Source organism: Opisthocomus hoazin, chromosome 7 (assembly GCF_030867145.1).
Source record: "Opisthocomus hoazin isolate bOpiHoa1 chromosome 7, bOpiHoa1.hap1, whole genome shotgun sequence".
Classification (NCBI taxonomy): Eukaryota; Metazoa; Chordata; class Aves; order Opisthocomiformes; family Opisthocomidae; genus Opisthocomus; species Opisthocomus hoazin.
Window position 1 is genome coordinate 51332691 of NC_134420.1, and position 72089 is coordinate 51404779.

At 42.6% G+C, this 72089-nt stretch overlaps 1 protein-coding gene across 2 annotated transcripts; it reads right to left on the reverse strand.

Annotated features, from left to right (window-relative positions):
• Positions 1-345: 345 nt before the first annotated feature.
• SEL1L (SEL1L adaptor subunit of SYVN1 ubiquitin ligase) lies at positions 346-44383 on the reverse strand. Of its 2 annotated transcripts, none has more exons than XM_075425869.1 (21): positions 44259-44383; positions 34257-34294; positions 33682-33904; positions 28936-29103; positions 28211-28316; positions 26289-26451; positions 24436-24489; positions 24296-24355; positions 23570-23651; positions 23084-23238; positions 21695-21751; positions 20624-20692; positions 16397-16474; positions 15147-15209; positions 14278-14365; positions 13885-14033; positions 13198-13363; positions 11493-11564; positions 9477-9649; positions 5789-5917; positions 346-4362 (listed from the first exon to the last, which is right to left on the reverse strand). In XM_075425869.1, exons 1-21 carry the CDS (start codon positions 44329-44331, stop codon positions 4159-4161), a joined length of 2370 nt encoding a protein of 789 aa, XP_075281984.1. In that variant the 5' UTR covers positions 44332-44383; the 3' UTR covers positions 346-4158. The 2 variants fall into 2 exon arrangements, with proteins under 2 accessions (XP_075281984.1, XP_075281983.1); XM_075425868.1 differs by having other exon boundaries at positions 11493-11567.
• Positions 44384-72089: the final 27706 nt, after the last annotated feature.

Here is a 72089-nt window from a genome sequence, read left to right on the forward strand (position 1 = left end):
GTATTAGTACTGAAAATGTAATAGTAATCCTAAAGTTACTGGTGACTATTCTCGAGTCACACAGCAGTTCTGTGTCTGCCACACACGGTACAGATGCTGTAGGTACAGAAGAAAGGGTCACACACATACACACACACAGAGGGCAAGTTTCTAGCACAGCTGAAGATGCAACACAATTTTCTATTCCCTTTTCTATGCCCCTCCTAAATTAACAGATTTATTTTCTGAAAAGGAATAAAAGTGAAAGAAGTGTGAGTATCCTTACAGGAAGGGATACATTTAGCAGTGGCACGTCAGGGCATACAACTAATAATTGACATCTTCTGTTATCATAACCACACAGGGTAACCACACAGGTGGTATCTTTATTTCACAAGATTAAAGATACAGTACAAAATGAATCTGTACATCTTTCTATTAACAGAATTTGTTTATACAATTATATTACATTTGACCAGCCTTTATACTGATTTTAAATACAAAATAAATTTACAAAACTCCTACAAGACCCTTTAAAGAACTGCAGCTGATAAAAACAAAGGGTTCCTCCTAATAGTCCCTATTTGCCATATGCATTTGCAGTAGTTCAAATCAAACTAAATCTTTTCAATTTAATATTCTCTGAAACAAAAATAGAATTTCAGTTCATTGTTGCCTATCTAAAAAGGAAGCAACTTGCAAAGGTGAGTGTGATCCCCTTTCATAGGCCAAAACTAGTATATAATAGGTGGGAACCAGATAATGCATAGTCTTAGAAGTCCTTTTATATCCATGTTTTAACGCTCTTCTCCAAAAAGAGTAACATTTGATAGTTTGTTGTTTTGTTGCCTTTTTTTTTTTAACTTTAGTAAGAGCAGATGACTTATGGAAGATGACTAAAAAGTGTGTAAAACTGTCTCATAAGAGTCTCCTTGGGGTGTTCGTATCAAAGGCCTTATCTTCTATTTATATTGTCCATCATGGGACAATGTAAGCAACCAAAATTATTTCAGACAGCTCTGGGACAAGTTTCACTAGAGTGATGAACTAGAATCCTGTTTTCTCAACAGTTCAGCATTTCTTTCAACCAACAAGAACAGCTAGTGTGTTTGATCAATAATTTGAGATGCAGAACAACGTTTTCCCCATATCTTTCCAGTTTTCCTACATATCAAACTCCCACCAACAACAGTTACTGCTCTCCAGTTCCATTCTCCGTCCAGGGAGAGAAAAGCATGTGTCTGGGAAGATCAAATAGGCAGGCTCTGGTCCATATTACTACAGACAAGGAATACAATTTTTCCATTCAAAACATGCTGAACATATCCAGAAAGGGTTCTCCTAAATCAAGTTTCCCTTCTAAAACACGCTTGCATATAAACTTTAAGACAACCTGTGTGCTACCAAAAGGGAATAGTACTTCACTGCAGCAAAATGAGCAACCCAGCTCCTTTAGGAAAATAGCTGCTTGATAAACTGAGTGCAGAACAAGAAACATATTGCTAGTAACAGTTAAATATACTTCCCTCAAAATACAAGTTTGAGAACAGAGTAGCAAGGGATTGTCACAAAAACTTAAGTCATGTTGTAGGCAACTGATTTAGAAAAAACATATTCGTTTCTTTAATCCCTGAGTTAACTCGCCATTACTTGTGGTAAGTACCTTTTTACTACTACCACTTCATTCAAATAAATGTCATCTGAAAAAGTTAGCGGTAGTAATTTGGTGGAAGGGAGAAAAGCAGGAGAAAGACTTCCTTATCACTTCTTCAAAAAGCAGTTCTTTAAAGTGAAATAACTTGCTGATCTTCAATCATTTTCTTCTGCTGATTTCTTGAATGTAAAAATGCATTAGGTTCAGTGAAAGTCAGCTGTAAGACTGTCACATAGCAGCAATGCTGAGAGATTCTCATGCAAATAGGACAGAGCTTTTAGAATTTAGCTCTAGTAGATCAAACAACCAAAACATTTTAATAATGCAGTAACAAAATTGTTAAACATCCTAAGAGACCAATGAACCAATGGTATTTAACTGAAAAACATTTTCCATATAATCTTTAATTTATTCATGCCAAGCTAAAAAGAGCTATTAAGTGACAGAGGCAAAAATACTTCAGAGGGAGTGTTCAGAAGTCACAGATATCTTATAAATGCAGCTGGGGAGTGCTGTACATTTTAGACACTACATTTAAGCTCAATACTGTTCCATCTGCTAGTGATGATTAAGACTGAACAAGATGTTCCTCTTTCACATGCTGCAACCCTCCAAGCTAAAATGAAAGATCTGTCTTCACTTAAACAGCACAAGCATTTTGAAGTACTGAGAAGATCTACCTATATTTTAATACTAGTCATCCATGACATTTCAGTATACAAAACAGTGGATTGCTTCTCTTCTTTCCCAAACTACAGATCTATTGTGCAACGGTCTCCTTACAAATGTACCAAGTCTGAAACCATATCAAAATGTCAATTCTAAATGAAGCGTTTTGATAGGTTGCTGCCAATCCACTGGAAAAATATTTGCATGAAAGGAAGCCCTTAACCCTTCAAACACAACAGCTTTTGTCAGAAAACAGCTAAAGCCTCCTCAGTTGTATTTTGTTCAGCTTTAAGACAGAATATTCAGAGGTTTTAATGCTAGTACAGAAATATTTAACTGCCACTGGTAAATAAGAACAGAAACTTCTGCATTTCTTGCCTCTAAGCTACTCCCCTTCTGCTTCCCACCCCCAACCCCTGAAATTATAGTTCAATGAAAAGTGAAGATTCCTCTTGCAGTCTAAAAACATCAGTCCACAGTTCATATTCTTTACACTTCTTAAAAGGCCTTTGCACAGACCTGGTGGTATCAAGCAGCCATAAACCATTAGTCTTCTTTCTCTCTGGATTTTCTTATTACAAGGCACCCTCAAGATGGCACAGCCAGAGACCTTATTTTGACTCTCCCATGTATGCCAGGTACAAGAGAGGCTGGCGACAGCCAGAGCACTGCTGTAATCTAACATACGATTTTGATCAGTCAGCCAAACTCTGGAGTAGCATCACTGGCATAAGCCCATGCCCTTCTGTAGAGAGTATGCATCTTTGAGGCCCTTTTTCATAGATGCATTAAACAGATGCATGCATGACATATGACATACGTTTCCTTCTTGCAGTGCAGATCACTTACAGGATTGTTGAAAATTAAATACAGAACTTCCAACCTCTAAAAACAACAACAACAAAGTAAGCTAACTCACAGAGATTTCTGGCTCTGTCCTTTCTTCAGTGTCCACAGTAATACTGGTGCCTTCTGCAGTCTAGACTCAGTCTCTTTGTAAGGGCAAGTTTAAGTAGTTTAGGAACACTACTAATTTGTTTTCATATCATGAAGTATTTCAAAGTACGCAGGCTCCAAAAAAGTTTTAGAAGGATGTGAGATCTGGGCACTGTGTGGATAGTTTTCAACTGATGAGCTTTACCGACCCAACCTGTCCCAATCCACCTCCTGGGCTACACAGTGTCTGCCGAGAACTGTCTACTCTAAGGGGAATGGAGGAAAATACTAAAAACAAAAAAGCACAAATAGAGAGTGGCATGTTTGCTAGCTAAGTTTTACAGAGTTTATAAATAATCCATGTTAAATCATCCAAGACAGCATAAAAGACCAAAATGTAAGAAATTACGAAATAAGGATTGTAGAAATACTTGGGATGCAGATCAGAATACAAGTTCATACAGCTCTAGTCTTTGTAGAGTTTGAATATAGTTCAGCTTCTTGGACTTAAATTTGCCATAAATTATTATTGTTACTACTTTTATATAGGGCAACTGCTATCAAGCAGGCAAAAAACCTTCCAATGCTAGCCTTCTGCTCTCTCTAGGAGATGAAAAAGACTCTGAATAAAGAGGAACTACATACAGCAGGCAACATTTTTGTAGTAGCACTCTTCTGTTTCCACGAAAAAAGCCAGTGTTATTCCATTGGCACTGAAATAACATTCAAATCAGTTTCAAAAGAATTTTCTTATCCCTGAAAAAAGGCATCATTCTAAGCAGCCTTCAGACTTCTTTTTTTTTTTTTGAAAAACTTCTTTGCGCCTCTTTTGGGGGAGGGACCGTTGATCCAAAGTCCTAAATCACAATGAAAATTGTTCCTTTTGGAAAAATCCAGTTCTTTGACTGAGGCTCTTGTTGCTATTGTGGTGGTTGATGCTCTGGCGGTGGTTCTTGTTGAGGCACAGCTGGCCGCAGTCCTGCTGGTCTGGGAATTGCTTGATGTTGCCTTTGTCTGTAAGCTATAATTGTTCCCAGAAGCAAGGCGATGATGGTCATAAGGTAAAGGTCCCACTCAGGCCCCAGTAGCTGGTCCATATCAATATGTGAGAATATCTCCCTTATCTAAGAAACGAGAAGTCCACATCATTATGTCAAAGAGCAAGAATAGGAAGTTACTTTGATTTTAAATTTGACTTGTAACATCCTTCACGTACAAGTACTAGTTTTAAAACTTCAGTAGCTCTTTTCCTCTCTGAAAAAATAGTATCACATCAGTGATATTCTTAATTTCCAGGAACTAAATGCCAATAAGACTAAAAGCCATGCTATACAGGATGAGCTATTCTATTTTCTGTTCTAGAGACTAAGGTTCTCAATATGTAGTTTTGTGGCTTTCACATACAGAGCATTACAGCACACAATTTAAATCAGAATGAGGTATGTAACCGTCCTAGATGTCTTAAAGAAAAGAGGAGCAAGTACCACATACACAGAGACCTGAACTGATCAGTTCAGCCAAACTGGAAGCCATCAGCAGACTACCATGAATGACAAAACATTAAGCCCCAGCATACTTAAGTGGTACAACGCTGAGATTCGTGCAGATAAGGTACAGGGAATTCAAGTGACTTACTGTTAGTTTTGACTGAACTGCTTTTTTATCAGACTTCCATTCGCATAAGCATTAGACAACACACTTCATGCTTCACTACTGTATCTGATAGTACTACAGAGTAATTGTCAATTTAAGCCTGCATCAGATGACTTAAAACTTGGAATATCTGTGTTCTGCATACTAGCTGCTGCGAGTGCTACATGGTATTTGCTCAATTGATTTAGAGTATTTTGACTGTACACTCCCAAAAATCCCCAGTCTCAAAACTATTAAATTTTGTCAAACTCAGCTGGATTACCTGAACTTGCATTTGCTCTAAGTGGTAGTAACTTCCATACCATCTGAAATTATTAAGTAATCCAAAACACAGTAAGATGTCAGAATACTGAGAAATATTTCAGACACTATATATTGAAAGAATTCATCTGAATTCCAGGCAAATATTTTTTCAGTGCCATCGCTCAGCAGAAACTCTGCACAATAGTGAAACTATCTAATACAAGTAATATGTTTTTCCCATAGAAGTCAAACACAACTCAAGTAGGATTGTTACAGCTGAACATAAAATAGAATGAGAATCAGGACTACAAAAAAGTATTTCTTTTTTCCTAAACAGCAATTATGTCTTGTAATCACCTGCTTAACTTTGATAGCAGATGGTCATGGATAAGAACAGTCAAACAGGTTAGGGAAATTAGGAACAGCACAGAAGAGCACTGGCTGTGCACATTTCAGTTTCGCACGACTGCACAAGTAAGCAATAGCAATCACATCTTCACTAACTTTTTTAATATGCAACAACACAAACCACATCTATCCTAAGTTTTCAGAAGGCTCAAGTAAGGCTTCTACTTAAGTGAGATTACAACTCAAGCTTCTTTTAAATACAGAAAACACATTTGCTCTTTTTCCTTTTAATGCTGCATTACTTACATTGATTTCTCGTACATACTGCAAGGAATAAATCACTCCAAGCTTGCAAAGTGCTAGGAAGACTGGAACCTGAGCATCTGGGCTTGCTTCAGCTGCCATGTCATAGAATCGTTTTGCAAGATGAATATCCTAAGGTTAAGAAAATACAAATCTCAATTTTGAAGAACTTGAACAATTAACCATAATGTGTAGAGCTTTTTCTATACGCTATTGTATATTGTCATCTGAAGACACGTTTTTTTGTCAAGTTAAATGAAAACCATTCAGTAAAACTTCCCCTTTTTTTCTGAAGGATATTCACCTTTGAACAGCGAAGTAAAAGGAAGCTTCGATCTAAGGATGAAGCTATCGTAACTGATGCTAGAATTGAAGATCACAAAGAGTTTTGTAATATTCAACCTATGCACTGTAAACTAAGGCACATATTTAGGCAACTCTAGTACACTCTAACTAAGAAAATACAAGTCACTGAGGAGTACGCACCAGCAACTCCTCCCAGTTATATTACAGTAAGCCGGCTGCATAGTGCTAGTTCTAACCATTTCTGCACATACTCCCAAATTAGATTCTAGTCCTTACCCAAAACAGAGTTTCATTAGCGAGGGCAGCCTGGCAAAAGCATGAGCACAAACAGCCAGCAACTTTAGGAAGAGCTTAAATGAGTGCTCTCTTCCGTGGCAGTTGGAACAAGCATCAACTATAGCAAGAAGAACAGAGGATATGCGTACCTGAATAGTTTAATTTCCCTTGTTTGCTTATGGGGTTTTTTTGGCTCTGCTTCAGGTACACACTGTGCAACGTTAGGACACCTGCATACAAACTGCCTATGTTCACTCAGTGATGTGAAGGAGAGGTCTGTGTAAGACCTACCTCTGCAAGTACTCCAAGTTGGACACTTAAAATATGAGAAATCTCCAGCACTTCATGCCACATATTAATTTTATAATTTTATCCAGATTGTGAAATACCATAAAGATTTTCTGCTCATTAATACAGCAAAGCTTAGTTCCATAACATATGTAGAAATAACGATATGAAAATCAAGACATTATGTGAATGAGATACACTAGCTCACCTTTAGTACTTCAATTCAATAGAACAACTCTGAATAATCCTTGAGCCTGGCAAGTCTAACTTGTGTAACTATTTAAAAGAGTTTCCTTACCTCCTTTATACTGTGCTAGTGTCAGTGTAGAAGCAGATCCTAATTCATGGCTTATTTTCATTTCTAATTAACAAACACTTCATTCTGTTTATACATTCTTCACTCTCACTTGACAGACAAGTGAGAATTGTAGGAGTCTGAGCTTTAACATACACATAGCACTGAAATACCATGCCAATCTTATGAGAAGACCATGAGAAAATTGGTTTGTGAAAATTAATTCGTTCTTACTTTGAGCAGTATATGGCAATAGTCTTCATTCTGACATGCAGCCTCAGGAATTGGACAACATTAAATCTATGAAAAGCGCGTAACAACGTACACACTGAGATTTCGGAATCTGATTTGGCATTGACCTGGTATGAGTGTGAAAACCATCTATGAACAGTAAGTATAGCATAGAATCCTATGTGTAAGAAAGACTATTTATTCAATACGTAAAGAGAGAATAAGGCAAAAGCTGTTTGGGAAAAACACCCCAGTAAGAAAGACCATATTTATGCAGGATTATCCAGAACGAACAGTGACCTGAAGTTGCGCAGGCCATGCTATTGGATCATTCTCCTTCACTCCGGAGCGCTTGCAATCTTAATGACGCAGACATAGGTAGAGAGAGACTGAGAGTACACATTCCTTTCTTCAACAGACTAAATTGCCAATTCATTAGGTACTATAGTGCTAAAGTCTTCACATGTCCCTTCCACAGGCCTCTAGTGGAAGAGCACATTTCAGTGCTAAATATCATCTGCTACATCAGGAAGCATGATTTTAACTGTCAGTCATTTTCACAGGTGCTCAAAATTCAGTAGTTCCCATTCTGGGAAAGGAAAGACAAATATTCTTTTGCTTCACCCAAAACTCAGTCTTAGCCTTTTTCAGAATATCCAAGCCCAGCGCCATTTTGGTCTTTATCTAGTCAGTCCTAGATCTCCATCCTCTTATCTTACAGTTGTAAAGTTTTAGGACACAGCAAGCAAAGACATTACATATCCAGAATTCCTAAGACTGTTTTTATACATGGCATTTCCTTGCTCAGACATTCTCAGTGCTCCTTTCCCATACTTGTATTAATTACCTCTATTTCCCTTACACTTCAACTCTTCCTTCCGCAATGGATCTGTATGAGAGGAAAGTATCATCCATCTGCATAAAGCAAGGCTGCATACACTCATAGTGAGCCCCTGTATACTCATTTTAGCTATCTATGTGTAGCCATCTCTGCTTCAGGTTGGAGAACTCTGTGCAAATGATAGCACTAGGACTAATTTTTCTCAAATTCTTAGCAGTTATGCTGAACATGATGTAATAACATTTTCAGTTTTTATTACTTGCTCTAAATTGGGTTGTTTTCAAGGCAGAAGCAGAAGAAATAAAAAAGTCCATGTCTGAAAAGATGTGTTGTTTTTTTTTTTTAAAGAAAACCTCCCAACTCTAGCACTGTTGCTTTTAGCTGCAAGCTCATTTTCAGAAGTTGACTAGTTTTGAGGACTCAGTTAAAAAGAGAAAATAGTCCTACAATAAAGTTTGAAGATAAGCTTTAGAAATAATGCTGTTTGTGTACTATACTCTCACTTCCACAGCTAAGTCAGTAAGCAGTTTTCAAATGTTTATTGCTTGCTGCTGCCAAAATAACAATACTGACCTAAGACTTGCCCTTCACTGTTCTGAACTTTCGCCAAAAATTTAGGGGGAAAGAAGCAAAAATTAGTCTTTTAATAGACCAACAGGATAATTAAAAGGTGTATACCTAGACAAAAAACTAATGTTGAAGCTTACTGAAAATAAGGAAAATGAAACCATTCTTATAGTTTCAGGTAACCCCGAGGATATTACTAAATCCATACATTAACTGCATGAATTAATCATACATTAATGTAGGCTGCTCAAAATCAGTAAGCAATTACTAATTACATTATTTTGACACATACAAGAACCAGTGCTGTGGATTCCCTAAGTTTTAGTTAACTCATGGACAGCAATACACCATAGGCTTCCTAAGAGAAACAGATATACTGCCTTCTTTCAGGCATTGTCGTTTGTAAAGCAAACTGTGGCCCAGCCTAATTTGAAAAACCACAGCTAATAACCACATTGTTTTGTTGGTGCTTATGGTTTGTTACTTGAAGATGGCACAGAACTTGTTTGCAAAATGTCATGATACAGCAAAGAAATTAACCAGTGTTTCAGAGGACAAGAACAATCTTATGCTAAAATACTCTGAACCTGGAATTAATTTGCATTCATTTCATTACACTTCGAAGTCTTGAAAGCAATACTCAAGCATATGGCACTCTTTTTGTCAATCTTCACAATTTTGGGCAAAGAGTTTTCCCCCTGTCTGCGTCTCATTTCTTCATATAGGTAAGCATGAAGTGGATATACTTATCCATCTGCCATTAGAGAATGTATTAGGAGACATGCTAATTCCTACTAAGTGGTAATATAGTACCCAAAGCGCAGTAGTGGTTAATCTGATATTAGTAAATGCATTGTAATGACGCAGACTACCAGCCCACAGCTTACCTGCTTAATGCCCAATCCCTTCTCATGCATATAGCCCAGATTAAACATTGCTTGGGCACTGTGCTGTTGCTCTGATGCCAGTCGATAGTGAATAAATGCAGTTTCATAATCAACATCAGTACCAAAACCATAAAAATGGTAATCTCCAAGTTTAATTCTTGCAACGGTATATCCTATAAATCAAGAAATAACAATAACAAAATAAAACAGCTAGGCAAAGAAAGCATTTTAGTTTGATATGAAGATGCAATAAGGGCTTTAGTATTACTTTCCACAATTTGCACAAACTGTTTCCCCTTTTCCTTCTCTCAGCTGCCTTTTTGTTCATTTTTTTTTTTTTATTTTGGGTTGTTGTTGTATTTTTTTTGTTTTCTTAAATGGGTTTAGCTAACCAAAATGCAACTGATTTCTATTTTCAGGCAAGTCCTCTTCCCAGTAATCCTACCAACATTTTTATTGCTTTTTAGTGGCATCAGTTGAAAAGCTGTAGCATGTTGTTCATAGCCACTTATTACAGAAAAACTTTTCATTTGTTATATAGTAATTAAGGGCTTCAGCTTTGTTTTTGAAACAGAGACGCTGTGAACTTGAAAAATAAAGCCTCTTATTATATGGTAATCGAATACTCAACCATTCCATCTTCTTAATTTATAACCCTCTACTAAAATCCAAGTAGGTCTGAAGATTTTTTAGGCAAAACTCTTAGGCTCAATTTGCGTTATATACTTGCTCTTAAGTAAAAAGCTAGTAGACAGACATTAATGTAGATGCACCATATGAAAGTCAGAGACCTCACACTGAGATATTCAATGATAAAGTTTAGTTTTGCTTATTTTCGGACAGGATCACAAGCACCAGAGTTTAAACGTGGGTTGTTTGGACACAGAGCACACTCTTCATCACTGAGCTGTGTTTGCTTTGAATAGGAAATTGCATTTCTTACAAATAGTTAACAACTACCAAAATTCTGAAGGCTACTTTGTATCTATTTTTCCAAGTGGATTTATTTTTAGAGAAGTCACTGTAAGCATTCCTAATGCTCTTTAACACTGCTCTACAATTCCATATGTAATGGCAAAAGAAACACACCATACATTCCTTGACAGCAACAGATGTGATCTCTCTGGACTTCTGTAAAGCCTCACCACAGTCCCCCACAACACCCTTCTCCCTGAACTGGGGAGACACGGATTTCATGGGTGAACTGTTCAGTGGATAAGGAATTGGTTGGATGTTCGCAGCCAGCGGATAGTGGTCAATGGCCCAATGTCCAAATGGATGCCAGTGACAAGTGGTGTCCCTCAGGGGCACATATTGGGACAGGTACTGTTTAATATTTTCATCAATGACAGACAGCGAGATCGAGTGCACCCTCAGCAAGTTTGCAAATGACACCAAGCTAAGTGGTGCGGTTGGCATGCAAGAAGGACGGGAGACCATCCAGAGGGACCTGAACAAGATGGAGAGGTGGGCCTGTGTGAATCTTGTGAGGTTCAACAAGGCCAACTGCAAGGTCCTGCAGGACAGGAGCAATAGTTTTAAACGAAGGGAGGGTAGATTTAGGCAAGATATGAGGAAGAAATTTTTTTTACAGTGAGGATGGTGAAACACTGGAACGGGTTGCCCAGAGAGGTAGTGAAGGCCCCATCCCTAGAAACATTCACGGTCAGGTTAGATGAGGCTCTGAGCAACCTGGTCGAGCTAAAGATGTCCCTGCTTACTGCAGGGAGGTTGGGCTAGATGACCTCTAAAGGTCCCTTCCAACCCAAAGCATTCTATGATTCTACATTTGTGTTTTAGCCCTTTTAATCTTCAGGACCTCAGAACGGCAAGCGTATTGCAATGACATTATAACTAACAATGGAACAAAGAAAAGCAACTACCCTATGTGGAATATAACTGATGTTGAACAGAAGGAGGTAAGCTTTCCCTCCTTTTTCATAAAAAAAAAGGAAATGAATCATGACATGGCTCTACTAAAAATAAACTAAATGGAACTGTGAGTTACAGACATACCTTGAGAAGCTGCTCTATTCCAGTGAAGCAAAGCTCGAGGATAGGTTTCATTTTCTCCTACTATGCTGGCTTCTTCTAGTGAAGAAAGTAACTCTTAAATGGGAGCATGGTATATGCATGCAAGACCACAAAACACCCCCATGCTTATATTCAGTCTGCTGAAATGAATTAAAACCTTGAAGTAATCTATGCTGTAGCACAAAAAAGATTCAACCCATCCAAAATTTGTAATAAACCCTTTCATTTATACAGTCTTTCCATATATCTGCCCACGTAAGAGCTAGGAACAAACAGTATCCTTTCACCTTAAAATACTGCTTACCAAGTGTCTCTTCCATTCCTGATCTAGCAGATTCTGAAGCATATTTGAGGAATGCCAGGAGATGCAAGTCTTAAGAGCACACGATCTGGGCTCTGACAAAAGTGCACTCAAAAACAAGGCTAAAGTATAAGTTAATTTAGGTTGACCATCTGAAAAACTAGACTAGTCAAGTAAAACGAAGGCTTAATTTCCTTAACCAGCCAGAGACTGCACATTTTATACAGCAGTGCTGCAGCTGCTTCAGAACAGAAGTTATTTTACTTGTCCATGTCATAAATTGAGGGTTGCTGAAGTATTAGAGTTCAGACAGTTCAAAGGATTTATAACTTTTTCCACTTCTAGTGTAAGTATGGTTTCAGCTATATTATCTCACAGCTGACATGTGGATTTTCTGTATAAAGTGTATAAAATAATTTAAAATTAATTTCCAGTCAAGATGCAGATATATCTGAGTAATGACAATCAGAATTTTAACCCAGGGGAAGAAACTATTTCTTTACAAGAATGCACTCCTACCCAAGACTGTCATTGCTGAAGCTTATCTAAATATGAGTCACTAAGGCACTTTTGAAAAACATTAACTGGAAATTAAGATGTTAGATTAGCCTATCAGCCACCATTGGCTGATTTTTATATTACGATACAGAGCCCTAAAGCTGGTAATGAGACACGTAGATTTCTGGATTTGAGATCCAGAAAGATTAAAATACTGGGCTTTGTAGTTTCTAAAAAGATTTGTCACTTGTACTTCCACTGTTTCCCTATGACCTCAAACTCAAAGAAATTCACTGTCTAGCCACTGAGTTGCAGTAAGAGACCTGGGACAAGTTTTTTCAAATCTAGCAGAGCCAACTGCTCAGCTCTTCGTCCCTGCTTCAGGAGTAGTACAAGTGATGTTACAAAAAAATCAGGGGGAAAAAAAGCGCTGAGAAAAGACATTACACAATAAAGAAGAAAGGAAACTGAAGCTTGTATAAATAGTAGAGGCCAACGGTAAAACTAATACAACTCCTACTTTAGGGATTTAAAAATAAAATGTTAAGGCTGTGTTTAGGATGTCCAGAGAAGAAACTTCTCAGCACTTTGAAAGTTTCTAAAGCATTCTCTCCCTATCCCATTTTTTAAATCCCGTAAGTCACAATTTAAGCGTACTCTAATTTTTAGGCCAGAAAGCTATCTTTAGAGGTGAAAATTAAACTAACTGCTTTCCAGTGTCAAGAGCAGGAAAGACGACAAGAGTCTCATTCGAGTTCTAACTGAGTAAGATCCATGTAATTATATCTTCAAGCACTCTAGCGATGTACTAAATGGGCTACTGCATGCCAACTCCAAAAAAAAAACCCAAACCCAAAACCAGCTTTCAGTACAAATTCAGGTCCTTACTCTGATCAAGTATGAAAGCAGCATTGCTTTGTGCAACTTCATAGCCTTGTTCTGCCAGAAGAAGGTATTGAACCACAGCAGAATTTGAATCACCATCTTTATAGCTGTTATAGGCAGTCATCAGTCTTTCAGACCAACGTCCCCGTTCGCACACATTCTTAAACAACTGCAGAGGAAAAAAAAGGGGGGAGCAGACTGGTTGTCAGTATCTTCCGAAATTTAGGTTTTGCAAGAGATAAACCTATAACATTCAAATGCCTGTTCAAAATATTTACATTTCACAGAAGAAACTTGATAGATGAACTCACTGCTTAAGACAGGCTTACTTCAAGATACAGGTTACTAAACAAATACATTGCCAAGATTCAGCTTACTCAGAATTATTCTTAAAATCAGCTTTCTTGTTACACTTAAACCCATGTCTAAATTAAGAATTCAGTACTTACAAAATACCAATGTTTGCTTTGTATTACATTCTTTTGATTTTCTTCAAAGCTAATAAAGTAAATACAAACTTGCCGTATCAACAAAGGAGTTTGATAATATATCACTTTTCCTTTTGATAGCCTTGGCTGTGCAGTTGCCAGTGGATTTTAGCTAAGACAAATTTCCTACATAAGGTGATGTGGTTATATCCAACCTTCTGCAAGTCAGTATTATTTGACCTTTATAAATGGATGACCTTACCTCAACAGCAGTATGACAGGATCGCATCACTCCGGTGCCAGTTGCATGCATCTGAGCCAGATTATAAAAAGCCAGAATGTGGCCACCCTGGGAGGCCAAGTTGAAATATTTCAAAGCTTGTTTGTAGTCTCTCTTGACTCCAATGCCATCTAAAAAGAGAATGAGACATTGCTATTCATTCCTCTTGAAAAGCAGAGTTGTATGAAATACAGTATGTACTTATTGTTTAAAATTATTAAAGAAAAATGTTGTGAAAGTCTTAGGAAAAAAAATAAATGCAATACAGTAATACCACTCTACATGCAGCATATCTATGCTTCTAGTGCCACCTAGCGAACAGTTACTGAAAGGGCAGATGCTTAGACATAGCAAATCAGTTTCAATGCCACTTACTGTAATACATGGAACCTAGCTGAAGTTGTCCATCGACCCATCCCTGTTCTGCAGCCTTCTGGAAATATTTCAGTGCTAGCTCATAGTTCTGCAGGAAGATTTGGTCCAATCATTAGAGCCTTGCAATACACCACAATTTAAGTAAAGAAAGAAAATATGCCTGCAGGGATGGATAGATCTACATTACAGAAAAATTACAGCAAGATGTTCTAGTGCAGAAATATACACCTGGCCAAAATTTGGAAACAAAAAGTGAAAAAGCCTACAATGATATCAGCATATCTTAAGTCTGTAGCCATCTCAAAGCTGGCATCCATATATAGCATTGCTATGAATAGTTCTGCGTAACAGAACGGACACCCTGTTCTGTTTCTAGAACAATTATTTAACATATTTCCTCAACTCTGGTCTAACCCAACTTCTTAATATCTGTTTGCATAGCTAAATTTAAAAATTTGACAAGAAATCTTCTTGTGGAAAAAGCAACAAGGCAAATGAACTAATTAAAAGTTTCAAAGTGTTCCTCCACTCTCACAAGATACACAAAATAGGGAGAGTTAGAATTTGTTTTATTTCACAAGAAAATTAGAGCCAAGGTCAAAACTCCTACTAAAAATTCACACTGCTATGCATTTCTAATAGCTTCAGCAACATTTTCAAACTTATTAGAGGGAACGCAGCATGCTTCATAGCTGCTAACTCCATAGTGAATTTTTTTTTTTTATTACAGATTTCCTCATGGAGTTTTCAGTGCAACAGAAATCTTCACAATTAAGTCTTCCACAGTACTTCTCTCCAGAGAAAAAGTTTTTAGACAACAAGAAGTTACACAATCACCTATCATTAGAAAGACGACTGTCAAAACTTACCACTGGAACACCTCTTCCGTAGAGGTAAGCCATTCCTAATCCACTCTGTCCAACTGGATTACCCTGAAAACACAGGAAAACACTTCTGCAAAGAAAGGCAAAGCCTACAGATGTGTCTTTCAAATTTGGTATGCCTTTAACATCACTGAAACAAACAGTATGCTTAAGACAGATTTGCTTTGTAATTTTGCTCTTAATAAGTAATAGTTATATAGGGTGAAAATCGCATCTTTGGTAACTTTTGTTCAGTAACTGCACAGGTGATTAACAGGAAAAAGAAAAGCTTTCAACAATAGTTATGAAAGTCTACTGTACACTTTCAAAATGTCGTACGAGATGTAGAACCCATAGAAAGGTGGGGCATTAACAGCTTCTTCATCTTTAGTTTTTCCAAGTTTGAGATGTTCTGGATGCTACAGAAGGTCCCAAAACAACTACAGGAACTCTGAGGATCTATGTTAATTTAAGGGCAGATTGGTGACTGTCCTGTGGGCTGCATTACTGACCACTGCCCCTGCAAAAGCATGCACTATGGTGTTCCTTCAATGCCAGGAGAGGCAATGGGGCACATCAGAAACCTTCAGTGAATGCAGGAAATTAGCAAACTGAGAGATCCTTACTCTAGGACAGAGGTGTAGAACGGCAATCTAATTGTGCAATGCAAGAACCATGAAGACAGTTATGTTACAACAGACCCTTCAAAACTTCATCTACTGTGTTTCACACGCTAATCATCTTTCCTTAAGGACTACTCATGCTTTAACTGTACAAAGGCTACCATAAGGCATAAGTCAAAGACAGACACGAGGGATTAACAGCCAAAACCCAAACATTCCAATGAGATGAGAGGTATAAAACCAAAACCATTATTGTTCACTGACCACAAAACAGAATCAAAGTAATACTATCAGTGCACTGTAAATTTCCGTGACAAGACAACCTGGATTAATGAAAATTAAGATTTAGCAGAACTGCAGGCTATTTAGGTGGACAGTATTTCATACTGATGCCAGCATCCATGACAGTTCAACTCCTTGTGCAAAACACAGCTTCTTGAAGCACCATGACCAGAACTGGAGGCAGTTTCTGACATCTTAGACAAGCAGGGTTTAATTATGGGCTAATCGGGGACAGAAGTTGGGAGTAGGTATATGCACGTGGAAGTGCACAGAAAGAAGCATTTGCAGTATTTCTGAGCTCATCAACTTTTTAGTGCATATGCTGTATTTCTAGCTTAGAGATAATCATACCATATCAGCAGCTTTCTTGAAATACTGAAGAGCTGTTTCATTGCTCTGAGGTACAACATCACTTCCTTCGGAGTACATCTGAAGGAGAAAGGCATTATTGAAGAACAGCTGAAGAAGTCAGTTTAGCATGGACATGATGAAGCATCTTCACTTTGTGTACGAGGAGGAGTCCACTGTACTATTAGACTAATCTGATTATTGTATTACTGAATAGTCATTGAAGAACTTGCCCAGAAGCAGAAAACGTGTCTGCTGCAAAATTCAGATTCAGAAGGTTTAACCTTCTAATGAAGAATGAGCTGCCCACAAAATTAAAAAGCGTTTGTGAAAATTCCCTTCGAGTTCTATCAGTGTGCAGTGAAGAACATTTAATCAGGCAATAACCTTGTGAGACCAGTGGAGTCAAACTATAGTGGCAGTTAAAATACTTCTTGAGAACTAGGCAAAAATTGGTTACTAAATCCTATTGATTTCAGCATTTATTAGATACAAAACACTGCAGCAGTAGAGAAAGCAGGAACCTGCAGTTTCTCCTGTCAGGTGCCTTCGGTTTTGGTTTTTATGACAATGGGACTTTCTTCAGTGATTATAACCTGTTAGGGAGGGATAGGACACACCTGTCTAGAAGAGGCAAGGGGACCTTTGGCAGCAGGCTAGCCAACTTGGTGTGGAGGGCTTTAAACTAAAGGACTTGGGGCGGGTGGGGGGCAAAGTCACAATGCTCAAGCCATCCCATCTGGCTGGGAATAAGTGTGGCAAATCAGAGCAGTGACAAATGATTCTCAGCTGCGTCCCAAGCTGAGAAGCAAAAGACCAACAAAGTTAAGGGTGGGCATGGACATGGCAGATACTCTTGCGCCCCTCCAGGGAAACCAGCCTGCTCGAGTTCCTCTCTGAAATGTCTGTACACCACCGCACACAGTACGGGCAATAAGCAGGAAGAATTAGAGATCTGTGTGTGGTCGCAGGGCCATGATCTTATTGCAATCATAGAGACATGGTGGGACAGCTCACATGAGTGGAATGCTGTCATAGATGGCTACAAACTCTTTGGGAAAGACAGGCCAACAAGGTGAGGTGGTGGAGTTGCTCTTTATGTGAGAGAGCAACTGGAATGTACTGAACTCTGCCTGGGGGCAGATGAAGAACAAGTGGAGAGCTTATGGGTTAGAATTAAGGGACAGGCTCATACAGGTGACACTGTTGTGGGTGTGTACTACAGGCCACCTGACAAGGAGGAGGAAGTTGATGAGGCCTCCTACAGGCAGCCGAAAGTACCCTCACAGTCACAGGCCCTGGTTCTCACGGGGGACTTCAACCACCCTGATATCTGCTGGAAAGACCACACAGCCAGGCACACGCAGTCCAGGAGGTTCCTGCAGAGCATCAATGATAACTATGATGCAAGTGGTGGAGGAACCAATGAGGACAGGTGTGCTGCTGGACCTTGTACTAACGAACAAAGAGGGACTGGTTGAGGATATGAAGGCTGGGGGTAGCGTCAGCTGCAGTGACAAGTAGGATCAAAACCTCGGACTTCAGAGAGCTAACTTTGGCCTCTTCAAGGAGCTACTCTGATGAATCCCATGCGTCAGGGCTCTAGAAGGCAGGGGGGTCCAAGATAGCTGGTCGCTGTTTAAGCATCACTTCCTCCATGCTCAGGATCGGTGCATCCCCCTGAGAAAGAAATCTAGAAAAGCAGGCAGGAGACCTGCATGGAGGAACAAGAAGCTTCTAGTGGAACTCAGATGGAAGAGAAAGGTCTATGGAATGTGGAAAGAGGGACAGGCCACTTGGGAAGAGTACAGGAATGTGGTCAGAGCATGCAGGGATGCAACAAGGAAGGCTAAGGTCCACCTGGAATTGAAGCTGGCAAGGGATGTCAAAAACAACAAGAAGGGCTTCTTCAACTACATCAGCAGCAAAAGGAAGGCTAGGGACAATGTGGGGCCGCTGCTGAACGAGGTGGGTGCCCTGGTGACGGAGGATGCAGAGAAGGCAGAGCTACTGAATGCCTTCTTTGCTTCAGTCTCCAGTGCCAAGGCCGGCCCTCAGGAATCTCAGATGCTGGAGGTAAGAGAGGAAGCCTACAGAAAGGATGACCTTCCCTTGGTCAAGGAGGATTGTGTGAGAGATCATTTAAGCAATCTGGATGCTCACAAATTCATGGGCCCCGATGGAATGCATCCACGAGTACTGAGGGAGCTGGCAGAAGTCATTGCTGAGCCACTCTCCATCATCTTTGAGAGGTCCTAGAGGACAGGAGAGGTGCCTGTGGACTGGAGAAAAGCCAGTCACTCCATTCTTCAAAAAGGGCAAGAAGGAGGACCCAAGGAACTACAGGCCAGTCAGCCTCACCTCCAGCCTTGGAAAAATGATGGAGCAGCTCGTTCTGGATGTCATCTCTAAGCAAGTGGAGGAAAAGAAGGTTATCAGGAGTAGTCAACATAGATTCACCAAGGGGACTTTAAGATTGATAGCTTTCTATGATGGCATGATTGGCTAGGTAGATGAGGGGAGAGCAGTGGATGTTGTCTACCTCGACTTCAGCAAGGCTTTTGATACTGTCTCCCATAACATCCTCCTAGGGAAGCTCAGGAAGTGTGGGCTGGATGAGTGGACGGTGAGGTGGATTGAGAACTGGCTGAATGGCAGAGCTCAGAGGGTTGTCATCAGTGGTGCTGAGTCAGGTTGCAGGCCTGTAACTAGTGGTGTCCCTCAGGGATCAGTACTGGGCCCAGTCTTGTTCAACTTCTTCATCAATGACCTGGATGAAGACTTAGAATGTACCCTCAGCAAGTTTGCTGATGACACAAAACTGGGAGGAGTGGCTGATATGCTGGAAGGCTGTGCTGCCATTCAGCGTGACCTGCACAGGCTGGAAAGTTTGGCAGAGAGGAACCTGATGAATTTCAACAAGGGCAAGTGCACCTGGGGAGGAACAACCCCATGCATCAGTACAGGCTTGGGGTGGACCTGCTGAAGAGCAGCTCTGCGGAGAGGGACCTGGATGTCCTGGTGGACGACTGGTTAACCATGAGCCAGCAGTGTGCCCTGACTGCCAAGGCAGCCAACGGGATCCTGGGATGCATCAAGAGGAGTGTGGCCAGTAGGTCAGGGGAGGTTCTCCTCCCCCTCTACTCTGTCCTAGTGAGGCCCCATCTGGAGTACTGTGTCCAGTTCTGGGCTCCCCAGTTCAAGAAAGACGAAGAGCTACTGGAAAGAGTCCAGAGGAGGGCTATGAAGATGATGAGGGGACTGGAGCATCTCTCCTATGAGGAAAGGCTGAGGGAGCTGGGCTTGTTCAGCCTGAAGAAGAGAAGGCTGAGAGGGGACCTTATAAATATGTTGCAGGTGGGTGTGAAGAGGATGGGGCCAGACTATTTTCAGTGATGCCCAGCGACAGGACAAGGGGCAATGGGCACAAACGGAAGCACAGGAAGTTCCAGCTGAACATGAGGAAGAAGTTCTTTACCTTAAGGGTGACAGAGTACTGGAGCAGGCTGCCCAGAGGGGTGGTGGATTCTTCTTCTCTGGAGATATTCAAGACCCACCTGGACAAGGTCCTGCGCAGTCTGCTCTAGGTGACCCTGCTTCGGCAGGGGGGCTGGATCAGATGATCCACAGAGGTCCCTTCCAATCCCTACCATTCTGTGATTCTGTGACCAGCACATTATATTATTTTTTCATGCTCTAGGGACATGAATTTTGCATCCTGTACTGCAGCGACAGCCTGAAAAAGATAAGCTAGAGCTGCTGCTTATTGCAGCCTAACCTTAGAGGGCACTCCTATGGAGTAATAAGGATTTAGTTCCTCACAAGGTGAAGGTAGCACACAACCCAGATCTCAGGCAAATTACCTAAATGCCTTTCTAAGCAGCAACACATTAACATATCCAATAGCAGCTTGTCAATCATGTTTTAGACTAAAAAAAAGGACTTATATCTGAGAAAACTGGTATAATTGTCCATCTTGCAGACAGACTCAGGCATTGGTTCAGAGTAGATGCATGCAGACCTACTGGCAACTCTGGCTCAGATGCCTCAGTTCTCACAGGAACAAATCTCTCAAATCTCACAGGACAATTCAAAACAGTAGCAAAACAGAAGTACTTAGATTCCAGCATTCAAGTTTTAAACTGCCTGATATCAGAAAGCAGGAAATATTTTTTATTTCTCATTGAAAGGCCATCAATTTGCTTACTTTTGAGACTGTTCATATCTTACCTTTCCTAGAAAGGCCATGGCATGTGAATTGCCAGCATTAGCTGCTTGATTGAAGTACTCAAATGCTCTCTGTAGAGAAGAAAACAAGTATTTTAGTCACCACAACTATGATTTGAGTACCTTTTTTTCAAATGGAGCAGAGGCAAGTAGGTTGTTTGCCAAGTTACCAGGTACTCCTGGGGAAAAGCGATATCAATCCTACCTAATTTAATATGTGTAACAGGGTTCCCCACTCATAATCGGAATATTGAGCAGCAATCCCTCTCAGTGTATTCCAAAAAGCAGAGGAAAAAAAACCAAAACTACAACTGCTACTAGGCACTAGCTACACAGGTAAATCTTACTTCCTTATTGTACCTCCAAACCCTGTTTAGAAGAGGAGAGATCTGCCAGTTCCTATTCCAGTTTTACACAAAGCTTGGTTATACTGATTCTGACCACTTGATATAATTTCTGAACCCTTATAGAGCAATCATTTTAACGTATTTTAAATGTGATGACCATTAAATACTTTCTGGTTGGTAGCCAAGCCTGAAATAATCCTCAGGACTGCACGTCCTCAGCTCTCCATTTTTTCAGTACTTACTTTAAGAAGAGGTTAGCTATTTTAACTTCTAAAGCAGTAGCTAGGTTGGCTTACATCAGCAGAAGTTTTATTTTCTATGCACACTTAATATCCTTAATACTGAAAGTTGCACTGTTTTGTCTACAGAAGCAAAATGTTCTTGCAAGCCACATGAACTAGACTATGATCACTAATGCACACACAGTGTGTCACAGAGATTCTACTACATGTAGAAAAGCTCAGCCAGTTTTGAGTACTACTTAATGAAAACCTGGTCTTTGTTTTTGACTTCTTCATTTCTAAGATAATTAGTCTTAAACTAATTGTGTAAGAAAGTCAGCTCCATGTACCAGTCACATAAAGATTAAGTTTTATTGAACAAGACTACTGAAGTCATTAAATACCTTGCGGTCGTATTTAAATACTTTTGCTTCACTGTGGTCTCAGGTATACTTTCTCCCCCTCTGTCAAGTGTAATACACATCAGAGATATACAAAATGGGTACCTGATGATTTTGTTCTACTCCTCTTCCTCCATGCAAGTGCAACTGTCCAAGGCCGACCTAAAAATAAATTTTACACTGAAAATAAGCCACTTTCCTCTAGGGACTTTCTTTTTCTAGTAATACAGATACCAGTGAGCTAATTACATGCACAAAAACAGACCATATCAGCGTTAAAGATGCCACAAAGTCTGAAGGCACAGATTTGCTTCAATAACTACAGTAGAGTCCTAATTTTTACATTAGTATAAGCAGAAATTTATAGAATCATAGAATCACTGGGGTTTGGAGGGACATTTTAAGTTTATCTAGTCCAAACCCCTTGCAGTGAGCAGGAACTCAATTGGACCAGGTTGCTCAGAGCTCCATCCAACCTGACCTTGAATGTTTTCAGGGATGGAGCATCTACCACCTCTCTGGGCAACCCGTGCCAGTGTTTCACCACCCTCACTGTAAAAAATTTCTTCCTTATATCCAGTCTAAATCTACCCTCTTTCAGACTGAAGCCACCACCCCTTGTCCTATCACAACAGGCTCTGCTAAAAAGCCTGTCCCCATCTTTCTTATAAGCTTCCTTTAAGCACTGGAAGGCAGCAATAAGGTCTCCTTCAAAGCCTTCTCCAGGCTGAATAACCCCAACTCTCTCAGCCTTTCCTCACAGGAGAGGTGTTCCAGCCCTCGGATCATTTTTGTGCCCCTCCTCTGGACCTGCTCCAACAGGTCCATGTCTTTCCTGTGCATAGGGCTCCAGAGCTGGATGCAGGACTCCAAGTGGGGTCTCACCAGAGCAGAGTAGAGTGGCAGAATTGCCTCCCTTGACCTGCTGGCTTTTATCCTAGATAAAAGTGACATGACTGTCCTAGATACAAAACAATAACTGTTCATTTGAATTCTGCCTGCCTAACTCTTAATTCATATAACCAAGTTGAATTGTGACAATTTGCCTATATTAGTGTACGCCCCTCCTGCACTGGGTGTGTGAAGAGGTCCAGCCTGCAGCATGCAGAAGTCATGCAGGAGCAGAAGCAGCAAGAAACTGAGGTCCCCTATCAGAGTCAGTTCTTTTGATCAAGGCTTCCTCCACAACATCTAAAGTTATCCTTAAACTAGTCTGGCTGGTTTCTAGTGAAAGTCAAGATCCTCTTTCCTAAGATGCTGAAGTTGTAATGTTTTGGACTTCTTTTCCACAAAATTTTTTATTTTCTTTCCAAGTTCTACCTTAAATGCACCAAAATAGAAGCCTCTTCTCATAAAAACTAAACCAAGAAATAGTAACCAATTAGATTTAGGAGGAAGAGAAAACTAAAGCCCCAGTGTCTTTCCATATTTCATAAAGCTGTTCCTGTAATTCTTGAAAAACTCTGCATGCCATCAGATGAACTTAAATCTTACCTGGGCTTGTACATCTCCTTTCTCTGCTAAAAACTGATAATACTGAATCAAGTCTTCTTCTAGCATCCCACTTGCCATTCCTGGATTTTCTACTTCATCTGCTAAGCGAATTCGCTGAACCACTGTGCCACCAGTTAAAGAAATGTCACTAGCAACTGGAAAACAGATAAGACAAGTTTTCAGAAAATTTTGTTCAACACAAATATTACAACACTGCAACTTAGTAAGAACAGATCTCTACAGAGCTTCAAGCTGTTACTCAGAGAGAATGAATCACTTTGACACTCACTAAGAATTAAAGACATTTCACTAGTTAAGAGACAAAAATAGCGTATCACGTTTCAGAGCCAAACAGATAACTTGTTTAATAGCAGGAAATCTCTATTTTCACACTATTAGTGTTAATAGTACTTCTAGTATCTTCTAGGTGAATGATCTAGAAATACATAGAAAGTCAAGAACATTAGCCTAGTAAAAAGTTTTTACCATGATTAGCTACAAGTCGGTAGTGAATGAGAGCAGATTCACAACTTTGAAGGACTCCTATCCCAGCCCAGTACCGGTAACCCTAGAGAGGAAAATATAAAAATATGGGACTATAGGTTATTTGACAACATACTGCTTGCCAGGTTACAGACTTTTTTCACTTTACTGGAGCAAGATTTGATGAGACAATAGGCAAAACAAAGGCCACAAGTCCTTTGTGCCTGCACTAAAAGCACTGATAAAATTGCATGAAAAGACTGATACCATTAAAGGTTAAGTGTAGCCAATGTACTTCAGGTATTACTCAGGAAAAAGCAAATAAGCAGAGTGATACTTATGGGTGAAAATCTAAAGCCTTTTATTTACACATGCTGCATTGTATTTGTCTTAAATCTCATAATACTGATGAAAACGGCATCTTCTGCCAAGATCTCTGGCTTTTACAGTTCTCAATAGCCTATAAAAATTAGAAGTCTGACACTTCTGCTTTAAGTCAAGAGATATAAACATGGTCCGTCTAAATTCATAGTGGTACACAGCTTACAATGACCACACTTTTTCCTTAGATTAACAAGGAATAAATGGGAAATTACTATTGCCCACCCAGCGCACGCATGATGATCTACTATTTGGACAGTCTATTCACATGAATGCAAATCTTACATTAAATATTTAAGAGTACAAAAAAGTTCTCGCATGTGTAAAGTCGTTAACTATCTTACTTACCAAGATCATATGGGCAATCAGATTTCCTCCTAAAGCTCCGAAAGTGTAATATACCAGGGCCTTAAAACAAAATCATTGGTTATTTAACATCTGCCTCCAAGACAAAAGTCAAGAGCACACATTGAAGATTTCTAAGTTACCTTAGCTTGACTAGAATTGACTCCTAGACCAGATGCATATAGAAATCCAAGAGCCTAGAAATAAAATAAAGTTTGTCAGCATATCCTTTGAAAAATCCAGCATAAGTTTTCCTGGAATACGTAAGTATAAAGAAGTCAAACAACAATTCAAAGCTGCAAAGAGTATGCCAAGCTCTACCTTCACTTTGGTACCTCCTATATCTAGGCACTTCCCTGCCCCTTTTAAAGCGTGCAGTTTCTACATTATTCAGTTGCCTACGACACTAACATAAATACATCTCACCAGAATTCGGTCTAGTGAATTGAATGCAAGGAAGAAATTACCACTTCCCTGAATGCCAAGTGTAGATCCAAAGGTCCTGAACAGTAAAAGCATCCCAGTTAAAAGACCCTCAAGTGAAGATGAGCAGAATCTGTCAGGTTACTCATGTACCCTATTTGTCTCATACACCAGAGCAAACATACATGAACGATGACCCTCTCTAGAAGAGCCTTACTGTTTGATTTGCTGTCTGACAAATCCTATGAATTTATTACCTTGCATCTGTTCTGCCATGGGTTAGTTGCATTTATGACTGTAACTATAAGCAGTCAGAATGCACAGAGCTGTTTGGCTGAGGTTTTTCAAAAGTTATTTTTATTCTTAAAATTTACGTAATTACTGCTCTATCTATAACACCTGTTACAGCTGCATGGCTCAGAGGAGAAACTAGTAGCACAGAAGGCAACAGTATGTATATCTATATATATGGAGGTGTCTGTATTTCACAGTGTTCTAAGACTATTCTAGGCAATTCTGAAAGCATAACAACAACAAAAAAATCACCTCATCTAGACAGTGTTGAATTCTAGACCAATAAAAGTCCAGGTCTTCATTGAGATATAAAGTCTCTAGAGAAAACATGGTCCTGCTTTCTATAGTAAATCAGCACTGCCAACATTAAACGGGGAATAGCATGAGACCTGGTAGCTGAAGAGCTAAAACTAGCTAATTGCTAGAGAAGCTGACACTTTCAAAACAAGAGAGAGAACAATAAGAATACGCAGACATTGAGACATTAAAATTGATAACACTCACATTTTATGACATTACATGTGATCAGTAACATATGAACAATTCTATTATGTTCAAAGGCACATGAATAAGGTGAGTCGCATTCCACTAAACAGCTTTCGAGATTCCTAGAAGTTTGTAACTTCCTAGATTATAAACTTTTGAGTGTGTATATCTACCTATCTCAAAGATAAAACTGCAGATGAAAAGCCACACTATCCCACACAAACCTCCAGAAAAAGGTAACAGAGAGAAGATTTGTTGGCTGGAGTCACCTGTAATTACCGATTTTTTGATGTATACAACCAGTCAGTCATACAACAGACAAGAAACTGAACAAAAAGACCACCCCATACTATATTACTGTTAGTCTGATGCTGAATTTTTTAAACTTAAAGAGAAAACCTGTTTCCATGTGTTTACCGCGAGGGTGCAGGTGTCATTTGTCACTGCACCCTCAGTAATGCTAGCAGCACGCAGAAGCCAGGCAAAGACGACGCATTTGGGGGACAAAACCAATGCAAGGCACTGGTGAAATTTTAAAAGGTAAAGGCAATGAGTAGTCAGGATTAGGAAATGCTTAGGCAAGCATTAATAAAATACATTTCCTGAATCAAAGCCTGAACCGAACGTTTTACATCAAGTTTTCAAACAATTTAAAAAAGCAGCACTCTGCTGTCTTTTTTAACCAGGCAACAGATACCACTTACTGTTCTCATTCTACTCTGAATGCAAGAACAATCTATAAAACAATTTGTAAACCTATAAAAACTTCTGTAGAATCTAAGCACATACATACCATTTGTCCTTTAGGAGAACCTTCTTCTGTCAGTTTTTCAAACAGTTCTTTCGATGACTGGATGTTCTGCTTCAGATAATCCCCAAACAACAAAGCATAAGACACCTTCTCCATTGCCTTGGTATGATTCATGTCAGCTGCTTTCAGAAGATACTGATACGCTCTTAAAAGAAAACAATTTCTTAGTCACCTTGAGGCCATAAGCAGATTCCATTCATAAACCTGAAGATTCTGGGGAGGTGTTTTGTTCCTCTGTTTTAGCCTGTATCTTCTATAAATGCATCTACCTACAGACATTTGTTCCAGCTCCAAGTCATCCATCTATGCAACAACTCATATGATTTAGCTAATAGACAAACTGGATTTTAATGCTCACTCTACTCCATATGCAAAGCAGTATGCATTTCCTCCCTGTAAGATACATGAAAAGTTTAAGGTCAAATGATCACATTTTTGTAGCAACAATTTTACATCCTGTACTAGGTATCTAGCAGGACCACTACTCTGACAGCTTCATAGATCATGACAGGAAAAAAAAAGTCCGACAAAGGCTGTGGAGTCCTTGATTTGTTGGAATACAAAATGATTCCAATTAAAACAGTAAGTGCTGGGTCCAAGACAACCTCATACATGATCAATTTTGTGATGAAACAGTCATGCTAACAGTGAGAAAGCTCTCTGCAAACTCCTCTTTCTATTTCAGCCCCAGAAATTACAGTAGTCCTCCAAAGTAATTTCACAGCAACTGGTTTCACAGCAATATAAAAGATTGTAACCTTATATGTCATAACACAGTACTATCAAGTATGCTTCAGCTTGCTTTCTTAGGGACCTCTGATAGCATTCCAAGTTTTTTTTTTTTACCTCTTCTCCTTTCTATTCTCAGACTTGTTGGTTGTGGGTTTTTTTTTTTTTTCCTCTTTCTGACAGGCTGAGGCACACCTGGTTCCTCACATAATTTCATCTTCCAAGAAAACGTAAGGCGTTCAAGAGAACCAAGATCTAACATTGTTTTACAATTCCTACACTATTTTACACAAAAGAATACTAGTCAGAGTCTAACAGATACTGTCTCCTTTTGTCTTTGCCAAGGTGTGATAGAGAACCTCCAGCTCGGCTTCAGTTTCCCTGATCCTGAAAGTAGAAATTTGCTCCCTTATCTCAACAAATAAATTTAACATGGTAATACTGCTCACAAAATACTCAGCAGCCTGAAGTCACCACTTACTGACGAATTTGTCAACAGGACTACCATGGAGATCTAAATTAACATAGCTGTTCTTAATTATAGTGGTAAGCTGACAACTATTTCATCAGTAATTGTATATATACAGAGTAGAAAGTAACCAGATCAGAATGAAAGGAACACTCATTTCATTCTTTTTTTTGTTTTGTTTTGTCTACAAGCATTACCCTTTTCTCTCTATTAGAGTTTTAAAAATTTGTTAAGATTAAGTTTAATACTATTTTTATGGTGACTGAAAACATGAAAAAGCAGGAACAAAAACAGAGCAGGACAAGAAATGCTGATTTTTCCCACGTAATATTTGAGGCAGAATGAGAATCAGACTGTAAAAAACATTTGAAAAAGAACAATTATCTTGTATTACAGTCTCACTTCTTTTCAGGCAGTTGTCACATATGAATTGTAGCGACAGAACTGCAGCATCTTCTTGTTAATGCTTTGATGACATCCACCCTTCAGAAATTAATCTTATACTATTATTAGTGGATTCAGAGGAAAGCAGGCACAAAAATACCCTGAAATTACTATTTATTTTCAGTAATATCATTGCACGGTTTGATGCTAAGTCAAATAAAGTACAAAGTCCCAGGGCAACTCATTTAAGTTACTTTTCAGTTAAGCCAGAGCAACCAGCCATGTCATCCTTCTCTTGTCGGGGCAGAGGGGGTCGACTTACTCTTTCTTCTGAGCTTTGTTACTGCTTTCATTAAGCATTTTCATTCCAGTCTGATAAACATCTTCGGCTTCTTGCATCTGCCTTCTCTTATTAGACTGCTCTTCAGCTAAAAAAAAGAAAAGAGTACATTATGAGCTCCAATGACACAGCTAAAGACCATTCTCTCAAAACTCCTATTGGTTCTAAAGGGAAAATACAACCAGAAATATATTTCTGAAGACCAATAAACAACTCAAGTGATTACAAAAAGCTGTCTAAAGGAGGTGCTGGATATCTTGGTAAACAGTTTCTTCTCATGTCATGTCTCTAATGTAAGAGTTTGGTGTTAAAATATTCTTTCCATTGGTCCAAAGCAAGCTGCGCAAGCAAGAAAGGCTGCTGCTTCAGGAGGACGTTTGATAGAGAAGGGTTGCCTTTGCACAACAAATCAGCGAGCATAATGTGAAACACTGTCAAACCCCTGTACTCCTACAGTCTCAGAAACCAAGTTTTACAGATGCCTCCACTGCAAGATTCCCCAAATAGCTTCGGGAAGTGGCATTTGCATTACAATCTTTTCCATCATGAGAACTTTGCCTTTATAATTACTTGTATATCACACTACAAAGTGGCCATTAATATATGACAGGGACTTCTAGACCCTGAAATAAAGGGCATTAAGAGGACTGAAAACACTAGCTTAAGAAAGCATTCCTTGGACAAGAACAAGACATGAGGTTACTTACTTTCACAGAAGCCCCACTTTTGATCTTTCTTGTAATCATAGGTTGTTGCACACCAAAGCCTTCCATCTTCCCTCCCATCTGCAGTGCACTCTGCATACTCCTTCTCCATAAACAAAAAGGGGAAGTGGCAAGGTTCACCATCTGCAGTGCCTCCAATAGCTGTCAAAACTGAAAATATATACCCAGGAATTAGACTGCTTTCCTTTATTTCACAAACTAAAGTTATCTACTACATTCAGGAAAGCACGCCTATGTTGGTTTTAATTCCTATGAACTGCATTAATCAAGTTTTCCGTAAAATTCCTAATTTAAAAAGCCTGAAAAAGGAATTATTTTTCTAAATGGCACTTTAAAAAAATATTATTCTTGTTTTTAATTAGGAAATGAAACAGAAGGTATGTGGTTTCTTATATTCCTTAGTTCTAAGCAAAAAAAAATATTTATTTAGGTTGGAGAAGGCAAGTCTTTGTTACATTTTTATTGCTTACCAAAATAAACAGCCCTTCCTTTCACTTTATCTTCTCTGCACTCCATTACTCATGCAAAAGACTACCCTCAAAATGCATTCCAGTGCATATACTCATTTTAGCCCCAGGGTTAGACGTAATCGTGACAGAACCACTCACATCGCCAAATGTGATACTGAAAGTACCTGAATATCAGCAGGGAGCACACTTCAAGCATAAAACTGTAAAAGCGACTTTAATGAAATCACTAAGAGTCTAGTAATTTTCTGTTGTTGCGTACACTTACATTGAAAACTTTATTTCACTTTACCAATAAAGTTGCATTTAAAATTACTTTGAACTGCATGATTTATCATTTCTCATGCACTAGAACTTCAAAGGTTACCGATTCCAATATTGCAGTATTTTTAAATAAAATCAATCTTCTATGAAGACCAAGAACTCTCTTTGTTTTTTGAAAATGAAATTATTTCAATTAGCTTTTTATAAAGGTTTTTCTCTTTCACTAAGCTAAATCCAGCAGTTGGGTTCAGCTTCATCTGAAGACATTTGCAAAGTCATGCAATTGAGAATGTCAATTATACAGTGTTTTTTAAAGTTAAGTTCATAATTCTTGTGTTTATAGAGAAAGTGAGTTCTTTTTTTTTAGGGTCCATAATTGTAAGGCCTAGAAACCATACTAATTTAAAAATTTAATGTTTAATGCTGAAGCATAAGGAATTCTCCAGGATTAGCCTGTTCAAATTGCTCTTCTTAATTTGATTCCTTGGCAGAAATTCCACCACATCAAGTTAATGATCCCATAACACACAGGGAAAAAATTCTATTTTCGGAAATTGCATTCAAAAATAATGTGTCCAGATGCAATTAGCCTGGAATAATTTTAGACATCTGCTAAGCACAGAGTAATGCACAAACTCATGCTATGGGTACACGTAACTACAACTGACGGGACCTCCTATCACCGTCATCTGAACAAAGTCCAGGATATTAACACTACCTGAGAATTTGAAGTTTTATTTGTATTGTTGAGTACCTCATCTCCTGTATTGAAAGCAATTGGACATGAACCATTTACACAGTGCTCTGCATGAGAGTTAGCTGTACACTAAAGCTATGAAATTACTCTACCCCAGTCCTCCCCCTTGCCTCTTTTTTTAATTCTTAATTCAACCACAATGCTCTTTTTCTCCCCAGATAGTAACAAATACTAACCCCTAAAGCAACACAGCAGTGTGACCACAGGATAAAATGCTCAGTACGATTATTTTATCATGTACTTAAAGAATGATAAATACAAACTGAGACAAATAATTTACACAGAGAATAAACTACTTTTCGTCAAACTTACTGTGCAAGTAGCAAGTTACCTGTTTTCCTACGTCTGAATAAAGTATATGGTGTTTTATCATTATATTTTGTCTTTATTTACTCGTGTCTCATCTCATACTTTATGCTACAGGAAACCCAAACATAGATTACTTGTAAGTATTGGTTACATTACTGTAAGATTCCTCCAAACAGGAAAACAAATGCAGCAGGAATTGCCAGCTCCATATAAACTTGTGGACAGTTTTCAGCAAAAACTGTTAGTATGGAACGTGATTGTTACAAAAACGTACAACATAAAAGATAAATACCTAAAAAATACCATTTTCTGTACACACATGACCTCCTCGCTAATCAGAATAGATAGCTTCCTTCTTAGAAGGTTACAAGCCTTAATAGTACTAATTCTAAATTACTGAAGATGAAATTTTTTTGTGCTCAGTATCCTGAAAAATACACACGGAAACTCGAAGAATATTTTTTTATCCATGCAATCTCATGACCATACACGAGCCAAACTGTATTTAGAAAAGCATTAATGCCCCTTAATGCAGTCTTGTCACCAGTAGCTCATTCAAGAGATGTAATGTCTGTACCTGAGGTAGATTCTTGTCCTGCTCAGTTAAAAAGCTTGCCAGTAAAGCTGTTCTTCAGCAGTTTTTTTTCCTGCCGTAACACAAATACTCTTCCTTCAGAACTGCTTTTTAGATAAAACCAGGAATCCTCCCTTTCGCATCGTTTATTTACTTCCTAAGAGGTTCCAAAAACTGCGCAAGACTTAAATGTATGGTTTTTGAAAGTCGCCTGCAGTACTTTGACAGGTATAGTTAAAAACCTTAGTTGCCAGGGAGCAAGCAATCTGGTTACACCTTTCTGATGTGAGATTAAAAGTATCTTAAAGTTTACTTTTGAAATAGACAGCACTCACTAAGTATGATGCTTGGCTCACTGTTTTGTGACAGCAAGTTATTTAGTGGATTTTACATACCTTTTTCCTGTATAGCACCACACCTATCAACAGCAATATTTAATCCTATTACTGAGTTTTTACAAACTCTATACTAGTTCTGCAACAACAAGGAAGGTTTATTAAAAAACACTGAAAGTTACTATATAATGGAGCTAATGTCATAACTCCTGCTTTCTTTTGATATTCAAATCTGAGTTGAGAAGAGAGACAAATACCACTATTCCCATATAACTATATTTTTTCAGTAAAGTTCAAGATTTACTTTTTATGGACAAGTGAAAAGGAAAAGTCTTTGCTGCATAGGCTAGGTTACTCAACTGTGCCATCTAGTTATCATCCACTACTAACTGCAAGTCAAAAAATTGTATTAAATTTGTATTTTTATTAGTAGTAAAAAAGAAATACTAGAATTTCCTGGGAATTCAGGCACAAGGACACAAGGTTTTACCTACATTTAAAAACTTACTGAAGTTTACATGCAATTTAGGTGTAGCTCTAAAGCTCCCAATGCCATTGTAAGAAGCTTGTCTTTGCATCACTACTTGCTCCTTCTCTGTCAACCAATTCTCCAGGCAAACAGCCAGCAGGCTGAAACACTGATGCAACTGTGGTGAACGGAGTTCAATCCAGCTGGCGGCCGGTCACGAGTGGTGTTCCCCAGGGCTCAGTTTTGGGTCTGGTCTGGTTTAACATCTTTATCAATGATTTGGATGAAGGGATTGAGTGCACTCCCAGTAAGTTTGCAGATGACCCCAAACTGGGCGGGAGTGTCGATCTGCTTGAGGGTAGGAAGGCTCTGCAGATGGATCTGGACAGACTGGATTGACCGGCTGAGGCCAACTGTATGAGGTTCAGCAAGGATAAGTGCTGGGTCCTGCACTTCGGTCACAACAACCCCATGCAATGCTACAGGCTTGGGGGAGAGTGGCTGGAAAGCTGCCCAGCGGAAAAGGACCTGGGGGTGTGGGTCGACAGCCACTGAACATGAGCCAGCAGTGTGCCCAGGTGGCCAAGAAGACCAATGGCATCCTGGCTTGTATCAGGAATAGTGTGGCCAGCAGGAGTAGGGAGGTGATCGTACCCCTGTACTTGGCACTGGCGAGGCCGCCCCTTGAGTACTGTGTTCGGTTTTGGGCCCCTCACTACAAGAAGAACACTGAGGTGCTGGAGCGTGTCCAGAGAAGGGCTATAAGGCTGGTGAGGGGTCTAGAGAACAAGTCTTATGAGGAGTGGCTGAGGGATCTGGGGCTGTTTAGTCTGGAGCAGAGGAGGCAGAGGGGGGACCTTACTGCTCTCTACAACTACCTGAAAGGAGGTTGTAGTGAGGCAGGTATCAGTCTCTTCTCCCAAGTAACTAGAGATAGGACAAGAGGCAATGGCCTTAAGTTGCATCAGGGGAGGTTTAGATTGGACATTAGGAAAAATTTCGTCACCGAAAGGGTTATCAAGCATTGGAACAGGCTGCCCAGTGAAGTGGTTGAGGCACCATTCCTGGAGGTATTTAAAAGATGTTTAGACGTGGCACTTAAGGACTTGGTTTAGTAGGCATGATGGTGATGGGCTGATGATTGGACTTCATGATCTTAGAGGTCTTTTCCTACCTTAACGATTCTATGATTCTCCTTCTATGGTTGGTATACATACACACAGCATAGTATGTGTACCTGAGTCCTATCTGAAGAAATCACACCTTTCTCCATTTGATAGTTAAAGCTTTCCAAGAAGACAGAAACAACAAGAACTATGGAAAACCCTTTCAAATGCATCTAAAAATAACCACTCCGATTTCAACCACAATACAAGTGTAAAGTTTTTGATGTTACTTTCTCATGGAAATGGCAGCAGTTATCATTCCATTCCAGAAAGCTTAAGACATTAGTTATTTCATATGTTCAAAATTACTATTTGTGTTCATTCATATGCCAGAGTTACTCAGATGCATCTTACTTGCTATTTGTTCAAAAGTCTGTGAGCAGTTACCTGGACTTTGTATTTCTGCTTCTTCCAAATCCTTATTTAATAGATTTGACATTTCTAGAGAGTTCAACTCTTCCAGCGAATTCTCTTTTTCCTCCTCTTGACTGAGAAAGTTCTCTTCATCCTCCAACTGAGAGTCCGATTTCCCTGATTCAACGAAGATCTGACCTGCCACCACTCGAGTTCCCGTGGAATGGTCCTTTACCTGGTCCTCTGCAGATAAAGTCTGAAGGAAAGCAACCACATAATTCAGAAGATTAGAAACTGAACAGCAGCAGCTAGCAAAACAGCCTATGGCTTTTTAAAGACATGATTAACACACTAAGTTTAAACAGTAGCATCAAAAGTAAGCTGAGCTACCTCTATCAGCTCTCATTGACTATCTCATTCAGTTCTTCGAAAAAACTCTTTTTGAAAGATATAACACAACATTAATTCTTCTGATACACAGAAGAAATTAACGAGACAGCAAGAGCTACTGAACAGTTTAAAACAGGAATCGAATCATAGTTCTGAATTTCAGACCTTTGCTCTCACTCTACAAGAAAAACAGAATGACTACAAACTTATTTCCTCACCTTTGACTCCAGTGATTCATCTTGATTTCCCTCTTCATCTAGAAGAGATGTTATAAGTCAGTAAAAAGCTTCTCCATGAGTAATTTTCTCAAAAATAAAAATAAGTTTAGCTATAGGATTATACCATGGTTCTGAATATTCTGGTGTACTATGCTGACTAACACACTTCAGAAAAACCTTGTCAGTGCTGTCAAGAAGAATCAAATGTTTCACAGGTGATCCTCCTCCTCTTTAAATTATGCCAACACAACTGTGTGTCCAATACTGGAAAAAATTGGATTTTTTTTTTTTTAAACCCAAATCAATCCTCTAGATTACTACACAGTCTGAATTGTTCCAGTCCAACTGAACTACTTAAAAAGGTATGCATCAAGTGAAAAGGGCCTATGGAACCTAAAGTTTTTAGTCATCAGACCAGTTCTAGTACAAATAGCTTCAACAGCAACCAGAAACTTGCACTAATACCACCCTACTTATAATTAAACATTTTTCTTTACACAATGACTGGCATGCTGTCATAGATGGCTACAGACTCTTTAGGAAAGACAGACCAACAAGGAGAGGTGGGGGAGTTGCTCTATATATGAGGGAGCAAGTAGAATGCATTGAGCTTGGCCTGGGGGCAAATGAGGAACAAGTTGAGAGTTTGTGGGTTAGAATTAAGGGACAGGCTCACACAGGTGACATTACTGTGGGTGTGTACTACAGGCCACCTGACCAGGAGGAGGAGGTTCATGAGGCCTTCTACAGGCAGCTGCAAGCAGCCTCACAGTCACAGGCCCTGGTTGTCATGGGGGACTTCAACCACCCTAACATCAGCTGGGAAGACCATACAGCTAGGCAGGCGCAATCCAGGAGGTTCCTACAGAGCATCGATGATAACTTTCTGATGCAAGTGGTGGAGGAACCAACAAGGAAAGGCGCTCTGCTGGACCTTGTGTTAACAAACAAGGAGGGACTGGTGGAGGATGTGAAGGTCGGAGGTAGACTCGGCTGCAGTGACCATGAAATGGTCGAGTTCAGGATCCTGCGTGGAGGAAGCAGGGCGATAAGCAGGATCAAAACCTTGGACCTCAGGAGGGCTAACTTTGGCCTCTTCAAGGAGCTACTGGGAGGAACCCCGTGGGCCAGGGCTCTCGAAGGCAGGGGGGTCCGTGAGTGCTGGTCGCTCTTTAAACATCATTTCCTCCATGCACAGGAGCAATGCATCCCCCTGAGAAAGAAATCGAGCAAAGGAGGCAGGAGACCTGCATGGTTAAACAAGGAGCTTCTAGCAGAGATCAGGCAGAAGAGAAAGGTCCATGGAATGTGGAAAGAGGGACAGGCCACTTGGGAAGAGTACAGGAATGTGGTCAGAGCATGCAGGGATGCGACGAGGAAGGCCAAGGCCCACCTGCAATTGAAGCTGGCAAGGGATGTCAAAAACAACAAGAAGGGCTTCTTCAGCTACATCAGCAGCAAAAGGAAGGCTAGGGACAATGTGGGGCCGCTGCTGAATGAGGCGGGTGTCCTGGTGACGGAGGACGCGGAGAAGGCAGAGCTACTGAATGCCTTCTTTGCTTCAGTCTTCGGTGCTAAGACTGGCCCTCAGGAATCCCAGGCCCCGGAGGTAAGAGAAGAAGCCTACAAAGAGGACGACTTTCCCTTGGTCGAGGAGGACTGTGTGAGGGATCACTTAAGCGATCTGGACGTCCACAAATCCATGGGCCCCGATGGAATGCACCCACGAGTGCTGAGGGAGCTGGCGGATGTCATTGCTGAGCCACTCTCCATCATCTTTGAGAGGTCCTGGAGGACAGGAGAGGTGCCCGAGGACTGGAGAAAGGCCAATGTCACTCCAATCTTCAAAAAGGGCAAGAAGGAGGACCCAGGGAACTACAGGCCGGTCAGCCTCACCTCCATCCCAGGAAAGGTGATGGAGCAGCTTATCCTGGAGGCCATCATCAAGCAAGTGGAAGAAAAGAAGGTTATCAGGAGTAGTCAGCATGGATTCACCAAGGGGAAATCATGCCTGACCAATCTGATAGCTTTCTACGATGACATGACTGGCTGGGTAGATGAGGGGAGAGCCGTGGATGTTGTCTACCTAGACTCCAGCAAGGCTTTCGACACAGTCTCCCATGATATCCTCCTAGGGAAGCTCAGGAAGTGTGGGCTGGATGAGTGCTCCGTGAAGTGGACAGAGAACTGGCTGAATGGCAGAACTCAGAGGGTTGTCATCAGCGGCGCTGAGTCTAGTTGGAGGCTGGTGACAAGTGGTGCCCCCCAGGGGTCAGTACTGGGCCCAGTCTTGTTTAACTTCTTCATCAATGACCTGGATGAAGACTTAGAATGTACCCTCAGCAAGTTTGCTGATGACACAAAACTGGGAGGTGTGGTAGACACACCAGAAGGCTGTGCTGCCATTCAGCGTGACCTGGATAGGCTGGAAAGCTGGGCAGAGAGGAACCTGATGAGGTTCAACAAAGGCAAATGCAGGGTCCTGCACCTGGGGAGGAACAACCTCATGCACCAGTACAGGCTTGGGGTGGACCTGCTGGAGAGCAGCTCTGTGGAGAGGGACCTGGGTGTCCTGGTGGACGACTGGTTAACCATGAGCCAGCAGTGTACCCTGGCTGCCAAGGCAGCCAACGGGATCCTGGGATGCATCAAGAGGAGTGTGGCCAGTAGGTCAAGGGAGGTTCTCCTCCCCCTCTACTCTGCCCTGGTGAGGCCCCATCTGGAGTACTCTGTCCGGTTCTGGGCTCCCCACTTCAAGAAAGACGAAGAGCTACTGGAGAGAGTCCAGCGGAGGGCTACAAGGATGATGAGGGGACTGGAACATCTCCCCTACGAGGAGAGGCTGAGGGAGATGGGCTTGTTCAGCCTGAAGAAGAGAAGGCTGCGAGGGGACCTAATAAATGCTTATAAATATCTGAAGGGTGGGTGTCAGGAGGATGGGGCCAAGCTTTTTTCAGTGGTGCCCAGCGACAGGACAAGGGGCAATGGGCACAAACTGAAGCACAGGAAGTTCCCTCTGAACATGAGGAAGAACAACTTCCCTCTGAGGGTAACGACGCACTGTAACAGGCTGCCCAGGGAGTTTGTGGAGTCTCCTTCTCTGGAGATATTCAAGACCCGCCTGGACAAGGTCCTGTGCAGCCTGCTGTAGGTGATCCTGCTTCGGCAGAAGGGTTGGACTAGATGACCCACAGAGGTCCCTTCCAACCCCTACTATTCTGTGATTCTGTAATGCCAATTAATTTTGCCTGACCAGCACATTCAAACCTTTATACAGAGGTCTCTTCAGAACTGTGAGTAATTATTTTGTCTAACATAGTGTTAAAGAGCTGCAAGCCTTGTTGAATTGTCATCTTATCTGAATGGGCTATATGTTATTTGATTAGAAATATTGGAAAGAGAATAAATGGTAAAGAAGAAAGACTATTAGGTGGAGAACTAAATGAGAGGGAGAAGATAATCAGAAAAACTTATTTATGACAGTTTTACCATTGTTTTGCAGAATCGTGCCTCCTATTTTCTTTGTTCCTCTAACTTAAATGGGCTACTCACTGTGCTCCAAACAACTTGGTTTGCACTATCGTCTGGACTGAAAGCCTCTAAAACTATCACAGCCGAAATGTGACTGTTCTCAGTCACCAGTTTCAGATACCACCTCATTTAGGTAAACATACCCCCTCCACATTTCAAAGAAGATTCTACAGGCCTCACCCTGTTCAGTACACAACTCACTTAAACGAAAATAAAAGCTTAAAATATAAACAGATGATTAAGCAAAGCTGCCACTACATTTAGAACCCCCGCCTTCTGGGACTCCGGGGTGTGTAATGCCCTGTAGCAGTGGCAAGGTGTTGACAGGCTGGAGACCTGCACTACAACTAGAAAAGGTACCTAAACTGGTAGAACTTAGTGCCCTGTACATGAGATACAGCATTCAGCAAGTTATGGTTAGCTATTAAAGACTACCTGCACCAATACTAAATGCCAGCAAAACTCTCCAAAAGTTTATAGAACTCTACTGACTTTCTGTAAGCATTTGACAGCAAACAGAACTTGCATAGTTTTCACCCTCATGCAAGTAAAGTGTCTCATCAGAGATAAATCATCCCTGAAGTGACACACCACTAACATGACACTTCATCAGTTCATGTTTTGAAAACTATTACTACAACAGAGGAACTGCAGGTATTGGCAAAAGGCTAATCTTGGAAGCCAGATTCCAGAAAGTGATTTCCACATTGTTACTTTAAGCACAACCTTTGATTAGAACAAGTAAATAGACAAATGAGAATCAACTTTAACGTGTAAAGCATAATTAAAAAATCAAGAAAAAATGCTAAGACATACAAGTGAAGCTGCAAAACTAAGGAGACAAGAAGCTTGACAGTGTAACTGAGACAAATAGATAATAGTCTGTTGAGCACACTGAAGAGGACATAAAGCTCGAGAAGTTTGGCTGCCAGACGACACAAGATTAAAAAGGATCTAGAGCGGTCGGTGTGGGTAAGCAGCTGTACTCTAAAGGTCCGAAAATGAAAGCGTGTAGAGCTCTTCAGAAAAACTAGTGGAGACAGCAAAGAGCGCTCCAGATGCAACAGACCCTGCAAGTAGCAACCAAGACAGCATAAGGACAAACAACAATTTGGAAAAAAAACACCAAAAGAGGCATAAGAAGAAACAAGGCTAGCTGCATTTGTGGCAGAGACCACAGCACTTGTCAGCTCAAGGAATCTAACAGATACAGCCGATCGTGATAAGTCATAAGAAGTTCTACCACTGAACTTCAACACTTCAGAGCGCCACGTAACAGTTGGTTTTTAAATACAAGTACCTATACATTCAGGATATTTGCTGGCCATTTCTGTTTTGAAACTATGAGACAAATTTGAAGTTACCATGTTTCCCACAAATTACATTCTACTATCCTAAATAATTTTGATCTAAACCCAAATGCTACCCCTAGAACTTTGAACTCCACAGCTTGTCAAGAGATTCAGACATGCTTCCGGACTAGTGGAAAACTAAGACAGGGTTAACTTACCCAGCAGCTTGCATGCTGCTATTAATATATACAAACCACTTACACAGTACCTGTCACAGCAGTAACAAGCATCATGTTATCTTTAACAGCTATACCAGCTCGGGTGTTTGGTTTTGTCTGCTCCAAATCAGTCCATATGCCTGACAGAACTAGACTAATCTAGCTTTTTGGTAAAGGCTTTCCTATCTGATTTCAGTTTGAGGAAGGTTGACTTTACAATAAAAGACCACACAAGGTCAAATAGAAATAGGGTATACTATCTATGCACACACATCAAAGAACAATTTTTTTGTAAATTCATATGAAAAGTAAAAGGTTTACTAAATTGAAAGGCAAGAGACATTTGAGCAACATAAGGTAGAGCTCACTAAATGTTTGCAGCTCTTCCCTGAAAGTAAATAAACCTATTTCATTTCCATTGCATCATTTAAATTCTCTCTGAAGGAAGCAGCTTTGTTATTGAGAAACTGTACTTGAAAAAATTGTTTTCAGAATAGTGGTTCCAAAACAGCACTAAAGCAACAACAAAATATTAGTTTAACTGTTCTTAGCTCTGGGACTTCCTTCTAAACCAAACTGAGGTTGCAGTGATGACCGATAATGCAACTAGAGGAGGGATCACTTACAGCTTTGCTCTCTCACAGAACTGCTGACTAATGTGCACCCGCTACTCACAGGAGTGTGTCTACTTCTAAGAAACAGTTAAGAAAACTATTCTGAAAGACCTCTGGAAGGTCACAGTTCATAAGAACAGCTTATTAGTCAAGGCTCAACTACTGAACAAAGTCACAGATGTTATGTTTGTGCACCTGCTTCAGAGATTAAAGCTGATAGCTCAGTTTGTTTTTCCAGTTAAATTAAAAAAAGTAACGGACATTTTTTAATTTGGTTCTGTTACAAGGCTACCTAATTCTATAACCCTTTCTGAAAAGGTCAATTGGAAATTAATCCTACCATTTGCTAAACAAATTAGGGACATGCAACGATATATTAAAAGAAGAAAGTAGGCAAAAATACTTGTGACTGAAACAAGCAGCTGACAACACTGTATAGAATGCTTCACTTCCAAAGAGTGCTGAGCTGCAGACACTGCTGGGCGCTCTCATGCCGACCTAGGACTCTAGAGCGCTTCATAGTGCTAAGCGCTTGTTTCAACCATCCACCACTTCATATATAATTAAAATCAGCTTTAAAATTTATTCGTTTCTCCTCAATTAGAAAGGCCAGTGTTCAATCTATCTATGTAAATATAGTAAAAGTACTCTGGAAGCCTATGCTAGACCAAAAAGATCCTACCTTATGCTGGATAAAGATGCTACCATTTTGTGAGAATTACCATTTTCAAGAGAGCACTATGGAGAGAGGGGCAGAAACAAGCAGAGCTATGCAGTGTGATTCAGCAAGAAGAACGTCATTAGCCCGAGTGAGCCCAACAGTTTCAAAGTTTTGCTGTATTGGAAGAACAAGTCAACTGCCAGCCTATAAAGCTAAAGGACTGGTACTGCCAGACAAGAAATACTATTAGTTTCAGTGTTAGAATGGTCACTCACCTTCGGAAAATAGCCAAAAATACGCTAAGTGCAAGCAGCTGGCAATCTCCCAAAGCTCTGACAAATGCCCTAACTAATCACTGTAGTCAGCTTCCTTCCAAGCTCTTCAAGCTTCAAACACTATCATGACAAAACAACTAGTAAGAGTCTGTATGCTCTAGAGCAGTGATCTCCAAAGTGGGGTGTGCACACCCCAGGGAGTGTGCTAGCCAACCCACTGCGGGTGCAGGAAGAAAATACTTTTTGTGCTGTTAATAAGTGAAGCTTTTCTTAACACAGTGTTTATTTCACCTTTTTGTCATTCTTTTTTTCATTTCTGTTTTTGTGCATGTTTTCTGATGCATATATTATGTTAGTACATATATTTAATTTTTTATAAGTTAAATATTGAAGATGGATGCTTAAAAATTTTACTGAGATGAGTGCATGAACAAAAAAGGTTTGGCAACAACTGCCGTAGAGCATCCATCACAGATTTTTAGTTATTCCTTGCAATGTTCTTTTTGTGGAAGTGACTAGTTAGACTTTGAAAGAGAATGCAAACCTGTTTACCCTACTCTTGCAGTAAAAATGGAAATCTTAAGAAAAAAAATTACCTCAGATGGCTTCTCATCAATTTTTCAACTGCTAAATTCAGCACAGAAAGACTCTATGGCATAGATGCCATTCTACTACATGAACCTCTAAAACATGCACTGAGTTAAGCAAAATCCCGAAGTGCCATCTATTCAGCAAGACGAGTTTCAAAGTATCTTTGGCAGCAAGTACATTGCTACAGTCTGTACAGTGCAACTACAAGAGTAAGATATAGGTCAACTCTCACCCTGAATACAAATCTTTTTTCCAGTCTCCTCGCAATTGCTGGCTAACTATTCACAAAACCTACTCTTCAGCAGTTCCTCTGTAGGAACTGAGATTCCCTATCAGGCAACAAAGCAACAAATCTAGGGAATGTTTTTCAGTCAGGTAAGTAAAATCAGACGGGTCAGGGAAAGCCGCTAAGCTCTGTCTTTTGAGAGAATAGGTACAGATGTTTCCCACAAGTATATGACTGTGTTCATTTGTCCTACCAGTTAATGAGACAATATTGTTTTCCCAAAAGTGGGATTGTTTACCCGGTGTGCAGTACGCCAATATACACACAGAGCAGAGGTACCTGCGTATTTGTGCAGATATGCCTATCACTGAAGTTAGCCATGGAAGGTTCAGGATAGTTAGAGGAAGAATCAATTCCTCTTTTGAGGCAGAATGCCAGAATTTCTACCTCTTAGTCTGCAAACAAGGGGAAAAGATCCAAGTATCAAATAATATCATCAATCAGGAAAAAACAACAGAAGATTTTTTTTTTTTTCAATATTCCTAATGAGCGATCAACAGAAGAAAGAGAAGGCCATTGCTGCTGTGAGAAGCAGATCACCAGCTTCAACTGGAACACACACAGTTACCATTTTTTGAACTGCTTTTGCCAATTCCCCATGGACTCCTTAATATTCTTTCCCCAGCCCCCAGTGTTCAACTTCCTCATAGTCTGTACTAGTACTACATCTTCAAAAAAATGGAGCCCATTTTTTTAGGCCTGAGTTTTCTTGCATTCACCTTAAATTTTCAATAAATTGATTTAAGCAAAGTTTATGACCATAGAGTTAGGGTTTAAGGCTATAGCTAAAAAAACTCACTACTAAAAAAAATCCTCACTAAAGACATCTTCTGAAGTCAGGAAATGTAATACTTGAACCATTTTTACTCACCCTTCTTAGAACCCCTCCCTTCAATGTACTTGCATTCCAGATGACTCTTTCCAGACCAGACATTAGGAGTGAAGAAGTATTCATGGAAGCATTTAACACGCAGTCCCTAGGCTTACACCAGACTACCAGAGAAAGCGGTGCTGTTACTGTAGGAAATCAGAACATCAATGCAGCGATAACAACTTATTTTTCTTTCAGAATGATTCTTGACAAAAATTGGAGCAAGAAATGTCTTCCTGTTACGATCTGCTGCCAAAAGCTGGACTCTGAACACCCTCTCCTAACTAATTCTGGGTATTAACGAACAGTTCTACCTCACAGTGGCAATTTAAGTTTGGCAACAGCTCCTAATCCTTTATGTACCGTACCACGTGCCTTCTTGGGTCTACTAATTGTATTAGTTCAATTGACTCTAAACATATGGTCTTTAAAGGCTGAATTAAGCTATCAGAACTTCATATTCACAAACACAGCTTTGCAATAGTGGAAAAGCAGTCAAGACAGAAGAGTTGCATGCTAGCACAGCCATAGATGCACACTGGAACAACCTTTAATTTAGTCACCCAACGTCCACGTACACAACAGATGATCCATCTGACATGAACAGTCTCCTCCCACCTTAGCTTTTTTCTTTATATACACTACCAGTGACAACACACCATTCAAAGTCTGAGTACATCTCCCTGGCTTCAAAGAGCTTGCACATATCTTCTCGACACCTTGGGAAGTGCCCTGCTGGCTTACAACATTCTTTACGAAGCTCACATAACTGTGCTTGATGTCTAAGCTCCAGTAACTTCTTACTGTGTATGTGAAAATGAACCCCAAACTACAGAACTCACCTCTACAGAACACATTAAGTTACTTTGCTGGGATGCCACTGACAGCCTAAAAGCACATCCCCAGTTGCACTGGGAAGGCTGTCTATTAAAGGAGTGCTTCTGGCGTTAGAAACTCTATATAAATAAACGCACTGCACATTCCCCCCACCGCCCCTGATGGAAAGAAGGGTGTAGGAGGTAGAAACCCCAGCAGAGGAAGTAGATGACAACATATGAGAAGCACACAAACCCCAAGCTGCGCAACAACAAAAGAAACAGGAAAAAAAAAAAGGTATTATAGCAACACCACGCTATATCCCAGAAACGCTCCACAGGTATTCGTGTGAGAAAGCTGCCCCGGTACCGCCGCCATCAGCATGACCCACCCCTCAGCGAGGCAATCCGCGCTAGGGAGGAAAAAAGCCGCCTCACTTCGGTGTGGAGCAGAGCGAGCGTCCCGAAGCAGGCTCCCAACGAGCCCTCCGCAGCCAGGAGCCAGCGCCTTCACCCTGCTGAGCCTACCGCGGGGCCAGGCCCGGGGGCACCGGCAGAGCGACAGGCCCACCGCCACGCAGCTGACAGGGGCCCAGGTACCTTTCCTCCCTGCCTGCCTCCCTCCCTCCCCTCCGCCGCCTCAGCTGCCCCCCAGCACCCCACAGCCCCAGCGAGGACGCAGGGTCCCCGCCGCCGCCGCTGCCGCCAGGCCAGCCCCCCGCCCCCCACCCCCCGGCGCCCGCAGCCCGCCCGCCCTCCGTCCCTCCCCCGCAGCAGGCCACAGGCGGCGAGGCGGCCGCGGAGCTGAGGCCCCGCGGGGCGCGCAGTGGCGTGGCCCCGTTACTGACCGGCCGCGGCCAGCCCTCCGGCCCAGAGCGCCGCCAGGCACAGCACCAGCCCGAGGCACGCCCGCCGCCCCATCCCGCCGGGCTCCTCAGGGGCCGCCGCCGAGGGGCCCCGAGTCCGGCTTCCTCGCCCCGCCCACCGCCCCGCCGCCGCCAATCCGCTGGCCGCGCTGACGATCGACTACCGACGGCTGGCAGCAGCGCACGCAACCCCCCGGGTGAACGGCTTGCTCTACATGGCCCGCTCCGATTGGCTCGGGGGTGGTACGGGTCATCGGTCACGCCCTCTTGTTGGCCAATAGTATCGCAAAGGGAAACTACGTCACAAGGGGCGAGCCGGCTACTCGTGCAGCCCTTCCGAAAGACCGGCGCCGATTGGCTGACGCTCGCGTTCCTACAAGGCCCGCTGTGCCTCGCGGGGGCCGCGGCGCGGGCGGTGACGGGGGGAGCGTGAGGAAGTGCGTCACCCACACCGAACCGCGCAGGGGCTCCGCGGCCGGCAGCCGCCCCGGAGCCCAGAGGGCGGCTGGGGAGGGGGGAGGGGGCCAGCGGGGCCGGGTGGCGTCGGCCTCGGCCTGGCTGTGCCGCGGGGTGCGGGGCGGTGCGGAGCCGGGCGGGGCGGCGAGGCGCCGGCTGACCGAGTGCTGGCGGAGCGGGGCCGAAGCCAGCGCCGCAGCTCCGGCCTCGCTTACGCGGCACCCGGAGAGGGAAGCGAAGAGGCTCATCCTCGTTGACCGAGTCCGGTCGTTCTGCTGTCAGCGGGTTTCTGTGTCGGCTTCCCCCGCTGCCCCCGGTGGGGGTGTGACCGGTTTCCCGCGGGGAGCCCCGTGTCAGACCGGGGACTGCCAGGCAACGGCACGCGCTGTCGGGGTTCGGTGCGGGGGAAGCGGCAGTGAATTAAATGTCTGCCCGCGGAGGGCGCCATGAGCTCCCGCTTCCATCAGCAGAAAGGCGTCCGTGCCGGGAAGGGGCTGTGGGGGACGCGCCCCCCAGCTCCCGTGAGAACCGCGCCTTCCCGTGGCTCAGCGGAGGAGCAGCAGCGGGCGGGGAACCGGCATCCCGACCCGGGGTGGCCTGGGACACGCGGGGCGCAGCGCCGTGCGGAGCGACAGAGCGGGTTTGTCCTCCGCTGGCCGAGCAGCGTGGGGCCGTCCCGCCCTCGCAGCTCCGCGGGGCGGGCGTGACCACCAGCGGCCGCGTTCCGCCCGTGGGAGGGGGCGGCGGAGTCCGTGGAAGGCGCGGCCCCGCCCGGGGTTGGCCGAGGGCTTTCCGCCGGCGGGGAGAGGCGGCTCTGCGGGCGGGGGAGCCGCCCGGGGGCCGTTTGCCGCCGGGGAACGGGAACCCGCAGGGGCGGGGCCGCGGGTGGGAGGCCCCGCCCCGCCGGGGAGCAGCGCGGGCCCGCCGCGTGCGTGGCGCATGGGGTGGTGAGGCGAGGCGCGCCGGGGGCCGTTGGTGCCCGCCCGGCTGAGGCATTACCACAGGCACGAGGGTGTCTCGGCGGCGGTGGGGCCGGCCGTCGGTGTTCCCCTGCCCGAGGGGTGTCCGGTGCTGGGCGGGCTGCCCGCAGCCCCTGCGGTGTTCTCGGCCCCGGAGGTGTTGGGGACTCCAGTGGATGAGCGGCTCCTCAGGCTGAGCTGGTGAGCCCTCCCGGGAGCCCGGGTTGGGCTGGGCGGCCTCCGGAGGTCGCTGCCAGCCAGAGTTATGCTACGTCTAAAGCTAAGATGGAGTGACGAGAGGGAAAGCGCAATAGGTGGAGGAGATGTGGGGTTTTTTTCTAAATTAATTAATCACCTTCCAAATAAATAAAACCTAGATAATATCGCAGGCTGAGTTAGTTCCAATTAATTTAGTGTGGAGAAGAAATTCTTGCTGCCTTTCCATTTATGTATGCAGCTGCCGTAAAATTCCCATTACTTTTCTTAATCAGTTTTCCATTTTCTTCTGTGAAGCTTTGAATGGAAGCGTAGGTATTTTTGCTGTTTTCTGCCTCCCTATTCTGTGCCAAAATGTGGTGGTCTTTTATGCACCGCTCCAAGTGACCAGACAAATAGGAAGGGCTCAGATTCCATCCTTTATGTTTTAGTACACTTAGGTTTATTTTCTCAAAGTGTTATCTACACTTTCAACAGGTTTTTGAATTGGACCTATTTAAATACTGCCTAGTACTTGTAAGGCGTGGTGTAAGATTAGTCATTCTCCTGGTGGGAGAATGGAAGTGTGTGAGTGAAGTTTTGAGTAGTTTAATGATATGCATGGTAGCTTTCTGAGTATTTATCATACCCTCTTGCTTGTCTTCTGTCTCTATAATTTGATCACACAACTTTCTCCTGTGTAGTAACACTGCTTTTTACTTTGATTGTGGAGGCTTTCTTGTATGACTTTTTTTTTTTTTCTAAATGTATGTCATGGTCTCGGCTGGGATAGGGTTAATTTTCCTCCCCGTAGCTGCTGTGTTTTCAATTTAGTACAAGAAGAATGTTAACACTCATGTTTTTGGTTGTTGCTAAGAAATCAATGGCTTTTTTCAGTTTCCCATGTTTGGCTAATGAGCAGGTGTGCAGGAGCTGGGAGGAAGCACAGCCAGGCAGATAGCCCAAGCTGGCTGATGGAAATATTTCATGCCATAGATGTCATGCTCAGTTTATAAAGGGTGGGTGGGTGGTGGGCAACAGTCCTCTCTTTTCCCTGAGTTTGGCGAAATTCATGAGCTCTGGGAAATCTGTGGGTTCCGCAATTGCTGCTTGGGGACTGGCTCCAAATTGGTCATTGTGTGGTGATAAAATTGTATTGTATATAGCTTGTTTTGCTTATTCATTATTATTATTAGTAGTAGTATTTCCTTTGCCTTATTAAACTGTCTTTATCTCAACCCACGAGTTTCTCCTTTTGTCCATTTCTCCTCCCCATTCCACTGAGGCTGAAGGGGAGGAGCGAGCAAGTGGCTGTTTGGTGTGTAGTTGCCAGCTGCCAGGTTAAACCATGACAGTGTAAAACTGCAGAAGCAGGAGGGGTATGAAGCTTGGTATATTCTGAACAGCAATTTGTCAGGACTGATCCTTGCAGAATATTCTCACAGTTTTTTTCAGCTTACTTTAAAAAAAATGAAAAGGAAGAAGCTTCAGCCATATCTGGGGGAAGATTTCAGTCCCAAAACACACTGGCTTTCTGACAGATTTTTCTGACCAAAAGGACACATCTTTGCTTTTTTTCTATTTATTAGAGTGCAAAATACATAGTTTTAGACTAATTTTCATAGGTTTTTAATGACATTTTTTGCTTTTCTTTGTTTTACAATGTGTTTTTAGAGTTTCTGGACACTTATTTCTGAGGAAACAATTACAAGGAGAAAAACATTCCTAAATCTCCAGCGTTCATAGCTGTAGGAGGGTTACGATTCTAGCAAGGCCCATGTGCAACAGAGACACAATACAACTGTTAATTAAACAGCCTGAGGGAGAAAAGGTGAACATTACCAAGCTTAATATCACCTGATCTGTGATAATCAAGTGCCCAATCACAAGGATGAGGGGAAGTGAAGCAGTGATGGAGAGAGGAAGGAACTTTCTTCTGTTTTATGTTAGAAAAGAAGTTGGCATAGCTTTTGTGAGAACTCCAGTCAAGAGAAACAAGGAGGTAGCTCTAAGGGCTGCCAGCCAGTCTTGACCAGTTATAAATTGTAGAGGTTAATTAGCCAACATTGTGAACTACCAGCATTTGGATAAACAGAAGTGCAGATAGCCGAGTCCTGTTTCTCCTCTCTAGCTGGTAAAGGTTGAAGCTCATTAGTGAAAACATCAGTCCTTGCTCTCCAGCTTCCCAAATACATCCACATTCACAGATCACTCTAATATCAGTGTGGGCTCTGATATTCATGCCCAGACCCTTACTGAGCATGCAGGGCCTCCCCTGCTTGCCAGGTAACCTGTCTTGGTGTTCCATAGTGTAAGAGACACGTACACTCCTGCACTGTTCTCACAAGCACCCCTTGCTCATACATCCCTCAAATATTACATCACCAGCTGGTGATCTAATGCCCGTACATGGACCTTGTGTCCCTTACCTGGTTACTGAGTCAGACCTGGAGTCTTTCCAGATACAGGTCTTCTACTTCCTGGCTAGTCCAGCTTAAGGTTTGCTAGCAAAGTATGCGTATGTGTGCACGTGCACACAGTTAAATTCCCTAGGGAAATATAAACAGCCTGGTCTTACTAACTGCTGGCACTTTGACGTACGTGCCCTGTGAGCCACAGTCACTGCTCCAGTTGCGGGTGCTTAGACCCCCGCAGCACACCCCCAACTTCCAAGGGTGCATGATCCTTTCCCCAGCTGCTGGCAGCCACGTCTCTGTTGTATTCTGGTCTCTCTGTTCTTGGCACCTGGATCTACAGACCTGGTGACCTATGGTCTCTTCTCCAGCTGCTGGCAATTCTGCATAGTAGCACTCACATAGGATAGAGTGAGATTGCAAAGTCAATAACAGGATTTAATAAGAAGCTGGGATACACTGTGTTGGTCAGGTGTAGGGCTCAGACAAGTGTCCCATGTTTGTTCCTCTGCTGCCCATCCTTATCCCTTGCTTTCCTTGCCTTTGTCACTTCCTATAAAGATCCCAGAATTTTTACATAACCCCACAAGTTCTTTCTGTTATTCCATGTTTTTGTTACACTCCCACAAACCCCCTCAAATAGCCCATCATAGTCATGAAAATCTTGATTTTCCCCCTATACCTTTCCCCCCGCCTGAGTAGTTCTTTTCAACAGCCCATCAATCAGCAGCCGAAGATTTCTGGTCTTTGTCTGCCTTATTACCTGCTCATTAATGTGTGTCTTTGCTTTATTGCTTTGTCGCTTTCCTTGTTGCTTGTTGTTTCTATTACACGGAATAGTCCTTAAACAGGTAGCTTAATGAACCAGATGCTCTTACATTCTACGGACTCTTACAGTGGCATAGAGAAAAATACTCTTGTTTGTTTAAGGTCCTGGAATTATGCTGCTTTTTGTATTGGTCCTGGTTTTACCTCTGCTGTTGAGTTACTGCTATCACTTGCTTTTTTTACTGCTTATTTTCTCAAGGGAAGAGCTCCGGTTATCTTCAGTGAGATTTCCTGTAGGATTTAATGAAACCTGAGTATTACATGCTTACCAGAGTTGTAATGTTACAGTCCCAGGGGCATGAGTTACTCGCTTGTACAGATTTCTTATGTCTCTGAATTGTGCTAAGAGCTTCAGCTCTCTGCCTGTTGTGGAAACCTTCCGGCGAGGGCAGTTGGTGTGCTTGCACTAAAGATAAGGTTACCCAGTGGTCTGTGTGCTCAAGGTCCTGTCTTTAGATGACAATGATTAGCAAACACAAATGAGTTTGCAGTGTGTTGCTGCATAACAATCCCCAGCTGGCTCTAGAGATAAAGGGTAGTGACATCAGGCCAGTCTGTGTACAAGGCTGGTGCAAATGTGGTGTTAACAATTTAAAAAACATTTTAATTATTGAAGTAATGCTGTGTAAAATCAGTAGAATTCTTTTCTAGCCCCTAAGTTGCAGAAGCTGGACAACATGAGGAAAATAATTTTATTTAGAAGAGACACAGAGTTTTGGTTTGGCCTGGATAAATGCCAGGTGCCCACCAAAACTGCTCTATCACTCCCCCTCCTCAGCTGGACAGGGGAGAGGAAATATGATGAAAGCCTCAGGGTTGAGATAAGGACAGGGAGAGATCACTCAGCAATTACTGTCACGGACAAAACAAACTGAACTTGTGGAGAAAAGGGAATTTAATTAATCACCAATCAAATCAGAGTAGGATAGTGAGAAATAAAACTAGATCTTAAAACAACTTCCCCCTACCCCTCCCTTTTTCCCAGGCTCAGCTTCACTCCCGTTTCTCTGCCTCCTCACCGCAAGCGGCGCAGGGGGACGGGGAATGGGGGTTACGGTCAGTTCATCACACATTGTCTCTGCTGCTCCTTGTCACTCAGGGGCAAGACTCCTCACACTCTTCCCCTGCTCCAGCATGAAGGTTCCTCTCACGGGAGACAGTTCTCCACAAACTTCTCCAATGTGAGTCCTTCCCACGGGCTGCCGCTCTTCACAAACTGCCTGAGTGTGTGTCCTTCCCAGGGGTGCAGTCCTTCAGGAACGGGCTGCTCCAGCGTGGGTCCCCTGCGGGGTCACAAGTCCTGCCAGCAAACCTGCTCCAGCATGGGCTCCTCTCTCCATGGGTCCGCAGGACCTGGCAGGAGCCGGCTCCAGCGCAGGCTCCCCATGGGGTCACAGCCTCCTTCAGGCATCCACCTGCTCCGGCGTGGGGTCTGTTCCATGGGCTACAGGTGGATATCCACTCACCGTGGACCTTCATGGACTGCAGGGGGACAGCCTGCCTCACCATGGTCTTCATCACGAGTTGCAGGGGAAGGCACTCTGCTCTGACATTTCGGACACCTTCTCCTCCCTCACCTTCTTCACTGACCTTGGTGTCTGCAGAGTTGCTTCTCTCACATCGTCCCACTCCTCTCTACCCAGCAGTTTCACTGCTGAGTTTTTTTCTTCCCTTTCTTAAAGATGTTATCACAGAGGTGCTACCACCATCGCTGATTGGCTTGGCCTTGGGCAGTGGTGGGTCCATCTTAGAGCCAGCTGGCACTGCCTTTATCAGACATGGGGGAAGCTTCTCACAGAAGCCACCTCTATAGCTCCCCCGCTACCAAAGCCTTGCCACGCAAACCCATAACACACAGTCTAACAGTTAAGTGTCTGTAACTGGGAATCGCAAGAGATAGTCTGTTACCTTTCTGTACTGCTGCACATACATGTGGATTTAGGTATATGACAGTGTCTTTGACATGATTTCCTGAAAGGTGTCTCATGCATTGCAGTACAAATGCAGAAGGAAATTTAAACTAATGCCATCTACAACCTAAAAATTTCATATATGTTGCACTTTCCTCGCGCTTATGGAGGTAGCAGTGTCAGTTATATTACTGGCAATTTCTAGAGTAACCTGAATTACTTTAAAATAAGAAAAGCTCAAAGGACTGAAAGCCTTCAAGGTAAAATAGGACAAGATAATTAGTACAGCATGGAGGTGAGTTCAGGGATAAGTGGGACCTGGATGTGATGTTTTTGTTTCCAGCTCGTGAGTCTTGTTCTTGAAGCTTTCTGTGCTGACCACAGGCCCAGGACCAAAACAAGAATTCTGGTCAGTGATCGGGTGAGCTAAGATGCATGCAGGATATTTGTTGTGGCAACAGGATTGGGTATTAACTGGGAAACAACCCCAGAGATGTAATTCTAGGGGGAACACAAAGCCGGATGAAGAAAAGTGCATCTCTGGGAACGTCATATTTTGCTCTATTGACTGTCCCGTAGCTGTCTGTGAACTCTTGGGTATCTACTTTATGTTTACGTTGTGGCAACACTGTTATTTGTGAGACTTTTTCAGAGTTAGCTTGTAAGTGTGGTTATTTACTATTCATAATGCTTTGGTTAGAAAATTTGAGTTGTTCAGCTGGAAAACCGGAAAACAATCACAAGGTTTAAACTATCAATCATAAATAAACCATCTTAGCACTCATGCAGGGTGTAATTTATTCAGAAAAATGATTCGACAAACACTTGCAAATAATGAACTTGCTTGAGGGAGTATTTTTTTTTCTGAGGTTATTTGGGAACAGGAAATGGTAAAAACTAAGCAGCTGTATATATTTAGAAACACATACGTAGAAATAACTTACATCTAAAAGAACCTAAGACTTGTAGAGTCAGTATTCAGGATAGATGTCAGCCCGCTCAACATTATTTGAAGCTCATCGTCAGAGAACTAACTCGGAGTGTGAAAAATGAGACTAGTAGGAGGTTGGGACTGAGGTGTGTGAATTGGGCTCTGCTCCTCAGGAATGGAATAGCAGGATGAGTTTTGCCAAGGGATATTTGGCAGAGTTTTGAGGAGGACTCCCCCATTGCAGGATTAGGCTGTTGCTGTGTCTTGGTTCTGCAGCTGCCACAAGTGAGGTGGTGTAACTGGTTGTGTGCCCATGGAACAGAATGAGCTGCTGGGCTTTGAAGAAGGCAAGAGGAAAGTCATTGTTTGCTGGCTAGACGTGCAGCTGTATTTCATTGCTTCCAGCAAAGCCTACACCAGTCTTACCGTGCCACCAAATGATACTGTCACACTGATTCACACACAGTTTCTCCTGCCAGCAGTTTCATTGTCTTTCATGTCAGGCCCCGATGCACTAACAAGCTGGCCTGCTTACAGCATTCAGTCATGATTCTGGTGGTAAAAGCATGTGGCAGGGAGCAGGGGAGTAAAATCAGGCAGAATGTTGTGCTTTTTAATCTTTGTTTTGGCTGTGAAAATCTATGTTCAGTTTACTAAAAGCCATAAAAAAGGCATTTCTCTGATCAAACATCTGAGACTTGAAGGAAGGCTGGACTGTTGTCCTGGGGGGAAATGGTTTAGTGATCAGACATCTAGCAAGAAACTAATGGAAGAGTATGAAAGCTATTTTATTTTGAATATGTTGCTTTGGTGAAAAGGCCGTTTTCTCTAATGGTTTAGCTGGTCCTGTTTATGGTTTGACTGTGGTTACAAGTAAACAGCAAAGTGACAGGGTCTTGCATGCAGTGTGTGAGTGAACTGTTGTTGAGTTTATACTGAATTTGACATTCATAAATTCACATAATTTAATACAGGGCTAAGAGACTTAATTTTCACTGCATGCTGCTCATGCCTAAGAGACAATTTTATATACTTTTTAACCAAAAAAGTCTCATGGGAGAGAAATATAAGACTCAAGGATGAAAGAGGAATCAGTAACTGCACAGGGAGATGCATAAAGGAAACAGCGACAAAAGTGAGAGCAAAGACAAAAGTGTTTGGGAAGAGAATGTGGTTGAGGAATGATTGCAAGAGCTGGAACAGCATGGGGGGCGATGGCTGTAAAAAGCTCCTACAGGGGAGACTGCCCAGCTGTTTCAGTGTGCAGACTGGTGCTGTTCGTGGGGAAGATAGAGAAGATTTACAGAAGCTTTAGCTTTCCACTACTTGGCTTTAGCAAGTGTGCCCCAAACTCCTGTGTTGCTTGGCTTGGCTGTAGCAACAACAATCTTTGAATAATTCTCTGAATATGTCAGTTTTGTGTTCAGCAACACTAAGGCAGATTGAACATTCAGAATTCCTAGGAAAAGAATCAAATATGAAAGGGAATGTATGTCCAAATCTTTACACAGTTCTGTTTGCAGTGTCTTAAAAAGGATATAGTAGCACTTAATAGAAGGTGCACAGGCACTGAGGATATTCAGAAAGATGAACCAACTTCAGTGTGAGTGAAAACTGGATAGACTGGAACTTCTTGTCTTGGGAAAGAGGCAGCTGGAAAAAATGGTTAAAGGTTTATGAAATCACAAGTAGTATGGAGAAGGTATGTAGAGAATGATTACTCACCGTTTCTAACACAGGAGTTCAGCAGGTATCCAAAGGAATGATGAGCAGGTTTAAAACTAGAGGAGGGAGTCCTTTTTCACACAGTGTGGAATGAAGGTTAATGGAAACTCTTTTTTTCCCATAAGTTTTTGTGACCAAGTATGATTCTGTAAAGAGCAGGTCTGTTGTTGGCAATTAAACTTCATGACCTGGATCTGGTCTTCACCATAAATATTACACACTGCTCTGATCACAGAAAGCTGGAAATGGCCAAGAGAAGCTCTGTGTCTGATACTTTGTTCATTAAGCATTTTGTGCAAGCCGTTGCTGAGGACAGGATGTTGACCTCAGTGAGTGCCTGACCTTGCACAGTATGGTTCTTGGTATATTCATATGTTCTCTATTAGTCTGTTCCACACGATTCTCCTTGACAGGTAAAAATTCTAATACTGTAGAGCCATGTGCACATAAAGTTGGACAAATAGGTCTGAATAAATAATGACGTATGAGATTCAAGGTGTGAGATCCAAATTGGGAAGTAAAGTCTGCTGATGGTTTTTATTCTTTAAGTTTTTTAATTGCCATTAGTTTTTAAGGAATCCAAGAGGTAGCAGTAAATCAGCGGCTGAAAACAGGTTAGCTAGTTCAACTGAGAGCGTGGAGCAAAGATGCACAGTCTTTTTATGTCTATTATAAAAAGACAAGAGAGGCTTGCTATAATATCAGCTGGCTGCAAAATGAACTTTCTGTAGCTGATTGAGTGGAACTTCTCCAACTCGCAAGCCTTTAGGATGACATGGAAATTGATCGTAGTATTGGAAGCAGGGAAATAGGTGTATTAAATGAAAGAAATTTGGTTTCTGATAACTATTTTATGTATTTGTTCCAGTTAATTTGGGTGCTGTAAATGTGATTTTAAGTAAAAATGAAGTTTGTCATTGGCTACAGGGATGATTTCCACACTAAAATGCATCAGTATTTTTGGGTATTTTCACACACTAATATTTCTATACTGTCTTTAAACTCAAGAGAGAAAACCATTAAATGTCTTGGTGAAATACTAGGTGAGGTTTGGGCCTGGAGGATGGGGGGATTGAAAGTAGTCACAGGTGAGGTATAAACTGTCCAAAAGAGAATTTAAGTACCATAAACCTGAGGATAATAAAAGCCTTCAGTAATCCCTGCTTGTTTGTAGTCAGATGGTGCTATAATGACTGTATTTCTCAGTAAATATTGGTCTTAATGACTTTGAATTGGTAAATTTCTTGAGATTGGGAGTGGTGTGCCCATGCAGAACTGCAGTAACTCTGCAAATAGTAGCTGGGATCAGCATTATAACTACCTGCTGAGCAATACAAACTGAAAGAGTAATTTGGTGGTGGAACATAGTAGTGGGTGCTAATCCATGCTGTGGGCCACGCCACAGGTTCAAAGCCTCTATTTCAGATTATTGCAGTAGATAATGTTTTCATAACATATGAATCTCAAGCATAACTAAAGCTAGGTATGTATGCTTTTGGTTTTGCATTTGTTGGAGTATAGACACACTGAAGAGTTGGGGCTTTTTTTGGGGGGTGGGTGTATTCAGATCCCATATGGAATCCTCAGATTGGCTTTTGGTGAGTGTTTTGGTTTCGGCTGCCGCCGGCAACAAAAGCGCCACGCGGCCGCCCCTCCCCCCGCCGGCGTGCGGAGGAGAATGGAAAGAAAGAGGCAGAAACTGGTGGGTCGGGATAAGGGCAGTTTAACAGAACAGCAAACAGAGGGAAAACAGGATCAACAACGATACAAATAAGGAGAAAACACAACCACGAACCGTACAACAGCCGCTCTCCCGAAACCGGACCGGCGCTGCGCCCGCCCCAAGCCGCGAGTGCCTTCCCGCCGCGCCGCTCCCCCCCCACCGGAACCCAGCGTGACGTCACGTGGTATGGAATACCGGGCTCTGTTTGGCCAGGTGGGGTCAGCCCCCACCCCCCGGCTGTGCCCCTTCCTGGAGTCCGGTGAAAATTAACCCTGTTCTGGCCAAACCCAGGACATTATCCACCCCTTATTCCATACCATCTACGTCATGCCCAGGTCCCCCACTGTCCGGTTGATCACCACCACTTCTCCTGTCTCCAGATATCATTCCTTTAGTCTATGGATCATCACTCTAAAGTGTCCATTGAGTTCATTTAATCCATGACTTCAGGCTCCATCTGTCGTTATGGTCTTCCGTGGCAGGGGAGGTGATGCGTGGTGATGGGCGGTCACTTGCTGCATCCGGAGCTCACGGCTGATGTACCTGGTGCGGCCCGTGCCCACAGTCTGCAGAAGATGTTGATCTTGATGAAGTTGCTGGATGCCAGTTGTTGAAAACCAGGTCCAGTTCCATCATCGCTGTGCTCTGCTAGGTTTTCATCGAAAAAGTCCATCCTTCTTTAATCTGGACGATTCTTACTATGCTACTACTGGTACAAAATATAACAATTATAACAGTGATAACAGACAGTGACAGGGTTATTTAACAACTAACTTTATACAATTTATTTATGGACTATTCTCGCCCAAAATTAAATCCCCATGAGGTACACATAGGACTTCCCCATCCTTCCGCATTACCCACCAGGTACACCCAGGTCCTTGAGCAAAAGCAATCCCGCGGACGGGCTTGCCTTTGCCCGAGGCAGGACTGACCCAAACCGTCTTCCCTAACATGTTCCGCATGTGCACTACAGGGACTTTATCCCCTTCTATGGGGCGCTGAGGTTTTGACTGGGCAGGACCAGCCCGGTTGGTGGACCCTCTGGTGTTAACCAACCAGGTGGCCTTTGCTAAATGGGTATCCCAGTTCTTGAAAGTCCCACCCCCCATTGCCCTCAAAGTGGTTTTTAGCAGCCCATTGTAACGTTCGATCTTTCCCGAGGCTGGTGCATGGTAGGGGATGTGATACACCCACTCGATACCGTGTTCTTTGGCCCAGGTGTCTATGAGGCTGTTGCGAAAGTGAGTCCCGTTGTCGGACTCGATTCTTTCGGGAGTGCCATGTCGCCACAGGACTTGTTTTTCCAGGCCCAGGATGGTATTCCGGGCAGTGGCATGGGGCACAGGGTAGGTTTCCAGCCATCCGGTGGTGGCCTCCACCATTGTGAGCACATAGCGCTTGCCTTGGCGGGTTTGTGGCAGTGTGATGTAGTCAATCTGCCAAGCCTCACCATATTTATATTTTAGCCATCGTCCTCCAGACCACTGAGGCTTTACCCGCTTGGCTTGCTTGATTGCAGCGCATGTCTCACATTCATGGATAACCTGTGCGATAGTGTCCATGGTCAAGTCCACCCCTCGGTCACGAGCCCATCTGTATGTCGCATCTCTTCCTTGGTGGCCCGAGGTGTCATGGGCCCACCGAGCTATAAAGAGTTCACCCTTATGTTGCCAGTCCAGATCCACCTGAGCCACTTCAATCTTAGCAGCCTGATCTACCTGGTGGTTGTTTTGATGTTCTTCAGTGGCCCGACTCTTAGGGACGTGGGCGTCCACGTGACGGACTTTTACAACCAACTGCTCTAGCCGGGCAGCAATATCTTGCCACAATGGGGCAGCCCAGATGGGTTTGCCTCTGCGCTGCCAGTTGTTCTTCTTCCATTGCTGCAGCCACCCCCACAAGGCATTGGCCACCATCCAAGAGTCAGTGTAAAGATAGAGCACTGGCCACTTCTCTCGACTGGCAATGTCTAAAGCCAGCTGGATGGCTTTCACCTCTGCAAACTGGCTGGACTCACCTTCTCCCTCGGCAGTTTCCGCGACTTGTCGTCTAGGGCTCCATACAGCAGCCTTCCACCTCCGCTGCTTCCCCACAATGCGACAGGACCCATCCGTGAACAGGGCATACTGTTTCTTATCTTCTGGCAGCTGGTTATACAGTGGGGCCTCTTCAGCACGTGTCACCTCCTCCTCTGGTGATGCTCCAAAATCTTTGCCTTCTGGCCAGTCCATTATTACCTCCAGAATTCCTGGGCGACTGGGGTTTCCCATTCGGGCGCGCTGGGTGATCAGCGCGACCCACTTACTCCACGTAGCATCGGTGGCATGATGCGTAGAGGGGACCCTCTCTTTGAACATCCAGCCCAGGACCGGCAATCGTGGAGCTAGGAGGAGCTGTGCTTCAGTGCCGACCACTTCTGAAGCAGCTCGAACGCCTTCATATGCTGCCAGAATCTCTTTTTCAGTGGGAGTATAGCGGGCCTCAGATCCTTTGTATCCCCGGCTCCAGAACCCCAGGGGTCGACCTCGAGTCTCCCCTGGTGCTTTCTGCCAGAGACTCCAGGTTGGGCCATTCTCTCCGGCTGCGGTGTAGAGCACGTTTTTGACATCTTGCCCTGACCGGACTGGACCAAGGGCTACGGCATGAACTATCTCCCGTTTAATTTGTTCAAATGCCTGTCGTTGCTCAGGGCCCCATTCAAAATCATTCTTCTTCCGGGTCACGTGGTACAGAGGACTCACAATTTGGCTGTAATTTGGGATGTGCATCCTCCAAAAACCCACAACACCCAGGAAGGCCTGTGCTTCCTTTTTGCTGGTGGGTGGAGACATAGCTGCTATTTTGTTGATGACATCCATTGGGATTTGACGGCGCCCATCCTGCCATTTTATTCCCAAAAACTGGATCTCTTGCGCAGGTCCCTTGACTTTACTTCGCTTAATGGCGAAACCGGCTTTCAGAAGGATTTGAACTATTTTCTCCCCTTTCTCAAAAACTTCCTCCGCTGTGTCGCCCCATATAATGATGTCATCGATGTACTGCAGATGTTCTGGGGCTTCACCCTTTTCCAGTGCAGTCTGGATTAGTCCATGGCAAATGGTGGGACTGTGTTTCCACCCCTGGGGCAGTCGATTCCAGGTGTACTGGATGCCCCTCCAGGTGAAAGCAAACTGTGGCCTGCACTCTGCTGCCAAAGGGATGGAGAAGAATGCATTAGCGATGTCAATTGTAGCATACCACTTGGCTGCCTTTGACTCCAGCTGATATTGAAGTTCTAGCATGTCTGGCACAGCAGCACTCAGCGGTGGTGTGACTTCATTCAGGCCACGGTAGTCTATTGTCAGTCTCCACTCTCCAGTAGATTTTCTCACTGGCCATATGGGACTATTAAAGGGTGAGCGAGTTTTACTGATCACTCCTTGACTCTCCAGCTGGCGGATCAGCTGATGAATGGGGAGAAGGGAGTCTCGGTTGGTACGATACTGTCGCCGGTGCACCGTTGTGGTTGCGATGGGTACCTGTTGTTCTTCAACCCTCAGCAACCCCACAACGGAAGGATCCTCCGAGAGACCAGGCAAAATGGACAGCTGTTTAATTTCTTCCGTCTCCACAGCAGCTATGCCAAAAGCCCACCGATACCCCTTTGGGTCCTTGAAATAGCCTCTCCTAAGATAGTCTATCCCAAGGATGCACGGAGCCTCGGGGCCAGTTACAATGGGGTGCTTCTGCCAGTCCTGCCCAGTGAGGCTCACTTCAGCCTCCAGTAGACTCAGCTCTTGGGACCCCCCTGTCACTCCCGAAATGCAAATGGACTCTGACCCTTTGAACTCTGATGGCATTAAAGTACACTGTGCACCAGTGTCCACTAGAGCTTTATACTCTTGTGGATCTGACGTGCCAGGCCACCGAATCCACACCGTCCAATAGACGCGGTTGTCCCTTTCCTCCACCTGGCTGGAGGCAGGGCCCCTCTAATCCTCGTCAGAGAAATTGCTGCTCACCTGTTGTAAAAATGACTTGGAGGTCCCCTCCAGAGGATCAGAATCAAGGTCAAACTTTCTACCTGGTCTGGAGAGCTGGCTTTTGGAAACTGGAGCGGCACTTTTCCTAACAGAATCCCCTTTGGTGATTGTTTTACCTCGCAACTCACGTACTCGGGCCTCTAGACTTGAGGTGGGTTTTCCATCCCACTTCCTCATGTCCTCTCCGTGGTCACGCAAGTAGAACCACAGGGTGCCCCGGGGTGTATAGCCTCTGTATTCCCTCTCCTGAGCAGAGAAACGCTTGCCCCTAATAGCTGAGACACTGGCCCGTACAGGTGGGGAGTAGGACATACTCTGTTCGAGTCGCTGGACCTTCTGGGACAATTTATTTACAGCTGAGACAAGGGAGGAAGAGAGACTTTCCTCATATTGGCGGAGTCTGACAGCCACCTCGTCCACTGTTGGTGTGTCTTTACCTTTCCAGTTTACAACTGCCAGTGAGTTGGCATGCGAGGAGGGTGCACTCCGCACAAACTTCCTCCACATGGATTGTGAGCACTGGAGTTCATCTGGGTCTGTGGGTACCTGCTCATCGTCTGTGTCACAGTAAACCAGCTCCCGCACAGCCAATTCCCTCAAGTACTGAATACCCCTTTCCATATTGGTCCACTTGCCAGGATAGCATACAAAATCGTCACTGAAGGGGTATCTCTCCCTCACCCCTGAGAGAAGTCTCCTCCAGAGGCTGAGGACTTGTTCCTTTTTCCCAATGGCCTTGTCAATGCCCCCATCCCTGGCCAGGGATCCCAGCTGCTTGGCTTCCTTGCCCTCTAACTCCAAGCTGCTGGCCCCGTTATCCCAGCACCGCAGCAGCCAGGTGGCAATGTGCTCTCCTGGATGGCGGCTGAAATCTTTCCGCATGTCTCGCAGCTCGCCCAGGGACAGGGACCGGGTGATGATCTCTGTCTCTATCTCCCGTGATGACCCTGGCTCATCATCATCCCTCCCGGAGCGATCTGCTCTCTTTGCGTCTTTCTTTAGTTTTACAGGGGCGACTGCTACCTGCACAGATTGGTCACTGGGCTCAGTCACTGTGCCTGTGGCTGGAGCTGGGGCTGGAGCAGCTGCTGTGCCCGCTGGGGAAACCGAGGCAGACCCTGCAGCTGTGGCAGCGGTGGTGCTGGTCGGGGGGGCTGTGACTGCCTGCTGGGCTGGAGGGGCTGCAGGGCCGGCTGGGGGGGCAGCGCCAGTCACAGTGCCTGCCGCTTCGTTTCCCCCCTTTTCCCCTTTAGGGCACTGAACAGTGTTAAACAGGGCAGCTCGGTAGGCGTGGGCCAGACCCCAGCACGTTGCTGTGATCTGTGTCTCTCTGGAGTTCCCAGGGTGGCAGCACACTTTTTGCAGATATTTTACTAGTTTTTCCGGATTCTGTACTTGCTCAGGGGTGAGTTTAAAAAACATCGGGGGTGTCCACTGCCCTAGGTACTTGCCCATGCTGTCCCACACACCCAGCCACTCACAGCTATCCAGCCCCGGGGCAGGTCTCTGCACGATGTTCTTAACGACTTGCTTAACCCTAAACAAAACCTGCAACCCATTCAGGAGGCATAACAAAAGGAGAGTGCTGCCCTGAGCATCCCACGGGTACTCGAAATTCTCAAAAGCAGTTAGGACCAGCCTGAGGGAGAGAGGGGGGGCGAAAGAGTGGGGGAAGGTATCCCCTTCGGCTTTCCCCACAGGCTGGGTTTGATTATTAACAAATTCTAAGACATAGGATCCGAGGTACGGAAATGACCGCAGTGCCGCATGCAAATACAAGCCTAATTTCATGCACAGTGATGTTATCATATCATAAGTCGATATCGTAAGGTAGAGCAAAATTATCATCCTGATCTTTTTCCCAGCGATGATGAACAGCACGGCATTGAATACATACTGCAAATAAGGATTCAGAAACCACAGCCATCTGACCAAAGACAGAAACATTTTTACCGGCGACTATTTAACACAGAAAATGCGTATGATAAATTTTAACAAAATCTATGAAAGCAGTTTTAACACCCGCTGCTCAGCCCTGCCGTTATCCCCGCCCCACGTTGGGCGCCAATTAAATGTTTTGGTTTCGGCTGCCGCCGGCAACAAAAGCGCCACGCGGCCGCCCCTCCCCCCGCCGGCGTGCGGAGGAGAATGGAAAGAAAGAGGCAGAAACTGGTGGGTCGGGATAAGGGCAGTTTAACAGAACAGCAAACAGAGGGAAAACAGGAACAACAACGATACAAATAAGGAGAAAACACAACCACGAACCGTACAACAGCCGCTCTCCCGGAACCGGACCGGCGCTGCGCCCGCCCCAAGCCGCGAGTGCCTTCCCGCCGCGCCGCTCCCCCCCCACCGGAACCCAGCGTGACGTCACGTGGTATGGAATACCGGGCTCTGTTTGGCCAGGTGGGGTCAGCCCCCACCCCCCGGCTGTGCCCCTTCCTGGAGTCCGGTGAAAATTAACCCTGTTCTGGCCAAACCCAGGACAGTGAGACAAGTTGCAAAAAATGCATGGGTGTAGCTTAAAATTAATGATACTTTCAAAATGTAATTGTGGTATCATCTCTACTTGCTTTTTGGCCCTGTGAGATAATTAATAATGTTTTCAAGCTTGGCTCTATAGCTGCTGTGGTTAGAAACTTCAAAAAAATTAAAATAAATTTAGGATACTAATGTCAAAGGCCTCCGGCAGCTGGAGATTTATGATACACAATTAATCTCTTCAGATGCTGATATTTAGGAATGAGTTGGAATCCTGAATCTGAACTTCTGATGAAAAAGGGAAAGTTTGAGCCAAATACTCGGGCTGATGTTTCTGATATTGTTTGTATTTTTTTGCTAGTGAAGGCAACAAAAGTTGCCAGATTACTAATACCAGGGAATAATGATGTCCTGCATATTCTTATAGAAGATGTATATGACCTTAACCAACAAAGCATATTTAGTTGGAGGAAGTGGAATTAATTTTCCTCTGTTATCAGTGACAGTTCTTGCAACTGCCAATTGCCTTATGAAGTTTGGAATGATCTCCTGTGCTCGTGATTTCCCCTGCATTCTGCAGGGATTTTTTTTCTTATTCTCATGTAGGTCTTCCTACATCTTGGTGTAAAAGAAGTCTTACTAGGCAGAGAGCAGATCATTCTAAGGTATGTGTTAGCTCATTAAGGCTAAGTGCTGTGTCTGCCACCCCACATAATCTGGAGAATTTACAAATTCACGCCTCAGCGAAGAAATCAAGTATCTCTGGACAGAGTAGGGAAACGTTCATTTTGTTTTCATTTCATGGACTTCCATTGGTGTCTGAATAAGGTAAATAGTACACAGATGCTTTTGCCTACTGCAGAATCCCAGCTGTATCCCCTGCCAAGCAAATGAGTAACGACATTAATGTGTACATTTTGCTGGCCCATTGTAATGGACTGTAATTTCTGTAACAATCATGTTACTTTTGACTGAGACAGAGAATTGCGCCAGTGCATCAGGCTCGCTTTGTGTATTCCGCATGTTCTAAGGAGCCAAATCAAAGCCAACTGAGATCTGGAAGACACATAACTGTTCAGCTTCATAAGCACGGCCTTCAGTGAGGTCGTTCTGATACGGTTACATAGCTTTCGGCTTATAAGTGGCTCATATTTCTGTTTTTCAAAAACAGAATTACACACTATGTCTGTAAAAGGCAGTGGGGAAATAAATTGGAATCAATTTTACTTATTGCTGCATGCTGCCTCATAAGGTTTTGGGCCTTGTTAAAGGACATACAGGCATCACAAACAGCTCTAGAGTTATGATGCTCAGATTAAGGTATCGCCAGTCAGAGCTGATTTAAGAGGGGTTATTGATCCCTTGCTCCAGCAGTTTGAGCTTGCCTACAGATTCAGCAGGGCCAGTATCTGTCAGTTCATGCCATGGACAGGCAGATGACTCTTGCAGTGGGAAGGAGTACAGACTGCGCTTCAGATTTCTTTTTCTCTGGTGTGATTGTGAGTTTTAAATATTTGGTATATCGGTCTTTTCCGCCTCAACAATGTTCCCTCAGACAGTTGCACTGGCGATTGGCTTTACTTCTGTCACGACCTTGGTTTTTGTCTGCTGAGCTGCTCTGTAACCCGCAGCGTGTGAGCAGTTCTGATGGAGCTCGGTGTTCACATTACCAACTTCAGTATGCTCAGCTATCAGCTGACGGGATTAGAGAGCCCACAATCCATTTGTTGTGCAGAAGGAGCGATGCTGGTTAGGTTTAAGAGCAGTTTTCACTTCAGCAGAAAGCTGTCTTTGCTGCTGCTTCTGCCATGCGTGTCACTTCAAGATTAGTAATTGGGCACTGAACCTGAACTACTTCTGTACAATCAGTGCAGCTGATTGCCCACTCTTGAGCTTTGCGCAGGCGAAGGTGCAGAGCTACAGAGCTGATCACAAGAGGAAAGGAGCGGTGCCTCTGCTAAGTGTTGAAGCAAAACCTTAACAATGCAGAAACTCGCTTGGGGTGTGCATTGGGTTTGTCCGGGCTGGCAGGGGGACCCTCTCTCCTGAAGTTCTCGCTCAAGTTTCCGGCTCCGTGCTGGCCTGAGATACCCGGTTCCAGGCACCTCAAAGCCTGTGAAAGCTGTGCGGCTGAGCACCGCACGCACGAGGAGAGGTGCTTGCTGTGACAGTCCGTGACGTCACATGTGGCACAGGCCCGCTCGAAGCGGCCAGAAGCAGCCGCGGCCGCTAGGTGGCGCTGCCGCCCGCGCGCTGCCGGGAGGCGTCGGGGAACCGGTGGAGTCCCGAGCAGCCGGCGGGCGCTGCGGGGTGTCCGCTGCCGGGCCGGTCTGCTTCGGAGCGTCTTCAGACATCTTGAGCGCTGCTGCTGCTGCTGCAGACTGCGGAGTCCTGCGAGCTTCAGCAAGGGGGTTCTGCTACTGAGTATCCCAAAAAGTAGCAGGAAAAGCTGTTTTGGTTCAGAGTCCGCCTGCTGAGCAGTCTTGCCTTAATCTTGCAAGACTTCCGTTGCTCAGCCGTGAAGTGACATTGGTAATAATGCATCCCTGCCTTACCGAACACGAACTTGCTCGTGGAGCGGTATTTCAGTATTTTAACAATAAGGCTAGTTAAATCTCTAGGTAAACACTGCAAAGAAAGTAAATGCAGGGCAAAATTAACTTCAGTACAGTAAATAACGCGTAGCATCATTGTGTATAATCTGCCTCACCAAGCCGTGGAGTAAAAGCTGTTCTCTTCATAATGATTCAGAGACTTAGACCTTTCAGTCTTTACACATGTTTGAAGTGACTTTATTTCACTTCTGGGACTGGGAATTATTTGTATCAAAAACAGAGGGAACAGTTTATGCTTTTGTTTCTACACTTTTTCTTTACTTTGCCTCTTTTTTAAAATCTAAAATCGTGACTTCCTTTGGTAACTTTGTTTTTACTTTTGAATTCCGAGCAACTTATGTCTCAAAAGAATTTTATTTTGGAAAAACATGCTTTTCTGACTTGGGACTGAAAAACAGATGAATGTGTAATTTTTATATAACACGTTCCAGACTAACTGTTGCTAAGGCTTGCTGTCTAATTTAAAACTGATCTTTCAGATTGGAGATGTAGCTGAAGATTGATGTTACGAGATCATCCAATTTCAGTTTTGTAATGATAAGTGTTTATTTTAATCTCAAGCTTTATCTCTTTGTTCCTACTTGTTTATTGACTGCTGAAATGAACCAGCACATTGTGACAGCAGAAAAGCATCAGCATCTAACCTATACTGTACTGACAGAAGAAAACTTGCTAGGTTTCTGTTCTTTAAAAGAAGCTATCTACACTGAAGGCCTGTATGTGCTGCTCTTTTGCCCGTGGAAAACGTAATATGAAGCTTCAAATTAAGTGAACTTTGTGAACACTTGTTGGCTCTTTTTTTTTTTCCATACAGGTCTAGTATGTGTTCAGTTCAGATGCTGCAAAGAACTGATTCTACACCTAGCAGCACCTGTTGCAGCAGTGTCTGGTTTCAGCTTGCATGTCATACTTGGAGTGGAATTTTGGATTGCTGGAATTTTGCTGATAGATGGTTTTGAGGAAAGATTGAGGAGGGGAAGAAAGCCCTGTATAATTTAGGTGGTCAGTTCCCCCTTCCATGAGGAAGGATTCTTTCAGTTTCTTTCACCAGTAAGTGGATGGATGAGCAATGAAACATACAACTGATTACCATGTGTAACTATGTGATTGTTTACTACTTCAGCATGCAAAAATGTTGGGTTCTCAGCTGAACAAACAAAAGGGAAAGAATAAGACAACACAAGATTACAGTTACATGGAGATCTTATATATAATGTACATCATAAAGTTGTCTGTGGACAATTGCATATCTAGACGTTTTATGTTTTTGTTTTACTCTCTCTGAAGAGAAAGAGAAGGTTAGAAAAAGATGCTTTGACTTTAAAGAGAATAAATATACTGTAATAATCAACATAGCACTGTTATTTTATATGTATTTTCTAGATGATTTTGTGGAACAGCAAGGTAGAGATACTGACTGATATATTCACTTGAGATTAAAAGTCTCAAGAGGAGGAGCAGTTCAAAGATTTGAGTGTCTTTGGGCGCGAGTGTTACAGTAATACATTTTTTAAAAAGAGAAATGGAATTGAAAACGGTCCTAGATATTTAGGGCTGTGAAATTAAGTGGCCACAATTGCTGCATTAGAACCATGTCCTATGCTTTTCTGGAAAATAGAGTAGTCTGCTCATACCTTGCTTTAAACTCATATTTTCCCAAAGTTTGTGGAGAAACAACTCAGCTCCAGGATTTGTTTTTTAGTTAGTGTGAAATTAATGAGCTGAGCCTTGGCTTCATGATTGAACTGAGAGTGGCTTTTGTTTTATGGTCAAATTAGTTAACCTGTATGCGTAACAGCTATATTGCAAGGCCCAGTATTATGAGTTAATGGGTAACTTCACTAGATCAGAAGCCTCCATCCTTCCTTTCAGTCTTGAAGACCGAGAAGATATTAGCTTCATAATCAGACACTAGTCAAACTACTGAACAGATACCCATTTTGTCCTAAAGTCTTCCTGATGAATAGACTGCCATTACTACTTATAAGTAGCTTAAAGCAAGGGCCTGTGTAGCAGGAGCATTGTGTTAAGTGGTACACAGTTAGGGTATCATAAACGTAGTACTCCTACCTAGTTTATATAATTCACAGAAAAAGTCAAAATAACCTATTTGTCCATTTCTTCTCTTGTGGATCTCTCTCTCTCTCTCTCTCTCTAAACCCAACAGGTATTCAGTCCAAGATTAGCAATGGTGGTAGTTAGAATAAAGTATTTGGCCACACAGGTTCCTGTGATATCCATGGATGAGTCATACAGACCACAATTTCCAAAAGTGGCCTCCTATAATTCTTAGCCTAGCCAATAGATAGGTTCCTAAAAAACTGTCTTGACATTCAAAATTCCTGAGTACCTTCAATTCTCAATGTGAATGTAGTCATCTGACTATAGGACACCTGATTTGCAAATGTCAGTTATGTCAATCTCCCCATCTGTAAAATAGAAATATTAATTAGGTAAAGATTAATACATTTGAAAGAGGCTTGTGATCCTTGAGTAATCAGATGGAACTATTATAAAACCTCTTGTGAATTATAAATCTCCTTATAGATTTAGAAAAGTAGGTGTTGCTGTCAAACAATTTTTTTCCCTTATGCTGATGTGTTTATTTGTACTTTTGGCTAAGACAAGAAAAAATAACAGACATCTGACTTCATAAAATAGAATATTGTTTATGTGAATTACGAGTAACAGACTTTGCTCATTTCTGTTAGGGCTGCTAAAAATCTTAGTTTGAGATGAAATTAATGAGACAGATTTTTCCAGGACAGAAAGCATCAAGTTAGAAAGCACTGTAACAATTAGCATTATGCCAATGAAAGCATGTGCCTTGGAGGTTTAGTAATGGGATATAGTACCTTTTAATTAAAGGTCACTGGTTTGAATCCAGCTCAGGATAATTTAGTCATTTGGTATAATTTGATTGAGAGGCCTATGTGAAATGAGTCTTAGGTTAGTGTATTTTTAATTATCTATAACCACTATTTTGTTGTTTTCCTTAACTGTGTATATATTACCAACAATAATTTTTGTAACTTCTCTAAACAGACAACAAAATACTAATATGAAAAACATCTTTCTAGCTGATAGCAGGTTAGAGGAGGACTGAACATTTAATGGAAATTGATAGCCTTTGCATTCAGATAGCCGGTATCATTTGTACAGGATTAATGCAGGGGGTTTCATCTTGCAAGAACTTAATTATTTTGATCTTCAGGAGCAAACTTTGAACTCTGTGGACTCTTATGCCATGTGAACAGTCTTATGGAAATGTGTGGCATCACTTGTACATATAAAACAAAGAGTGGTGAATGCTTTTCTGGGTATGATTTTATGAAAAGAAACACATTATGAGAAAAATCTTTATTAGATCAGAAGCGAGTACAGAGTACAGTGTGCTCTTTTTTTTTTTCTTCCCTGTTCAGGGGATCCACTGTGTCTGATGACTGATAACCTTCTAATTCTGAGATAGCACAGTCCTTCCTGAACTCTCCCAGATGTCTTTTTTTTAATCTTCTACTACTTGATGGACTTTCTATCTCCTCTGTTCTCCAGTGCCAAATTACAGCAAACCTTCGTTTTCTGTTTCAGCATCAAGGATTTGAACGATGTTTAGACCTTGTCTTCTACTTTGTATCTTTAGTTTTATTTGTCTTACAGAAAGCAGAGGTGTATGGCATTATGAAGTGGTCTGATTTGCACAGAATACCCAGTTTTATCAAGGAGTATTGTATCTAACACTGTTTTCTACTATATGTAGAATTGTATTATCCCAGAGAATCTCAGTCTTGATGGGAAAGGGATGTATTCCCACTGGGACTCATTCTAGGAAAACTTCCAAAATCTAGTGTGTTCACTGATTTGCATGTTTTGAATCGGGTTGGAAATGTGATTTGCATGTTACTGGTTTTAAGTATGTACATCTAGCACTTTATATATGTGCTGTGCCCTGTACTGGGTCTGAATTTAAGGATGCTTACTGAAATCATGACTTAGTGTAACTGAGAGCTACCTGAACCCAGAAGCTAATCTAGAAATATGGCTAAATGGAATCTGGTTTTTGTGCTACTTCTCCGGTCCAGAAGAGAACATTTAGAAGCTTTCCTGTATTATTTTCAGGTCAGCTTTGTGTGGTTATTTGAGCCACTCCCTGTTAGCAGTTTTTCCATCAGATCATATCATATGATACATGTTTTATTTTTTTGTAATATAAAATATAATGGTACATAATAGATTCTTTTAACATGAACTGAAAGTTAAGGAGGACACATTAACTGTCAGCATGTTGGCACGTATAAGTGCTTTGTGACTTGATTGCAAAATGTAATTGTGCAAACAGATTTCCTCTCCCTTTCTGTGTTTCTCCTGCACCTCCCGCACCTACAGTATGAGACACTGATCCCCTTCTCTCTGCCAAAATAAGCAATCATCCCCATTTTTCCACAGAATAGGATGCAGAAAGTGATTTTTTTTCCCAGTTGCCAGACGAGAAAATTACAAGCACAAAAATGTCAGATGGAGCAGTTTTCAAGAATCTCTTTGTAGTTTTTTCAATATTTGCAGAATTGCAATATTCATGTTATTAAAAGAATGTCCAAAGCTCTTTGTATCACCTATGCATTGCTTTCCTTTCACTTCTCTATCTGATCGAAAAGTACCTTAAACCATGCCAACAGCAGTAGTATGAACTCGCTTATTTGAATTCACGATGGCCAAGCTATGTCTTCTGCCTAGTATAGAGCTACCAAACCAGCTAGTCGTGGAACTGTGGTTGTTCTAGTGCAGCAGTGTATGGGTAGTGCTACCAGGGTATGGGTAGATCTCTGCTACTTCCTGACAGAGGAAGCTAGTCTTTGCTGAGCTCCAAGTGCATCTGCTAATTTACCACAAATATCAGTGTTAAAGCCAATATGAGTTGTTTTGTTCAACACCTTGGGAACAGAGAATTACTTACTCTTTTCAGTGACCACCGTAGTGAAAAAATGCTAGGTTCTAGCTGATCTGCAGGCTTGGAACGAGTCTTAGCAAATTTATTTTCAGTTTCTCTCAGTTTACTATCATTTCACTTGATTATCCTGTCCATACTTAGGCAAGTGTGCCTTTGGGAAACAAACGAGTCTACAATGTAATCTTGCTTCCAGAAATTTAGCAGCCTGCTTCTGGTAAAGGCAATTTTACTGATTCAGTGTGAGTCTTTGAGGTTGCATAGGAAAAGGTCAAGCTCTTTCATGACCTGCTGGCTTCATTAACAATCGATGAGCCTGACCTCACATGACTAGGAACTGAAAAAAAAAAAAAAAATTTCCATTTCTTTTCCATTGGTTTCCTAAAATCACAGGACGTAACCCCCAATGGTCTTATTATTTGAAACATAGGTACTTCAACAGCTGCATCTTAATATGAATAACCAGAGTATGCATGTGAACTACAGGGAAGGTACATCAAATTACCTGCCTTGTACATGATGTCACCGTGCCATGATCCTGAGAGCTGTATGAGGTCCTAAATCAAATTACATTAGAAAAGTAGCTATATGATTCTCTTGCACTTGCACCTACCTTCTGAAAAGGTAAATCTCAGATTTAGAGAATAAACATTTTGTGTGTTTTCTGGTTAAGCTTTTATGAGATGCTATCTCAGCAAACAAGAAATTGAATTTCAAAGGGTTGAGGAGAGGGACAAAGCTGATATGACAAAAAGGACTAATTCCACCTGTCTTGTGTCTCAGACTGTCTACTAAATTAGTTTTTTCCCTTTTACTTTGAAGTAAAGCTGGAGAAATAAGTAAAAAATTCTTGACTAACCTAGCAGTAAAATCCTATGCTGACATGTTCTTCATGTCAATTGTGAAGTGTACAGAAAGAGCGGGGTTTTTTATGCTAAGGTTTGGCAAGAAATAGCCCCAGGCCTGTAGATGCCAAGATAGAACTTTCAGAAGTTTGTAGTTCTGCACAAAGGAGTTTAGATCATGCAGCTAAGCCGAAGCGGTAGGAACCCCACCAGCTGATTTGCCCAAGCAGTTACTTTGTGAACTCTGAGTACTTAAGCCAGCTCTTGAACTGATGTCGACTAAACAGAAATACTTGTCTGGATAATTACAAATAGCAAACATCTATAAAAATGGCATGGTTTTTGTGGACAGTTTGAATAGTGAAAGAGTTACATTTGGAGACTAAATTGTTTATTGTGAATTGCTTTCCCAACTCCCATAGTAAGTGATCTCATACATCAGTGTTCAGTGCTTTCTCAAATAAAACAGTCTGGCGCTGTGCCACTGCCTCACTTCCATTCACATGCTATTGAGTTTACCACCAGCATGCATCTGTCTGTCCTTGGAAAATATATGGATGAGCAGTACTTGACACTCTTTCTGTTTCCCTTGCTTTCTCTTAGTTTGAGTCAATCTACCTACACACCACAGAGATCAATTTTTTTATAATAATTGAAAAATGTCAGTTGCAGCCCTTTGAAGAGTTGCATTAAGAAATTTACCTTTTCTACCTTTTGTTTTTTCTTAGTAATCCCTGTCATGGCAGGAGTTTATTTTTTTCTTGTTTTTTGTCTGATAAGGCAATTTCACAGGCTAATGGTGAGACTGCGGGTAGGAATGTTTAAAGTAGCTTCTGATTTCTGAAAATACAAGTATGATATTACTAAGGTCTCCTGAAGCAGTCACTGTGCACTACCATTATCAAACCATGGGGTTATCGTGGTTTTGCAAAGATGAATAGTTGGAAGACAAAGGCTGTTTAAAGATTGTGATCCTAGACCCAACAGACCCATAGCGCTCACAGGCTGGAGGGGAGTAAGGATTTATGTAGATAGCAATGACTAGATGGAAGCTTACACTTCTAAATTTGAGCAGGTGATTACAAATATGTAAAACCTGCATCAGTTGTTCAAGTAATCTGCTCAGTCTAGTCATCAGCAGAAGTCTTAGTGGTCTGGGCAGACAGGGCTTGTACTAGGTGGAAGCAGGTCAGTGTGTCCACTCTGTGTAATAATCTTGTCTATCTATTGACTTGAATAGAAAACCAAGTGTGATTTATTTCAGTGGAACTTTGGCGTTTAGTTGGGGAAGAATGTGCTCGTAAGTGCTTTGCTGAATCAGGGCCAGTGGAAAATATTTCTAAGGATTAAGCAGCAACTGAAGACAGTAAAAACAATTCTGTTATTTTGAATCTTTTAATATATGCTTATTATACTTTTATATTTTGTGATACATCCAAATGGTAACACAGTAGTGAAAGTCTGAGAAATTAAGTGGTTAACTTCTCAGAGGAGGATACAGGAAAATTCATTAAGGTTACTGTGAAGTGTAATTTGTCTGGAGAATTATGCGCTTTTCCCTTGATCAGTTCAGAATTTGTGATCTGTGGAGTGCTGAATCCCAAATGGATAGTGGAATGTATTAGACTAGGGAATAGCCTCTCAAAGAAGGGAGGAGAATCTCTGTCCACTGAGGTATTTACAACTACGTAGTGAAAGTGCAGGAGAACTAAGCTTATTTTTGTTCTTAAAGCATAGATTATTCTGTAATTCAGACACAAGGAA

Coding starts and splice junctions, on each gene's coding strand:
- SEL1L (XM_075425868.1), bottom strand. CDS start 44,331: ATGGGGCGGCGGGCGTGCCTCGGGCTGGTGCTGTGCCTGGCGGCGCTC. Junction 26,452..28,210: donor AACAAAGCTCAGAAGAAAGA/GTAAGTCGACCC, acceptor TTTTCTTTTAAG/AGCGTATCAGTATCTTCTGA. Junction 21,752..23,083: donor AAGGAGATGTACAAGCCCAG/GTAAGATTTAAG, acceptor ATTTATTTTTAG/GTCGGCCTTGGACAGTTGCA.